The 72,089-nt window shown below is 35.9% G+C and overlaps 2 protein-coding genes across 11 annotated transcripts; both read right to left on the bottom strand.

Annotated features, from left to right (window-relative positions):
- Window positions 1-25,907: 25,907 nt before the first annotated feature.
- On the bottom strand, window positions 25,908-47,755 carry LOC122304005 (membrane-bound O-acyltransferase gup1). 10 transcript variants are annotated; one of them, XM_043116026.1, is made up of 19 exons: window positions 47,378-47,754; window positions 47,221-47,285; window positions 46,975-47,156; window positions 46,785-46,833; window positions 45,110-45,213; window positions 44,163-44,227; window positions 36,974-37,044; window positions 32,873-32,932; window positions 32,619-32,732; window positions 31,117-31,241; window positions 30,968-31,019; window positions 30,200-30,262; window positions 28,872-28,981; window positions 28,691-28,783; window positions 28,490-28,571; window positions 27,473-27,550; window positions 26,552-26,624; window positions 26,410-26,459; window positions 25,908-26,305 (listed from the first exon to the last, which is right to left on the bottom strand). In XM_043116026.1, exons 1-19 carry the CDS (start codon window positions 47,505-47,507, stop codon window positions 26,264-26,266), a joined length of 1,608 nt encoding a protein of 535 aa, XP_042971960.1. In that variant the 5' UTR covers window positions 47,508-47,754; the 3' UTR covers window positions 25,908-26,263. The 10 variants fall into 10 exon arrangements, 9 of the variants coding, with proteins under 9 accessions (XP_042971960.1, XP_042971953.1, XP_042971967.1 ...); XM_043116019.1 differs by having other exon boundaries at window positions 47,375-47,753; XR_006240896.1 differs by lacking the exon at window positions 25,908-26,305 and adding an exon at window positions 27,012-27,149 and having other exon boundaries at window positions 26,404-26,459; window positions 47,375-47,755.
- A 16,740-nt stretch (window positions 47,756-64,495) lies between these two features.
- On the bottom strand, window positions 64,496-65,888 carry LOC122277593. Its single transcript, XM_043087651.1, has 3 exons — window positions 65,588-65,888; window positions 65,343-65,419; window positions 64,496-64,867 (listed from the first exon to the last, which is right to left on the bottom strand). The coding sequence occupies exons 1-3, from the start codon at window positions 65,886-65,888 to the stop codon at window positions 64,496-64,498; spliced, it is 750 nt and encodes a 249-aa protein (XP_042943585.1).
- Between the last annotated feature and the right edge of the window lie 6,201 nt (window positions 65,889-72,089).

Here is a 72,089-nt window from a genome sequence, read left to right as displayed (position 1 = left end):
AGTTTTCAAATTCACTCACTGCCATTGGATTTCATCAATCAAAATCTGACTACTCTTTGTTCACTAAGGTCAGTCCCAATGGATTTATAGCACTCTTAGTCTATGTAGATGACATCATAGTTGGAAGTAACTCTCAAGAAGAAGTTGACTCACTCAAATCTTACCTTCATAGCAAGTTCAAAATTAAGGACCTTGGACCCCTCAAATATTTTCTGGGTTTGGAAGTTGCTAGATCCTCTTTTGGAATTAACCTTTGCCAAAGGAAGTACACCCTCGAGATATTAGAAGATTCAAGTCTACTTGGCACAAAGACAGTTTCTACACCTATTGAACTGAACCATAAATTGAGCCACACCATAGAAGAAATCCTCCAAGATCCTACAGCTTATAGAAGACTCATTGGAAGGTTAATTTACTTAATCATCACCAGACCTGACATCACCTATGCTGTAAGTGTTCTAAGCCAGTTCATGGACAGACCTTCACAATCTCATTTGCACTCAGCCTATAGGATTCTCAAGTACCTAAAAGGATCCATAGGTCGAGGCATTTTCTTATCATCCAGATCAGCTTTACATCTAAAGGCCTATAGTGATTCTGATTGGGCTGCCTGCCCCAAGACAAGAAGATCTATCACAGGTTTTTGTATATTCATTGGAGACTCACTAATAAGCTGGAAATCTAAGAAGTAAGCAATAGTTTCTAGATCTTCAGCTGAGGTAGAATATAGGGCACTAGCATCTACAAGTTGTGAGATCATGTGGCTTCTCGGTTTGCTAAAGGAATTTAATATTGACCATGCACAATCTGCTTCCCTCTTATGTGATAACCAAGTAGCCATACACATTACAAAGAATCCAATTTTTCATGAGAGAACCAAGCATATAGAACTAGATTGTCATTTTGTTAGAGAGAAACTCTTGGCTGGTATCATCACACCAATGCATGTGTCCTCAAAATTTCAGTTGGCAGACATTTTCACTAAAGCCTTACCAACTTCTTCATTTCAGTTCTTATTGTCCAAGATGGGAATTGTTAATATCTATGCACATCTTGAGGGGGAGTCTTACTGAATGCAATGTAACAAGATAAAATGCAAGTAAGAAATGCATAAGGACAACAACCAAAGCATGCCTGAAATACACTGCAACACTCAAGAGATGCATAAAGCTGATAAAGCAAGCTGCAATACATGGAAAGAAAAAGATGGCAGCAGCAGCAAAAAGGAGACAGGAGATGGCACAGAAAAGAAGATGGCACAGTTGAGGAAATGCATGGCTGCACACAAAGAAGTATGAGGGACACGGTGCATAAAGCTGATCTTTACCATGCTGTGCATAAAAGTTCTGAATTGATGCTTGTACTTGTGTAGATAATCAAAAGTTAGATTTTCAGTAGCTTTTACTTTTCTACTTTTTGTAAATGTATATATATGTGACCTTTGTATTAACAAAAGGATAAAAATGAGAATCAAACTTCCTCAAATCTCTGTCAAACTCTGTTTTTCATTTGTTTCCTCTCATTTTCACTTTCTGTTTTCAACAGTTTCTAACAAGAAGTAATAATGATTTAAGGTTGAAGAGTCACGATCGAGCAATCATGCCATTCTTATGACAAAGATGGTATGTATGACTGGGCCGTTTCTTGGTCATATATTTTAATATGGTTCAATATCCTTGGAACGAGACATTGATTTAATTATGATGTCCTAGCTCTTCATAATAATTCACATTGGTTTATGATGCACTCTTTAAAAACTCCACGAATTTTGAAGATGATCGATGCCATACATGAAATCATTATTTTTATTTAATTGAGTTTGACAATATATAGTGTATGGATTATATTTCCATTAATATTGCAGTTAATGTTAATGTAATGTTTGTGTAAAATCGTACTGGTCAAGGTAATCAATTTAGCAAACTTTTTGGCGATTAGTACGTACTAACCGATTCTCTGATAATTCATTGGCCCGAATTGATCACGTGACTTCCTTCCATGCACATGCAATGTTAAGCAAGAAAACATTGAAGATTTGATTAAATGCACACATATGTTATAGCTAAGCACAAAACATATTATCATGCAAAGATATAATTTTGTGCCCGCGAATGTAGGTTTTTTCTATGCCCGTTAATGTAGATTTTGCGTGCATTTTGGGTTTAGCACACCTTTTTTTTAGTCCTGCTAGATGTACGCATGAAAATGCACAATTATCAACTGTTTTGAAAGACCATTTGGAATTTACGGATCCCAAATAAAGTAAATTAAAAGAATTTCATATGGAGCACTTGTAGTGACAACCTACCCACAAAGACTTAGCTCTTGAAATGCAAACTAATTGTTACTAGCCTTTCTCCCTTATGTAATGAAGTAGAGAAGATTTATTTCATATCCTATGCAAGTAGTGTTCGGCTGTTCACAAAGTCTGGGAGAAATTCTGTGAAAATGACATGGTTTTGTTGGCTTCTTATATAAAGTTTTGTTCATTTGTTATCATCAAAATCTATATATAAATATATAATTACATGAATTTTGAAATCTTAGGTTCAACAATCTCCCTATTTTTATGATGAAAAATACTTGGTAGAACTTTGAAGTCTATAGTAGTACTTAAGCTCTCACTGAAAATGTGCTTTAGTTTTTCAAATAATAGATAAATATAATTTCAAGTATATATAACAAAGCTTAATAATTTAAACGATGTTAATGTTCTAATCTAAAACTTATTCCCCTTTTGGCATCATTAAAAAAGATATGCAGTAAGTAAATGAACCGATGAAAATAATGCGTTAGCAGAAACTGTAGATAATCAAAAAAATTGAAGCTGCCAATATTTCGAGAAGTGCTGCAAAGCCTTGAGGCTTAACTCTATCAATTTAGTGTGGTTGGAGATTTAAATCGCCTGATATTGTTGATAAAAAGGATTGAGGGCTCTAAGTTTCTATTTAAAAATGACAATTTTCACCCATTGAATACAAAAAAAAAAAAAAAAAAAGACCTCACATTGCTCTTTGACCTGGGTTTTGTTTTTTCATAACGATAGTATGGCCGAGCAACTCTTTTCTATTAATGTTCCATACTTGATTCAGGAACTCTTTACACCTCAACCACCAATTTTCTCTCATGAGATCGTCAATACCATGATAGAAGTAGAAATTCATTTTTTTGGTAGGGTTGATTCTGAGATTATTGCAGAATCAAGAATGTTCAGCGTTCAATATACTGACCTTGTTTTGACTATGTCTCGGAGGTTACTGGTGAGAATGAGTGAGGTTAATTATCTTAACAACCAAATATCTGAATTGTGTCAAAAGCTTGCTAATAAGGATAGAGAGAATAAAAGATTAAAGTAAGAAAACAAGGAGTTGAAAAAATTTACAGACTAGCATGATCATGACTTGCAACCACAAATAAAGGAGCTAGAATGAGAGAGAGTTCAAATACAAGATTAACATGATCAATAGATAACAACATAGGTTTAGCGTTTATGAGGAAAATAGAAACAGCCCTCTGTTAAAATCTCCCTAGTTTAGTAAGATAACTTTTGACAATATGTGTCCAGCACATCTTGTAATTTTTTACTAAGTAAGATTTGAAGAGATGATAGCTTTTCTTGTTATCATTTCTATCTTTATAAAATTAGTATTGAACTTCATCTGATTCACATTAAATCTTCTTCATATCTCTATAACTCATATGCATTCTTTTAAAATTTTCGCTTTAAGCTTTCAATTTTTTGCTCAATGGTTTCTTCTTCTAACACTCCTATAGATCCATCCATGAGGTATTCTACACCTCAATCTCTTGTCCTTTCTGCTGTTGCTATTCGTGCCATGCTGCAGCAAAAAAATAATAATTTGGCTAATAAGTCAGACTCTGACGCTATCTATGACTTTGTGAGTCTCGAGACTTGCTACTCTTATTTTATAATTGCTTTTTCCCAGTGGTTACAAACCAGAACCTAGGGGGTGGAAAGGCTTAATGAACAAATTGTTGTAATCTAGCAAATTGCTCAAGAGTCTCACACACGGGAATGAGTCATTCAGCAGAAGAATAAAAAGTTAAAGTCTGTATTAGACTCTTCATTCTGCTTGCCAATTCCCATAAATAGGGATGACATGATACTATATGAAGAGAATGAGCGTCTTAAACATAAGGTCAAGAACCTCAAGTTTATATAAAAGTGTTTATTAAAAATTATATCTCTATTTTTATTGACTTTAGTAATCTCTTAACATATATTCATAGTATGCATCATACATATTTCTCTTCTAATCATGCAAAGTTTATCTTCTGGCAAAGGTTTTGTGAAAATGTCTGCCAACTGATCGTGTGTGATTGTAAATTCTAGCATAATATCACCCTTCTACACATGATCTAAAAGAAAATGATATCTAATTTCAATATGCTTAGTTTTAGAATGTTGTATTGGGTTCTTTGAAAGATTTATAACACTTGCATTATCACATTTGTTTGGAATGTGATTACAAATAAGTTTAAAATCCTCAAGTTATTGCTTCATGTAAAGAACTTGAGCACAACAACGATCTGTAGCAATATATTTTACCTCAGCAGTAGATAATGCAAAAGAATTTTACTTTTTACTAAACCATGAAACAAGTGCATGACCTAAGAAATGATACGTTCCTATCAACTTTGCAACCAGCATAAGTTGCATTTTAGTAGCTGATTAGATTGAAAGGAGTTTGCTTAGAATACCATAACCCTAGGTCAATTGAACTAATAAGATATCTAAAAATGTGCTTAACTGCAATAAAATGAGATATATTTGGAGATGATTGAAAACGTGCACATAAGCATCCACTATACATAATATTTGGTCTACTGGCTATCAAATATAATAAGCTACCAATCATACATTGATATACTTTTAACTCAACTGACTTACTAGTTTCATCCTTATCAAGTTTAGTGGATGGGCTCATTGGTATTCCATTTCCTTAGTACCTTCCATCCCAAACTTTTTGAGTAATTCTTTGATATATTTTGACTGACTATTGAATGTTTCACTTTTTGCTTAACTTGATTTGCAATCCAAGAAACAAGGTAAATTCTCCAAGCATGCTCATTTCAAATTCTTTTTGTCTACTCTTAGCAAAAATTTGGCACACATTTTCACTAGTCACACAAAATATTATATCATCAACAGAAATCTAAATCAAAATAATATCGTCATTTTCATCTTTAATGAAAAGAGTTGTGTTGATTTTTCCTCTTGAAAGCCATTTTTCAATTAAGAAATCATTGAGTCTCTCATACCAAACTTTAGGAGCTTGTTTGAGTCTATATAGTATTTTTGTGAACTTGAAAACATAATTTGGAGAAATATAATTGTTTAAACTTGGACGTTGCTCAACGTATACCTCTTCATTTATAAAACCATTTAAGAAAGCACTTTTAATATCCATTTGAAAAATTTTGAAATCTTTATAACAAACACATGCAAGTAGCATTCGAATAGTTTCTAATCTTGTGACTGGTGCATATGTCTCATTATAATCAACTTTTTCTTCTTGATTGAAATCTTAGGTTACAAGTCGAACCTTATTTCTAGTAATGACTCTGGAATCATTTTTCTTGTTTCTAAAAACTTGTTCCAATAATTGTATGATTTCTGGGTCTATGAACAAGTGTCCAAACATAATTTCTTTCAAATTGATTTAGCTCTTCTTGTATATTGCTAGAATTCAAGATTTATCAAGAAGTGCTTCATCAATATTTTTATGTTCAATCTGAGATAGAAAAGCAGTATGATTGTAAATATTTCTAAGAGATGATCGAGTACTTACACCTCATGAAAGTTATTCTAGAATTTGTTCCATTAGATGATCTTTCACAAATTTTCACTATTTGGTTTCATCTTTCATTAAGTTTTGATGATTTTTCCTGATGTCTCCATGTTGAAATTCCTCTATTATGTTCTCTTTGTTGAGATTAAGATTTTTCGTGTTATTTATTCCTCATATTTCTTCATCAATAAATTTATTTGAGAGTAGAGGATTAGACTCATCAAATACTACATGCATAGATTCTTGTATAGTCACAGTCATTTTATTCAATACTCTATAAGTTTTACTATTAGTAGAATACCCGATAAATATACATTCATCAGATTTTACATCAAACTTGCCTAAATTATCCTTATCATTCAAAATGAAACATTTGTATCCAAATATATAAAAGTAACCAATATTAAGTTTTTTCTCATTCTAAAGCTCATAGGGGGTTTTTATTTAATTTAGACCTTAACATAACTGTATTTATAACATAACATGCAGTGCTTACCGCTTTGAACAAAAAATAACTAGGCAAGTTGTTCTCATTGTGCATTATTCTTGCCATTTTTTGAAGAGATTTATTCTTTATCTCTACTACCTTATTTTTTTGAGGAGTTCGAAGAGCAAAAAAATTATGTACAAAACCATTTTCATCACAAAAATTTTTAATATTTTTATGAATAAACTCTTTTTCCTTATCACTTCAGATAATTGAAATAGTATAACCTTTTTTCATTTGAATTCTTTTGCATAGTTTAGTAAATGCATTATGTGTCTAATCTTTATGAGAAAAAAATATGACCCAAGTATATTTAAAGAAATCATCAATAATAACAAATGCATAATATTTTCCTCTTAAACTTGCAACTCTATTTGGTTCAAAAAGATCCATGCGTATCAGTTGCAGTGATCTAGTAGTGAAAATATGTTTCTTGATTTTAAAAAAAGTTTTTTTTTTTATTTACCAAATTGGCATGCATAACAAATTTTGTTTTTAAGAAAATTTGCCTTTGGTAAACATATTACAATATCATTTTTTTAAAATTTGAAAATAAGTTTCATGTTGGCATGACTGAGTTTTCTATGCCATAGTCAACTAATTTCATTTTGAGTTGAAAAACAAATAGTATCTTATGAGACAATTTTTTCAAATTTGATTATATAAACATTATTGCTTCTAAAAGTAATAAAACAAATATTGTAATTATGATCATTCAAAATAATGCATTTATTCCTTTTGAAAGTAACTATAAATCCTTTATCACATAATTAACTTATACTTAAAAGATTATGTTTTAGACGTTCAACAAGTAAAACATATTCAATTATGAGAGAAGACTCGTTATCAATTTTACTTATTTTCAAGATCTTCCATTTTGAGTTGTCTCCAAATGTTACGTGTCTTTATTTTATTGATATAAGATCAAAGAACTTAGTCTTGTCTCCCGTCATATGTTTTGAACATCCACTATCTAAAAACCATTTGTTTTTGCTTGTAAAGGATTTCATGCCTACCTACAAAAAAGATTAAAATGATTTTTCTTGGTACCCAAGTTTTTTAGGTCCTTCATTTATTAGTATTAGAAGAAACAAGATTTTTAGTTACCCATATATTCCTAATAGTCACTGTATGTTTTCTTCTAATAGGACAAGTATGATAATTATGACCATTTCTATTATAAAAATTACAAATAACATGATGTATATATGAAGAACTTGAGTGATTCTAATAGTATTTTTTTTAAAAAAAGTTATTTTTATGAAAAAAATTTTGAATACTGGACTTTGATGTAGAATGATTATCAAAGAAGTTTCTATAAGGTTTGTAATTTTGTTTTGGCATGTGTCACAAGCCTACTTTTTCAGAAACATATCTTTGACTATCAAAAGTTTTTTAAAATTTCTTTTTCCGTTCTTAAAGTTTTCAACAATATTTTCTAAATAAGTTATTTTCTACTTCAACTCAAGATTATCATCTTTCGAAACGATATTTTCTTTTTTTAAAACATCAATTTCATTGGTTAAAGAAGAATTTTTCTTTTTCAAAATAGTATATTTGATACCGAATTTTTCAAGTTCGTCATATACCTCTTTTAAAACATTTTGCAATTCCTCATATGAAGGATATTCAATATTATTAAGATTTGTTACCTCAATTTCATTTTTAGCCATAAGACAAAAATTTACTTATTCTTCATTGCTTGCTTGGTTGTCTAAACTATTTGAATCATCACCCTATGTAACTTTCATTACTTTCTTGTCATTGTTTTAATTTTTCTTTAGTAGAGGACAATCTATCTTAATATGTTCAAACTTATTACATTTATAACAAATTAAATAGTCATTTTTACCTGAATCTTTCTTGGAAAAGCTTTTGAATAATTTCCTTGGAGAAGCTTTATTTCTCTTTAAGAATCTGTTAATTCTTCTTATTATCATCGCAACTTCTTCATCTTTGTCTTCACTTTCCTCATCTTTATTACTTTCACTTTTATGAGGAACAACTTTAAGTGCCAAGTTCTTCTTTGATTTTCCTTCTTCTTGTTCTCTTTTTTATGTGTACTTATAGGTGGTAAGTGATCTGATGAGTTTATTTACTTCGAACTTCTTGAGGTCTCTAATTTCAAGAATCGCCATCACTTTTGATTTCTAACATTTTAGTAGAGAGTTGAGTATTTTTCTTACTACTTCCATGTTGGAATAGACTTTACTGAGAGTGGTCAAGCTATTTATGATGTTAGTAAAACAAGTGTACATACTAGAAATAGATTCATCATCATTCATCTTAAACATTTCATAATCATGAGTAACTTCCAAGTTATCTCAAATTTCATTTATTATAATGCAAATCATTATTCTATTGAATTCATTTCCATTGAGAGTATTATATAGGAGATTCATAACCGTTATATTCAATATATAAATGCTATCGTATTCACAATCAAACTCTTCTTCTTCTTTTTTGACCTTTACTCTGTCAACCACTTTTGTTGGGATATGAGGTCTTTGTTGGGATATAAAGTCCATTTACAACGCATTTTCAAATTTCTCGACCTTGAGTCTGAAGGAATATTCTCATTCTACATTTTTAGAATGTGTAATTGTTTCCAAAAAATAGTGGAGGTTGACTGCTAGATTGACCTACATCAAATGTAACTGCAATGTTAGCCATAAGATTTTAAATCAAAAAATAGTTAATCTTACAAAAGAGCCATTGTTCTGATACCAATTATTGCCCAGATGACTAATACAAGAGGGGGTGAATTAAGTTGTATTTAAAAATTAGCAATTATAAATCAAATACACAGTATAAAATATGAACAAAATACGAAGCAGCAATAAATATAAATAATAAGGTACCAGAAAGTCATTTATCGTCCATATTACCGCAGCATGCATCTGAAAAAATGTTGACGTGGATGCATCGTAAGTTCTGACTCCTGTTTCCCATAACTCTTTCATCTCTTCAATCAACGGCTGCATATATACGTCAATGTCATTCTCAGGTGATCTTGGGCCAGGGATAAGTAAAGTTAACAAAAAGTTGGAGGCCTTCATGCACCTCTATGGTGGAAGATTGTATGGAATCAACACTACAGGCCAAGGGCTACAACTTGTACTCATACTAGATTATAATATATTTAGGAATTGATAACACTTAAATTTTAATTGTTATTATATAATTATAATTAATTCTTATAATTATATATAATTGTTATTATATACTACTTATTACATAATTTTAGTTATTATTATTTGTAAATAATATTTTTAGTTGTCATTTTTTATAAATAACAATGTTATTAATTGTTATTATACAAATTAAATACTTATTTATTGATAATACTTAAATTTTAATTGTTATTATATAATTATTATTATAATGGGGACAAATTTATTTCTTATATAGTATAATATACTATATACTAGATAATATACTTAGGGATTGATAACACTTAAAACATGCTTGTTGTTATATAATTATAAGTAATGCTTATAATTATATATATATAATTGTTATTATATACTACATAATATATAATTTTAGTTGTTATTATTTGTAAATAATATTTTTAGTTGAATGTTTTTATAAATAATAATATTATTAATCGTTTTTATACAAATTAGATACTTATTTATTTATAACAATTTATTTGATATTATAAGCTTTAATAATTGTTATTATTCAAATATAATAAATATATTGCATATAGTTGTCCCATTATATAATATCTATCATGCACAACAAATAATCACACTGTATATATATTCTTTAATCACAACATATTACACAAATAAACACATAAATTCACAAATAATAAAAAAAATATACAAATATAACATACACAACATATTACGAAACATATGCTTAAAAAAATATATAACATACACAAAAATCAGTCAATATGCTTCAAAACATTACGCACTTCTCAAACACATTAATTTTAAGAATAACCATACACATTTTTCATTTTAATTCATGCTATAACACAATCCATATCACAAATAAATATATATAATTCATCAATATCCAATTCAAACATATTCACAATATATACAATCAAAAGAAATTTCCCCCATACAATATTATACTCTAATCTAATTTATCAAAATCCCCAATCAACTCATACTATACACATAAAAAATTTCACTTTTATCCATAATAAAATCACAACAAAATGTATTACTAGAGTTTAATATATATACCTTATGCTCTCAATATCCTCCTCTTGCAAATCACAAGTTTTCAACAAGTCATAACAAACAATACTTCAAAAAAAGCACAACACTAGCTATATTATATACATATAAAAAAAACATTGACAAATATCATGTAAATTGTAAAAACATCAAACGAAAAAGATTTTTACCTTACTTCCCTTTGGGAGGAAAACAAATACACTAACTCTCACTCTAACACTCTATCTAACCCTCCATCTCTCCCTCTAACAGTCTCTCTCTCTCTCTCTCTCTCTCTCTCTCATGCATGAGAGGAAGGCAGAATGAGTGATCTGCTTACCCGTGCTTGAATTCACTATCTTAAAGTTTGTCTATAAATTTATGTTCAAACGTTCATTAATTGACATTCAAATGTTTAATTGTTCCACCCACATAAATAATTTAACGTTCAAATTCTAAGTTATCCCGCCCAAATATTCTACAATACATTTGAGCATTACATTTAACATATTTATTATAGTGTATATATATACTATAATATATACTATAACATATAATATAGTAGTATATTATTTGTATATAGTATATATATATACTATATATATACTATATTATATAATATAGTACCATATATACTATGTATATATACTATAATATATAATAACTATAATATACATGGTATATATGGTACTATATTATATATATAGTATATATACATATATTATAATATAGTATATATTATAATAACGGATTCGCTTGGCACGTGGAGAGCCCATTGACTTGTCACTCGTTATATTTGAGCGGATTCGTTACTAGGCTAGCATCGATACACCGGACAAACTCCCTATAGAGTCATCATCAACCACTTATTACTAGCTCGGGGAGTGCCACTAGAAGATGATGCTAAACCAAATAAGCCATATCGACATGACCACACACCGTTAGAGCATTGGACAGGGGAGAGGCTCAGCTCAGCGTCAATTTGGTCCTATAGCAGATCTTGTTCCTTCGACCGAGTCTGGGGCCGGTGTTGCTCCCCCATCTGCGAGTAGTAGTTAGCAGCCGGCGGGTGCATCTACGAGGGATGTGCGACCTGCTTGGGTTGATGTAGTGATGATAGATATGAAGGCGCATATAGACCAACTGATCGATAGATAGATTGTGCATATAGATCAGGCTGTCGCACATCTTGCCCATCATGTAGATGTGCTAAACAATAAGGTTGAGACATTGACTGAGAAGTTTCAATCATTTGTAAACCAGCAGTTCTGAATGTCCTTTGTAAAAATTAATCATATTTTGGTTTTTATTTTCGACATATGTAATGGACAATATTACTTAATGTATGTATTGTAACTTAATTTCTATTCTCAATTTTCTTTAATATTAGCTTATACAACCTTAATATTAAACAAATATATATTATAGTCAATTTCTGCAAATAGAAATTAACATATAACGTTTGAACGTTACAGCTTTAACGTTCGAACGTTGGCACTAAAAATTTTCACGTTTGCACGTGAGTATACTTAACGTTCAAACGTTAAGGTGACATTCAAACGTAAAAAAAATCTTACCCAATATTTAGTGACGGTTTCCACAAACCGTCACAGAAGATGCATTTTAGTGACAGTTTGGAGACCATCACAATTTCTAAACCGTCACTAAAAAGCATATTTGTTGTAGTGTTTGTTAGTTGTTCAGAGTCTTGAAAATGTACATGAGGAGGTGCAAAATTTTAACCATGACATGCATTAAGAAGAAGCAGGTTGTAGAATGTTGATTGGGCCAGATGGTGGAGATGATTGTCAAGCATCTGATATGCAAGTGGAAAATTTGGGCCTACAGGTTGCAATGAAAATGCAGCACGTCCAATTGAGTGAGGTGCATGAACTTGAGAAGGGTCTTGTTTTGGATGTTAATGGGCATCAAGCGGAAGTTAATGGGCCTATTTTGGGGTCCTATGAAAATGAGACTATGGATCATGATACTTTGGAAGGGCCTAACGTGGATACTCAAAGGGATAAAATCAAGGTTGTAGATGAGGAAAGACATATGGATATGATTTATGCTTCTCATTCCGATCAAGAAAGTGAAAGAGATAAATTAAAGAAGGATATGAGTAAGGATTATTGTACCAATTCAGAGGGTCCCAGTAATCCTATGGATAAAGTTAATAGAAGGAGCTCCACATGGTGGTAATTCGACCTTCCAAACTTAATTTATGATTAATCCTTTTATCTATTGGAATATTAGGGGAGTTGGCACTTTTTATATGTGGTTGAGGAAAATTATAAAAACTTATCGTCCTAATATTTTAGCTTTGGCTGAGCCTTTCTTGTTGGAGGTTAGAATTCTGTATTACTTGGGATGACTCAATTGTGAATTGTTTGTCACTAATGAGGTGCTTGGAGGGAAAATTTGGTTACTTTGGAAGTTGGCGGTTTTCGATTCAATGGGTGGCAGGTTCTAATCAGTTTATTACTGTGAAAGTTGAGGAGAATGGCCATGTTTTTCTTCTCACCATTATTTATGCAAAAGTGTACTCAAATGGAAAGGAAAGCTCTTTGGACAGATTTGGAAACGATGAGGACTGCTAGCATTCCATGGGTCATTTGCGGGGATTTCAATATTATTAAAGATGATTCGGAAAGAATTGGTGGCCGTCCTAGACCTTTTACAGCCATGGAAGATTTCAATCAGTGCATTCATTCTTGTGGTCTAATAGATATGTGCTCCAAAGGCCTGAAAATGACCTGGTGCAATGGTTAAGGCAGCTTACCTCACAGCTGGGCAAGGTTAGATCGTTGATTCATTGATACTAATTTTCTTAACTCTTTTCCTAATATTTTTTTATCAGGTTTTGACGCGTACTACTTCGGATCATTCTCCTCTAGCTATCCAATTGGGGGAGGATCCGTTCAGGTATAGTCCTAGCCCTTTTCACTTTCAATATATGTGGACTGATCATATTGATTTTTATAGTTTTGTGGAGGGGATGTGGAAGCGTCAAGGTCTTGGTCACGTGTTAATCCATTTGTCCTTTAAATTGAAATGGGTCAAGGTGGCTTTAAAAGAATGGAATAAGAGTGTCTTTGGTAAGACCGATGTGATCATCAAAGATTTGGAAACTTGTATTGATTATTTGGAGAATTTTCTTCAAAGCTCGTATAATGCTGAGGACGATAATGATCTCTTGGCGTCCAAGTTGGAGCTTCTAACCTGGATGGGTAGAGAGGAAACCCAGCTTGCCCATATGGCCAAGAAGAGTTGCCTGAAAGATGGGGATTAGAATTCAAAATTCTTTCATGCTTACTTGAATGCCAAGTATCATAAGAGAGTACAGGACATGTGTTTGTCATATTGTACTATTCTAAACACTCCTCTGCACATTCATCAAGCTGCTGTTGATTATTTTCATCAGTTTTTGTGTCATAATAGTTCTCATGTTTTGCCTAATTTAAGTGAGCTAATTTCCCCTATTGTTTCTAATGAGGATAATTTGGCGATTAGTAGAGCTCCCTCCATAGAGGAAATCAAGGATGCTCTTTTTACTATTCTTATTGATAGTAGCCCAGGGTCGGATGGTTTTGATTTCGGTTTTTTCAGAGTTTGTTGGGATTTTGTTAAAGATGATGTTTTTGAAGCTATTGTTGAGTTTTTCCATACTCATATGCTTCCAAAAAGCTACACGGCTTCTTACATTGTTTTAATTCCTAAAGTGGACAAGCGTTCTGGTTTTGATAAATTTCGGCCTATAAGCCTTTGTTATGTGGTTTATAAGATCTGTTTTAAGATTATTGTAAATCATATGACTAGCTTGTTTTCTAAAATTATCTCAAAAGAATAGGGGGCCTTTATCCCAGGTCGCAATAATTTTTAGAATATTAGTTTGACTCAGTAAATAGTTCATTCTATTCATAGGAAGTCGATTGGGGGAAATGTTTTGGTTAAGCTTGATATGTCTAAGGCTTATGATCGAGTGGATTGGAATTTCATTTTACATGTTTTGACTAATTTTGGTTTTTCTTCTAATGTTTGTGATTTGGTGAAGGCTTGTATATCTTCACCGTGGTCCTCGGTCATGATGAATGGTACCCCTCTGGGATTTTTTAAAGGGGAGAGGGGCTTAAGGCAAGGTGACCCTCTTTCTCCTTATTTATTCATTATAATGCAGGAGGTTTTTTCACGTCTTATTAAGAAATCCTTTGAGGAAGGTAAAATTGGTACCTTCACTCAAGCTAGAGGGACTCCTATTATCTCTCATCTCATGTATGCTGACGATATTGTTATTTTTGCTAATGGTAGCAAGAAATCGATAAGAGGTTTGATGGAGGTTTTGAACACTTATGAGGTTTGGACTGGTCAAATTCTTAATAAAGAAAAGAGTGCCATATTCTTTTCTAAAAGAATTCCTATATCTAGGAAAATTTGACTTCTTAACCTTACTAGGTTTTCAGAGGGCCTATTTCCTTTTAAGTACTTGGGGGCTCCTATTATGGATGGTAGGCTGAAAGCCAGTGATTTTAGCGATTTATTGGGCAAAGTTAAAAAGAAGATTGCAGGTTGGAAGATGAAAATGATATCTGCTAGTGGTAGAATTATTCTTTTACGTCATGTTTTATCTAGTATGGCCACCCATCTTCTTGCTGTGTTAGATGATCCCAAAGTGGTGATTCTTAATCTGAATAAGCTTTTGAGTTCTTTTTTTTTTTTTTTTTTTTTGGGTGATTCTGACGGTAAGGGTCGCAGAAAATGGATTTCCTGGAAGCATATTTGCACTCTTATTGATGAATGTGGCCTATGAATAAGGGATTTTGGAGATGTTCAAAGAGCTTTTCACATGAAACTTGCTTGGAGGCTTATAAAAGGTCATTCTCTTTGGGCGGATTTTTCAGAGGTAAATATGTTAAGGGGCATCATTTGTCCATTCTGGAGTCTACTAAGGGGACCCCATTTTGGAGGTCTATTGTTTGTAATATCCCGACAGTGTTAAATGGCTTCAAATGGATTGTAAAAGAGGGTAACATTTCTTTTTGGTATGATAATTGGGATGAGGGCGGTCTTCTTAGTAGTCAATTTCCTGTGATTGAGCATCCTTAGATCAAGATTAAAGAGTGTTGTATTGAGAACGGGTGGGATATCTCTCTTTTGAATAGTTTAGTGGGCCATCAAAAAGCTTCTGAGTTGTATGATTTTTTGGCTAGACGTAAGAAGGGTCAAGATGTGCTTGTTTGGTTGAAGGATAAGGATGGCCACTTTACTACTAAGAGTGCCTGGGATTGTATTAGGATTAGGGCGCCTCCTTTACCATGGGCTCTATGGATCTGGCACCCTAACCTTTCTAAGAAGATTTCCATTACGATGTGGAAGGCGGTTAATTATTTAAGTGTTGATGATAAGATTAAGATGGTGGGTATTCCAATGGTTTTGAAATGTAATTGCTGCCAAGAGGGTCATATTAAGGATTTGACTCATGTACTTTGCACAGGGGAGTTCGCTAGACACGTTTGGGGTTTAGCAACTAGTCATTTAGGGGTTCATATGGCTTCTTTTTACAATTGGATGGAACAAACAAATTTTTGGTTTCGTCGTGCAAGTAAGTCTTCTCAGGTGCGAATTATTTATGGTCTTCTTCCTTCTATTATATCCTAGAAGCTTTGAGAGAGGCGTTGTAAAGCCCAATATGATGATAAGGTCAATACAGTTGAGTTAGTTTGGCACGCTATTAAATTATGGCTCCGTCGTGTTGTAGATCAGGTTATGAAAGTTTCCTTTGTTTCTACCCGGGATATTGATATTTTGAATAGATTGGATATCCCGGTTTTGAATCCTAAGCCTAAGAGAGTTCATGTGGTTAGATGGACTCGGCCTCGCCAGGGCTGGGTAAAACTTAACATAGATGGCAGTAGTCTTGGAAATCCTGGCCACTTTGGTGCTGGGGGTGTTATTAGGGATGAATATGGCAGACTGATAGTGGCTTACTCTATATCTCTGGGTCATGGTACTAATAATTTTGCTAAATTTAAGAGTTTATTAGAAGGAGTTCACAGGTGTCATACTCTTGGGTTTTGTCATGTTCAAACTAAGGTTGACTCTCAACTATTGGTTAATTGGATCACCAAGGATGATTGCCCCAACTACTATCTAGAAGATTTTTGGGATGAATTACATGTTTACCTTAATTGTCTGGATTATACTGTGAATCATATTTTTCGTGAAGGTAATACAGTTGCTGATTTTTTAGCAAAGAGTGGTGCTGAGGGTGTGAACTCTGTTTGGTCTAGAGATCAGATGTTGCCCAATCTTTTAAGAGGTCTCATTCGCATGGATAAATTGGGCCTTCCTCATTTAAGGGTTTCGTAAGGCTTGTGTTTGGTATGTTTTTTTCTATTTGTTTGGTTTATATGCTCCATATTTGCTTGCTTGCTTTTTCTTGCAAGTTGTCCTGTCCTCGGTTGGTTTTGAGTAAGGTTCTTGTATTTTCTATTGGCATTGTATTTGAATGATTTGGTTTTTAAGGTTTTTTTATGCCTGGGTTTTGGTCTTTTTCTGTATCCCCCTGGTGTCAGTTTGTAACCACAATTTTCCTCTGCCACAAGTGAGGGTTTTTTAATAAAATTTGAGTATCGTCCTCTTCTTATTAAAAAAAAAAAAAAACCATCTTCCTTTCAAGACATAGCCATAATCAATTCACACAGCCGGCTCATTACGTAAGATAGCCCCAACACCCGATTTGTGTATAGAACGGAAAATAGCCACATCAAAGTTAAGCTTCCATTTGCCACAATGTGGGGGTTGGGAACAAAGTTTATAAAATTGTGTAAATTAATTCCAGGCACTTAAAAATCATATCTCAAATTTACAGAATAAACCCCAAAATCTCAAATCTCATTGGTTCAAAACAACTACTCCAATATAATTACTCTAAGACTCCACAAAATCTCAAAATAAACACCAATATTCCAAAATACCAAGTCAACAGAACAAAACAAGTCTACCAATAAAAGTCTCCAATAATCAAAGTACCATTTTCTACTTAATCCACTATCGACACATCTCTTTGCCATGCTTCCTATTCTTAATCCTCAGCTGAAACATCCAAAATATCTAAAAATATTATGGAGATAAGGGTGAGTTTCCAACAATGTAAGTAATGAATATATATATATATATATATATACCAGTGTAAACATGAACCGCTTACAAAATGCAGAACAATACATATTATCAAAATATCAGAGTGACTGTTTTAGAAGTATTCATCTGCAAAAGTCATTTGGCATAGCAATACTAAGCATCATCTCATTAGAAGAGAAACATCATATCGAAACAAAGATCATGTTTAATCCCCGTGGTAGGGTTGTGCTATCATAATGGCCAAATTGGGCAAAAACAAAAAGTGAATCTTCTCCTCATCATTGTCAAAATCCCGAGTGTGCATATAGGAAAAACTATATAGAAAATCACTTTATTTCCAAAGTGGGTGTACTAAAAAATAAAGATGTTGGTACCAACACAATAACAGAATCAGAACTAGAGATGTCAAAATTGAAATAGAAATAGAAACAAAATTAGAATTTCATACCAAAGGTTTTTCAAATGCAACATTTCATATCAGAATCAAAGTGTTTAATAGATACAAGTCACATACTCATTTAAAATTTTCAGATTCATATTTTTGCACAGCTGAGGAGAGAATTTCAAAATTTTGCTCATGTCTAATCCAAGTCATGAAAAAATATCTCTCTTTCTTATTCAAATACAATGAGTACTATAGAACAAAATGACCAGGTTGTTTCTAATGTTCCATAACAAAATCATGCACATTTTTCATAAAATCAACCTCAATCCTTTCTTTCTATGCAAATTCTAATATAGGAGCACCACTTACCTAATTTTTACAGAGAATTACCTATGTCTTGAACTCGAACTCTTGCAATATCACAACCTAACTAGAAAATATTCACTAATGTGTTAATAATCTACACAAGTACAATTTCAATTTAACTAACACAATCCCATAATTCCACACTATATTTCAGTACACACAAATCCATAACAATGTCTTAATTTCTAATCATGGCACAAGCACAACAACCAAAACTCACTACACCAATATTTAGCCCAACTTCCTCAAATTTGCTTAACTAATCACCACATACACATCAAGCAACAACCCAAAGTTTTAAGTCAAAATCAACTATTCCCAACATGTCAAATAACCAAATAATTCACATGTTCAAAAATAAACTTACTCTTAACTTATCAAACAAACAAACTACGTTAAATTACCCTAACATGTCAAACTGACATGCCCAACACCCAAGCAGCCCACAATTACAACATTACAAGCTAGAGACTCCCAGCATGCCAAATAATAGCCCAAATAACCACAATTTAAGTTCATCCCCTCCTATTCCACAACATTAAAATTACAATATTTTCCAAACAGCAACCCACAAACAATTCACACAATCTTCAAGTTCAATCATAAAGCTATATGATTTTCTAGCAAACAAAATCATACATGCCATAAAATAAACAATGTGAAATGCAAACAAACACTCAGATTACCGTACCTAAATTTTGTGCGGTTAAATTAGAAAGTGATGTAACACTATCTAGGTCGTTGGAGATGTAATGTGCTACAAAGTAAATAACATTAGAAATTGACTTCATAAGGTGGGTAACCAAAATTTTGAATACCATTTTGGTAGCCGTTTCAATTAAGGTACTAGAACAAAATATTTTGATACCGGTATTGTTTCGGACACCGTTTTGGGATAGTCTATATATAATAAATTAATTATATATGTATAAATTATATTTCAAAATAATATTAATGAAAGTCTTAAAAAGTTAAAACACATATTTATAAAACTCAATAATACTTCTAAACTCTCAATCCAACTATTTAAAAAAGTAATCACTCATCTTTATCATGAAAAGAGGAGTAAGGATTTGATTTTCATTCCTCAAGAAAATGAGATTAAAAAAAGTTAAGAAAATAGTCTTCATATATGAGAATTGGAGTGAAAATTATGAAAAAATCAGATATTTTACATTAATTACAAAAATTCACTAATTTCGGACACTACACCAAACTAGCTGATACACTGAAAACTGGCTGGTATTGACCAAAAAGCACCGATACGGCTGGTATTTAATCTGGTCTGAAATAGATGCACTTTCTATATTGGTCACTATTCTAGTATGAGAAATACTAGCCACAGCAATCGATACGGCACGAAATTTAAAACTTTGTGTGTAACACGCCACAATGGGTTAAAATTGAACAACAATCAAGAGGAATTACCTTGGTGACTAGAGGCTGTCTCTGGTGGACTCAATCCCAGAGAGAAAGATTGTCTACAATAGAGAGATCAGGGATGTTGGTGACAACAAATAAAAAAATTAATTAGTGCGAAGACAAGCAGACAAAGACAACAGAAAACTTGCTAATGTTAGTGAGAATGGTAGCGGTGTGGCTTGGTGGATGATGTGGGACTGTAGGTTTCAATCTTATGCACAAACACACAGAGAGTATGACTATGGAAAGAAGGAAAGTCGATCAAGGGAGAGAGAAAGCGATAACTAAAGAGGGAGGAATCAAGAATTTACCTAGACATCAATATAATTGCACAACAAAGGCACAACAAGAAGAACAATAGAGCCTAAACTAAAACATAGTGAGAGAGAGAGAGAGAGAGAGAGAGAGAGAGAGAGAGAGAGAGAGATGAGCCAGAAGTACTGGCCGATGAGGAAGAGTTGGACACCAACCATGACACAGATTTAGTCCAACATCTTATCACTTATGGAGAAGCTCTCTCTCTTTCTCACTACCTACTTAAGCCTCTCTCTCTCTCTCTCTCTCTCTCTCTCTCTCTCTCTCTCTCTCTCTCTCTCTCAATTAGCATACGTTTGGTTTGGTAGATATTGAGGATGTCATGGGTTGATGATATTTATGATGAAACCAAGTGAAAATAGATGTCAGGAGGTGGGTATACTGTAGGGTTAATCATCTAATTATTTGGCGAGATTATGTGAAAATGAGTGATTTGGGGAGTGATGATATTTTAGAGTTAAGATAATTATAGGTTTTATGAAATAGCGGTTATTTAAGTATTTCGGGTTTTAATTATAAAGTACGTGCGTAATTAGAGATTTATGTACAATTGGAAGTTGACACAAATTATGTACCGATTTTTATGTGATAATTGATATTCACTTGACAATATTGTGAGGAAATTCAAAGAAGTTCAAAAGTCCAAGCAAGCAGTGCTCCTATGCTAAACTTTACTAAAACCTTACTAAGTTTGATTTTGTGAAAAGGTTGCATGTTTTGTTATAAAAACAATCTCAATTACTTTCTACACTAGTCTTTATATATGAACATTAAAATATGATATTTTATCATGACTAGTGTAAACATGAGTAATTTTTGTACTCTGGTTTCTCTACTGCATAAAACGTGAATATGGACTATTTTACTTAGAAGAATTTTTTAGTCACTTGATTTTGGAGGACTTTCGTATTTAAGTTTTATATTATGTGGATTTCAAGTTAAAAGATTCACCTTGTGTACGAGACATGACACTATACGCCAATATGAGGTTCAACATCTTAAAGAAATGGCTAGTACGTAAGGTTTGCTTCCTATATTTGGTCCGTTGATGAGCTCGTTGGTCTCGATTAAGGCGAAGCATCTCTTACATGTGTCATCACTGTAAATGTGAATTTCCATGCCTAGCATTGCTGGTATATTGACCTTTAAATACAGAATTACAAAGTCTACATTTGGCAACTTAAGGCTCATACAAGGAAAGAAATAAATGTACAAGTATGTAACATATAATAGCTCAAATATACAACGAAAAAGGAAGGGGTCTATGAATAAAAACTGGAGTAACTCTGGTGATCTGATCTGCACAAATCTTGGTGTGTTTGTCTCTTCATTCCCCCTCAAGCTCAAGGCAGAATTGGTTTGTGAAGAGCTTGCTTCGATTGTATTCAAACTTCGGATTGCAAAGCAGCTTCGTAAATATATCTGCAACTTGATTGTTTCCTGAAACATGCTATAACTTAACTAGACCTCTTACAACTTGCTCTCGAACAAAATGCACATCTATTTCAATATGCTTCATTTGATGATGAAAAACGGGGTTCTTGGCCATGTTGATGGCACTTATATTATCCGAATGCAGAGTCAGTGGTGACAATTTATATCCTATGTTTTACATCAGATTCGTATACCACATGATTTCGGTAGTTCTAGAAGCCAGCGCACAGTATTCTACTTTGGCTATTGATTGCATGACAGTTGGTTGTTTCTTGGCCCCCCAAGATAGCAAATTGTCTCCAAGAAAAATCACGAACCCAGTGGTTGATCTTCGATCATCCTTTGATCCAGCCCAGTCGGCATCACAAAATGCATGCAAAGTTGTAGCCAATGTTTTTGTGAGTCGAAGTCCCCAGATTTAGTGTTCCTTTGAGATACCAAAAAATTCGTTTAATGACAATTAGATGAGGAACTCTTGGTGTTTGCATGAACTGACAGACATAGTTCACAGCAAATGCAACATCCAGCCTTGTCAACGTTAAATATGGTAGTGTGCCTAACATCTTGCGATATTGTGTTGGATCATCCAAAATATCTCCTTCATGCGCAGACAGTGACACATTAGCTGCTAGTGGCATTGTCACTGATTTAGCTCCATCAAAACCAAACTTTTGTAGCAACTTTAATAGATATCTAGATTGAGATAAGCTCATTGAGTCCAATTCGCAAGTAAGCTATACTCCAAGAAAGAAATGTAAATCTCTGAGATTTTTCATATGGAAAACAGTAGATAAATGAGCAATGATCTTCTCAATAGATGAACTTGATGATCTTGCCAAAATTATACCATTTACATCTATTAATAGAATGATAATTTCATAACCTTGTTGCCGAAAAAACAAGGAATTATCATAGGGGCATCTTTGAAATCCCATTTGACATAAGTAATTGCTGAACTTGAGGTATCATGCTCGGGGTGCCTGTTTTAAACCATATATTGCTTTATGTGGATGACAAACATATTCCAGATGCTTTGGATTTTTGAAACCTGGAAGTTGAGTCAAAAAGACCTTCTCTTACAAGTCTCCATGCAAGAATGCATTACTAACATTGAGCTACTTCAAGGACCACCCATTTGATAAAGCTAAAGTAGGAATTATTCGAATGGTTCTTGGTTTAACCACAGGGCTAAATGTCTCCTCATAATCTAGTCCTTGCAACTGATTGAATCCTCTTGCAACAAGGCATGCCTTGTATTGTTCAAGAGAGCCATCTGCTTTGGTTTTCACTTTGAACACCCATTTACTTGACACAAGATTCATTTGTGGTGATGGAGGCACAAGTGTCCATGTTCTATTTTCATGGAGAGCATTAATTTCCAATTGCATAGTTTGCTGCCAGTTTGGATCTTTCAGTGCCATTTTATATGTTTTCAGCTCAGCTGGTATGGATTTCAAATATGCAAGAAAGCATTGAGGCATAACGTGTTTGTTGATAGAAAAACCTTAGGTCTTCTTTTACCATACTGTGATCGAGTAACCATATGATGAGTTCTAGTGACTTGATTAGATTCTTGTTGAGGCACTTGTTGCTCTAGACTTTGGGTAACAGGTATCAATGGCTTGCCTATTGAAGTTGTGAGATGTCCTGAGTTTGCAGCCATGTTTGACATGGATTCTTGCCTTTTAGAATTAGAGATGCTGTGACTTTTATCATGTATAAGACTCTTAGGTAGAGCCCTATTTTTGAAAAGAGAATTCCCGATTGATTGCGCCTGCACAAATGAGGAGAAAGGAAAACTGGTTTTGTTAAAGACCATGTGTCTGGATATATACACCCTGTCTATTTTTAAATCCATGAATCGATAACCTTTGTGATGAGAGGAGTAGCCGATAAATACACAAGGAATGGATTTGGGATCAAGTTTGGATCAGCCAAATGGAGTAAGATAAGGATAACAAGCACACCCAAACACTCTAAGATTTTGTATGAAGGAGTTGTATCATACACTATCTCATATGGAGATTTACCATTGAGAGTTGGAGTTGGCAACCTGTTTATTAAGAATGTTGCCGTGTGAAAAGCATCTGGCCATAAATTGTTTGGAAAGGAAGCATGTGACATTAGAGTTAAGGCAGTATCAACAAGATGATGATAACACCTCTCTGCGAAACCAGAGTTCCAAGACAAGATAAACGTTGAATTTGTGAGAAATAATTTGAATAATTTGTGAGAGTTTGACACCTCAAGTTTAGAAATAATTTGTGAGAGTTTGATTTATGAACTCCCGGCCCCCATCGCTTTGAATAACTTATGGCCAAATTTTAAATTGATTTTCCATTAAGTTAAGAAAGTTTGGAAGCATGGAAATCACATCAGACTTTCTAAACATCAAAAATAGACAAATGTGATGAGAATACTCATCCACAATTTCTATTTCCAAAACCTGTTTATGCTCACATATCTTGGCCCAACTTATCTAGTGAATTTTTTGTTCCTCTTGTTTTTGCCCTATCAAAATCGTGCCATCATTTGCTCCAGCTCGTGACACAAGCTACTAGGGAGTTCTTAGAAATAGAGAGAGCTACAGCTTTGATGAGCACCTCTTTACCTCCCTAAGATAGCATCTTCTCCTTCCAGCTTTGCAACTTTGTCCACACTTTATGTTTGATATTAGAGAAACCTTTTATTTTGGCTCTACCAACCAAGAGGGCCAAACGTAAATATTTCTCATGATCCACATTCTTGCTGAAAACCATTGCAGTCTTCCCTATATTTATCTTCTACCCTAAAGCCTCCTCATATCTGCCTAGTAATTGCTAGATTCGATTATTCTCTTCAATAGTGGCTTTGCAAAACAAAATGTTGTCATCAGTAAATAGCAAGTGAGAGATTCTAGGAGCACCTCGACAGACTTGAATTCCAAACAGTTGCCTTGCTGCTTCAATATGTTGGAGTAAAGTGATAAGACCTTGTGTGCACAGTAGAAAGAGATATGGTGATAAAGGGTACCCTTGTCTTATGCCTCGTGAAGGGATATGATAGGACCCTTTGGCTCACCATTGATCAAAACTAAGAAAGAAACAGTTTTAATGCATATCATCATACAGTCAATCCATTTAGTCTGAAAACCCATCTTGCTCATGACAGCCTCCAAATATCCCCATTCAATAAGATCATAAGATTTGCTCATGTCTAGCTTGATAAACATGTAACAATCTTTCCCTTGTCTCCTTTTTCTCAAAAAGTGGATCATTTCAAATGCAATTAAGACATTGTCACTAATGAGTCATCCTGGTACAAAAGCACTTTGGGAGCTAGAAATGATATCATTGAGGATAAGCTTGAGTCTATTAGCAAGCATATTAGAGATCAGTTTATAACATTACACAACCTGATAAGCCTAAACTAAGTGATTTTCTCATGCTTCTTTTTCTTAGTGATCGAAGTAATAAAAATATGGTTAAGAGTAGAGAGAATTGTACCACCTTGCAAGGCTTGAAGGACAGCAGTAGTGACATCATGTCACACAGACACTCGGCCATTGCCAAGGCAAAATATGTTCCCTTTGCCCACTAGATCAAGCATTTCTCTTCACCGTACCACTCCAACTCTCTCTTTTTCTCTCTCACTATATGTATTAATTAGTGCTGCTTCATCGTCCTACATTCACCTCTGAGAGAGTTGAAAGAGATTGAAGATTCCCACGATTTCTTTTCAATTTTTTCTCAACTTAATTTATTTTCATTTTTATCATCTGGGTCATTCCCCTTTTCCTCTAAATGAAGCATTTTGCCAAGTGGGTTTATCCTTTCGTGCAGAACCCATTTTCTTTTTGTTGGTTGGAAAAAAGTGGCTCTGTTTCACTCTAACACCATGAGGTTTGGATTCTTAGAAAATAAGGGTTCTTTTTCTGATATTCTTTGTTTTCTTTTCTTTTTTTACCTTAAAATTTTACTGATCTTGTCGGAAGTCCATTTCTTAAAGTGTTATTTAAAATTCCATTTTGGAAGCTCTGCAAATTAAAGCTTGTTTCATGAAGAGTGTTTTACAACTTCACTGAAAAGTTTGGTTGTTTGGATGCACTTTGTGGTAAAGTTGAATCTTTAGACTGTTTGTGGTTCTCTTGAGGTGGATTTTTGTTTATTTAGTGGGGGTTGTGTTTTGACTGCCAAAAAAAATAGATTTCAGGCAGTTGGGGTGCTGCTAATATGCAAGGAAAACTTCAAAAAAGGAAGCGTCAGTGAATAGTCTCACACAAAACATAATCGCCATGCCAACACGTAAGAACGAGTGCGTAACATCTGTATAGGTAGCATTACTCATCGGGTAAATGGATTATTTTCATATTAGAATTCCAAATATAGTATTAGAATAAAAATTATGCAATAAAATTCGTAGTCCAATCGAAATCAATGTAACCCAATCCAGCTAATCCAATCCATGCCGCCGAAAGTGACTCAATAAAAAATTAAAAAAAAAATAAAAAATAAACCATACAAGAGAATGTACAACACTAGCTTCTTGCTCTCAACCAGACTGCATGATTGTACAGAAAAATCTCCCAAATAACTGGAGGTCATCAACATGAATGATTAATACCCCTATCACTAATAATAATAGTACATGTCCGAGTCATGCCCTCAATTTCACATGGTAATTTAGGCCGTGTCAACATTCAGCACTGGGATACGTAGTGAAGCTTCACAGGCCACTTGCTTTAGTGCCTTCTCGGCTTCGAATCATCAATGTGAAACATAAGCTACAAAAAAAGCGGGTGCAGAACAATGCTTATAATCAGATCCTCAAGGTGCCAAGAATTCTCTCAAGAGATCAAACTTATAACAATACTTTCCATGTCATTACCTTTGTCCCAACATAAAATGTCAAAAACATGCAACCCAGAACAGACAGTCCTGTATGATTTAAGTTTTGCATTAACACCAAATCTGCATTTGTGAGGGCAAACAAGGAAACCTACGTAGAAGGACATGATATTTTGGCATACCTTCTTTGAGGAATTGTGATATCAACCAATTCATGCCCGATGGTCCAATAACATAACCAACAAGGTTTGCCACCTACACAAGGACCGTTTGAGGAGGTAATGCATGCGGGGATAGGCATTTGAATAGGACATCTATATTTATTTAGCATTTACCATATTTTCACAACATTGTTAAGACACTGCTTTTTCGTTATTATCAGTTTGGTAACTATATTTTACATATGAAGTAGTTGAAATGATATTTATGCACATGTGCACTATATGTGATTGACAAATGATTCCTGCTATGTGTTAAAAATAACTGTAATATTTCTTAGTAAAAACTTCCTACAATTGCCAGGAGTCAACCAAATGCGGAAGTAGAAGCAAGAATTTGTGGATGCAGAGGTTTCAATTTTTATTTGCTATTTCCTTCACTTACTAAACTTGTGTGCAATGCAAACTCATATTAAGCATTTACCTTGTCCTAGCCCACCTAGGTAGTATCCAACAAAAATTACGTGGAACAACTGGCTTAGGTTTCAACATTTTCAAGAGTGGAAAGGCATCATTTCTTTGCTCAAAGAAAGCAAAGATAATATCTTCTTTATTTTAAAGCCTGAATCAAAAGTAAAGATGCTTCAGAATTTTTTTCATCATTGTCTTGATAAAATTTAAAAGAAATCAGATAAGTTTCAAGGAAATTTTCAGAACAAAGATCCTGGACATAGTGCCTCCTCAATTGGAAACTCAAAATTATTCTAATGGCATTGGCTCTTACCTACCAGTTACTAGTTCAGCAAAGACACTACCAATTTAGACAAGTATCACAGACAAATTGAGGACTTGCCAGTTACTGCATGCTAATTTAGGGAACATAACATTTATCCTTTTGATAGGTATTTATTATGCTATTGCTATAAGCATAGTGCAAGGACAGACCATGAGACAAGTAATGGTGATAGCACCGGCAAGGGCTCTAAGTTCTCGAAAAACAAACTCCCCAAAAGCACTGTCAACCTGAATTAAATACAGTAGAAAATAAATATTCATGCTGTCAGACAAGTACAAAGAAATTTTAAAGCATGATAAGAATGTTACTGCAATACCTATAATGAAAGCACAAACAACAATAACAGTAACAATCAAATAGAGATGTTTTAGTGCACCAACAGATATCTATTCAGCCATTCCTAAGAAAAAGGTCTTCATCTAAGTGTGATTCTTTTGTGCTTTTGCAAAGGTTGCATCTTTTATCCCTAGGAGAGACATTTTCAATTCAAAATGAAAGCACCATTACCATCTCTTATTGACTCCACCATAAATGTGAAAGATCGGTATAATATAAGCATACTCAAGCACCAAGGTGACCACTTGCTTTTGAACTCTCAAATAGCACAAGATTCTTTCATATGAAAACGAAGATAATGGAAATCAAAAGGGTGGCTTTCTAAGAAGGACAAATCTGGAGGTTTCACCACGGCAGGTTGATTTGTAGAGTATTTGGACAGAAATGAACAAAAGGGCCTTTCAAGAGGTGAATCTATCTTCCAACTCAAGGTGAGTTTTTAACAAGTTGCTTATGGATGTCCACATCTTTCTCCTCCACTAGACTGTATTCTCTTATGGATTCAATTGATTGTTTCTCTTCTGAGATAAGTTCTTATGGTTGGCAAGAAAATTAGGAAAAAATGAAGGGAAGAAAAGAAAGAAAAATAATCTCAACCAGAGTGGATATAATAATTAGTATTGATAGTCATTCCATGGTACCCGCATTTTTTTCTGTTTAAATGAGTTGTGACCCATCTTTCAAATCATAGTGAAAGGAAAATTTTCTACTTTTCTGAAAAAACATAAGATAATTCTTGTTGGAAAAAAAACAAAACTAGCCAACTGCAACACAACTACTAAAATCAAGTAATTTCTGGCAAATAGATGCGGCAGATAGACAGACATCACCTGAAATGTAGTTGCTGCTGATTTTAGCATCATTTCTGGAACAAAGAACAAGCATGTTAACCATGCCCATGAAAGAAGCTTCCTAATGTCAAAGACAATAAGAACTCAGAAGAGTAGTAGCTTTGAACCATCTTCTGCTTCTATTTTACCAAATAGAAACAAATAATTAAGAAGAAAAAACTCTATGAAAGCTAGGATTACCACTCTAAATCATGCCATATGGCAACAAATGTGAATATAACCCATACGTTAACTAGCTTCTTCTGAGATCCCCCTAGAGGAATGTACATATACCTAAAATTGCAATCTTTATGAGACATACATGACATAGTCAAAGACAGGATTAGATGAAAAAACAAAAGTAAAGGAGTGAATGTTGCACCTCACAAGCCATTTGTTGTAGGAAGCATGCCAGTTTTTCCAAAAGCTTTCCAAGTTGCAGCAATTATTAATGCACCTTGGCATATTCTCTGGGGCTTCAATGCCACATATCTACAGGCGCATAATTACAAGAAATGAGATTTCCCCCACCGTATTCAGCCATCAATGCCCAAAACTTAAAAAGCTTCTTACAACTAAGTTCACATTAAGCTAATCTAGGGCTATACTATACAATGACGATGTAAAAGAAAGCTTAATAATTTGTATGGACAGCTTCTTTGGGAAAGATCCTCACTTTGCAATTTAAGGTAACGCCAACTCATTGTTATGGATTGGTGTTGTATGTGCAAAAAGAGTGGTGAGTCCATTCATCATTTATTATTTCATTGTGAGATTGCCATGACCTTATGGAATGATTTCTTCACGTGCCAGCGAGGCCAGCTATTAGTTCCACTGCTTTCCCAAGAAGGGGATCAGACTCTTCAGTGGCAAAGAATGCGATCAAAGGACCCTATGAATACTACTAGCCGTAGCTGTGATTGTGGCCAAGAAGCAGGCAGGGAAAAGCTGTCCTTCTTTAAAGGAATTTAGCGAGGGAGAGAACCTCTATTCCATGAATCAATAAAGCAAACTCAAAGTCTGTCTGTGCGAAAGGCCAATATGACTATATATATCAGTTCTTTGCCTTGGAACATCACTTTGATATAATAGATTTGACCATCTCTCTTTTGAACAACTGCTCAGGCAGGAACCAAAAAACCCAGCAGTTGAGTACCGAGGAGAGGCTATCTGGGAGAAGGTCTTCTTTTGACACATTCTGAACCTGAAGACTGAATGCCTGGTATGACATCCAGTAGAAGCTCAAGGACGGATTGAACAGCAGCTGTTAGGGAAGCTAAGGATCTCTATCATTGGTTCATCAGAAGCCATCAAGCACGAAAGCAGGACTAGCTTTGGGTGATGCCAAGACAAGTGATCGATCTCCTACCTTCTTGGAGAGGTCTTACGAGTAACTCTCAGATTGCAGCAATATGGAAGATGGTCCTAACAAAGGAAGCTTTGAAGATCAAGAGTGATCAATTTATGAGCTTATAATTTTATTTTTTTTTCAATACTTTATCCCATTGGTCGGTTGTAATTGATTTTATGGAATGGCCTTCCATGAATTTCTTGTATCACTATTCTAGCACGCACAAGCGATGCTCTTGTATATGTCCCATATACCTGGGCTTTTGCCTATTCTAATGATCAATAATTTGTTTGCCGATAAAAAAATACTTAATTCAGTGTTAAAAATGAAGCAAAAAATTATAACTGCAACTAACATACCAGTGACCAAAATCGAAAATACCGCCAGACGAGAAAAAACTTTAGCCACATGAAGTTTAAGACCTGATCATCATAAAGACAAAGTATGACATGCATTCTGTCACTGAAGGGGGGAAATTCAAAATACATCCTACAACTCAGAAGCGAAAACTCTACAAAGAGAAGTAATATCATTTCCTTGTTTATGTATAAGTATAATTGCTCGCCAGGCAGTGGAAATCTTTGTTGTTGTTATGGATATGCCTTACTTTTTTTTAGGTAAAAAAAATAGATGTTTAAGCCTTACAATATGGATAGTTCCTTGTAAAACAAATTTTCTCAGTATCATACTCACTGAAGTGAATAATTTTGAAGTTCCACAACAACGTGTGGTTCATAAGTATTACGGAAAACTGTATTATCTCCCAATTCCTGACTTCTTTTTGGTGGATTATTCTAGGAGCCACCTGCACTGCATTACGCCTAAGGGTACTTTGTATGTAGACTGACAATATGAGGCTATATTCTATAAGGTATACTGATTGCCAAATCATGGATGTCATGAAGGATATAAATTAGAGGATCTTTGGTGGAAATGAAAATCCCAAACATCAAATCTTGATAAAATTATGGTCTAAATTCTATTCACACTGCTACATACAATATTTGGAAGGGATCCATTCTCAAATAATACAGTTGATCTCAGGAGAGACTAACATGGACTCTATAACTTGTATGCCCTAGAATCTAATCACAAAAACAAGTAACATGATAATCTTCAACTCTTACCCCATATCCAATAATGAATACGTCCATAGGAGCTAGCTGTTTCCACAAGCCACTAGGCAGCAGAAACAAATGTTACTACTAGAAAATAAGACTAGACAAAAATAAAAAATAAAAAATAAAAAATATCCTCCAATTTCTTAGAGACTCACCTTATTGCGAAGGCATTATAATGAAATAGATGTGTCATTAGCTCCATTAGGACAAGACTGAATATCCAACGTAAACCATAATGAGTTTTATCTCTGGCTGAATAATTATTCTGAGGCACATCTAGCTGCAAGGAAATTGCAATACGGAAACTTGATGAGTATTCTGACTTCTGATACATACTGATAAAAGACAAGTTTTCAAAAGTAGAAAAATTGATATCCAGCTAGATTGATTATCCACTAATACATATGCTATACGAACTGTAGTTTAAAGAAGCAAGGGAAAAATTAATTGTTAGTGACAAGTAGAAAAGTCAAGAAAGTTGGGTCTACATCAACAGTCCAATAATATTCTGGATACATCAGGAGACAGATCTAAATATATTAAAAATGAACTGCCTTTACAAACTCGAGTAAAAGTTCAGATACCTGAAGCATACTATTAGAATTTGAGTTTTATAAACAACCCTTGTGAAAACATGGCTGCTTGTATGGAGTTCCCTTTTCTAGTTCTAATTTTCAGTATTTGATGGCCCTTTTCACCTTTGTAGTAGAGTGAGTTTGTGTATACTTTCTGCATACAGGGACAACATCCCTTTTTTCTTTAATAAAGTTTATCCTATCCATCAAAATAAATTATGAATTGGACCATGACGCTTACCTTATTGAGAGCAGGCACAAGCGATAGGTAACAAGAAAGCAAGCTCGTGTTATTCCCAATATGGTGCTTGATATGTTGGCTTGGTATAATGACAGATATTGCAGGCATGGAGATAGCATGGACACATATTTGTTGGAATGGGGGATTTTGTAGACAGGCTGCTTGTCTGGCTCAGGTCATACAATTGTGCCTTATGTGGTGCTTACGGAGACAAAGGAACCCACATCATGAAAAGCTTGCACATTTAAAGACTATGATAACTCAGTCATGGGTTTGATATTGGGGAACCTTTCCAAAGCAGGGCCTTTAAGACCCATCCCTGTAAACCCCAGTCCCGTGCACTACACCCTCGGAAGTTTCCCTACACGGAACTGGTTAAATCGCTGGCTTTTTACCATGGGGTGTGGCCCCAAAGAATTGTTTGCACCCAAGAGGTGTCGAACCTTGGACCTTGAGGGGAGTGATACCCCAAGACCAAGGCCTTCACCACTTGGGCCAACTCCTTGGGGTTATGGGTTTGAAGTTGTTTTAAGTTTATGTTTCATTTAGATGGCTAAAAATGGTTGCTCACATTTGCTTCTATAATTGAGTTTCTAGATCTACTAAACCTCGGGTTTTAGATTTTTTATATTGTTTTTAGGTGTTAAACTTCATACCTCCCATGTGCTGGGCTGTAACCCTTACTTTGTAACTATTTCACAAAGTTTCTGAGAAAAGTAAATATTTTACAGCAAGCTGAGAATTCACTTCAACCGTAAAGATACCACAAAGACAACTTCTATGCAAATGAAACACTAAATAAAAGAAAGAATAAAAAATATAATCAGCAGAAAAGTCAAACCTGTGAAGCAAATGCATTGAAGTTTATAATTGGCCCAGCAAGGTAGAGGGGAGCATATACCAAGTAACAAATGTATGTGCTGTACGCATACTTGCCATTCTGAACACATCTCTCCTGGGGGAACATACCAGAAAGTCACAAAAACGAGGATATTTTCTGATAATTAAAAGTAAAGGGATCCTTCAGATGATAGCTGATATATGCATCCAGAAACTACAACGTCGCTGCTCACAGTTAATTAGAAGCTAGCTAACCTGCAAAGTTTGGTAGCAAGTTTTTCCTGACTTGCAAATATCACAACGTTGAATATGCTTCTGCAACCACCAGAAAGTGAATATCAACAAAGTTACTTCTTAAATTTTAAAGAGTTAAATCTGTGACAACATTACTTCTGCAATAACCAGATACCATCATGGAATTTTAGGGGGCTGAATGAAGAGGATAAGCACCTTTGTGTTGGGAGTTTGCTTATAGATTGGAAAGCTGATAAGGTATGTTTTCAAGAAACAAAACTGAATCACGTTTCCTAATTTTTTTTACTGCTGCCAGCACCAATGAAGGCATGTTGAAACCCCTTTTGGCCCATGATCGGATCTGTCTAGGGAACTTAGAGTGACTTCAAAACACCTAAAAGACTATCGTATAGAGTGTGTGGCCTAAACTCTGAGAAGCATGAAAATAGCCACATTTGCATGATCCATGTGTACAAAAATGAACATACAGGCATTGTATAAGCATTCAAGAAAGGAATCAATCAGAAGTATGAGTCGTGGTGGAGGTATATTTTTGTATTCTCTCTCTTTGACTCTTCTTCTTCGATTCCTGGTGCTTCTCACCAGGAATAATCCTTAATCTTTTCTTGGTTTTCCTTTCTTCTAGTTATTTCCTTAGTAGTTAAGAGTAGTATGGGGCATTCAAGATTTGTAGTTATTGAGTTGAAGTAGTTTGAGGTCTTTAAAGATGGTAGGCATGTGCGTATTTTTGAGAGAGGTAGGAGAGTGGTCACAGAGATATGTTTGGGCTTAGGCTCGGCAAGATGGTTCATTAGAGCCATGGAGGATTGTTTGAAGTCTGGGAGGAAGGTGTTTTATTCAGCTCATAGGGAAGGAGGCAGGGGATACACTGAACAGTGATGTGCTAACTTCAAGGGCTGTTATATGGAGTTGGTGGAGTATGGTGGAGGTGGTCATCGGAACTTCATCATTATTCCAGAGGATAAGGATGGCTGGGGATGGAGCAAACTAGTGGAAGCATTGAAGGAGGCTGCAAGAGGTTAGGCTCTTCCATCACCGCCAGAGAAAAGGATTGTTGTTGCGCAGCAACCATTTGCTCGGTCGTATAGGGAGGCCCTTCAACAACCTCAAGCCAGGTTGGGGGAGAGCTCTGACAAAGTGATCTACCCGAGGAAGGTGTAGGCCTGCTAAGCAAATGTAGTACATCTCTTCCAGTAGATACCCAGAGCCATGCGGGAGTTGGCAGGGGAGGTGTTGGTCTGAAAGAGGAAATGGAGGAATGCATGCTTCTGGAGTTGAAGAAACAACTTAATGACATGCAGGATAAAGTGAATTGGCTTATCAGGCGGGCTGAGGAGCATAGAATGAAGGGTATGGGCCTGGGTGGGGATCAGAATACGCAAAAGGCTCAGATGGACTTTAGTGGGCCTATGGGCTTTAGTGGGCCTCAGATGGATGGACTAAAGGGGAAGGCTATTTTAGATGGGCTGGGTATAAGCCCAAGCCCGAGAAAGGTCATACCCCTTTCCAAGATATTGGCCCTCCCGAAATCATCCATTTCGGAGCCAATATCTAGGCTGAGCTCTCCAGCGTTGGCACAGAAAGTGTCGACAGTACAGGGAAAGCCAGCTGGTGGTCCGGCGGTGGAAGAAGTAGAGATCGTGGGGTGTTCCATAGATGGCGCAGGGCAGGAGGGGGAGGATAAGGGCCTGTTGATGTGCTAGACTTTGCCAATGAGTTCTCAGAATACATTGGGGAGCCCTGGTATGACACAGATTGTGCCGCTAAGTGAGGGGTTGCCATGGGATGCCCAGAACCTGTCGTGGGTAGGGGTGAGTATCGGCCGGTCCGGACCGGCAAAACCGACCGGACCGGCACTGTTTGGACCGAACCGAACCGGACCGAATTGGGACCGGTCCGGTCCGGTCCAATTTTTAAGGGACCGAGAGGATTCGGTCCGGTCCCGGTCCGGGAGTTTTTCACCCCGGACCGAACCGAACCGAACCGGACCGAATAGAAATTAAAAAAAAATATATTTATATATATTATTTATATAATAGTTGTATATAATTAATTATATAATTATATATGGTATAAAAAAATATTAATAGTCTAATATAGACTATAGTTATAATATGTATTAAATCACTATAACTACATAGAGTATTAGTAATAAGAGTATTACTATTATTTAATATAGTATTACATATAGTATTACTATCATTACATATAGTTATTAGTTATAGTATTAGTACTAGTATAGTTATTAATACTAGTATAGTTATTAGTACTAATAGACTAATAGTATTAGTTATTAGTATTACATATAGTTACATATATAGTTATCACTATAACTATTATTACATATAGTTATTAGTTATAGTATAGTTATTATTACATATAGTTATTAGTTATAGTATTATTACTAATAGACTAATAGTATTAGCATATTACTAATATATATATATAATAGTATACTATATATATATATTAAATATATTACAATATAATTACATAAGTATTAAAAAAATGTCATTAGATAAAAAAAAAAAAAAAAAAAAAAAAAAAAAAAAAGTCAACCTTGGACCGAATGGACCGACCGGACCGGACCGGACCGAACCGGTCCTGAGGGAGTTCGGTCCGGTCCAGGGTGAGAAAACCCTGGACCGAATAGGTTCGGTCCGGTCCACAAAACCTCCCCGGACCGAACCGAACCGGACCGAACTCCCCCCTAGTCGTGGGGCCTGGAAAATCCACAGAAATTGCCACAGAAAATGCCGATGGATGGAGTGGAGCCTGTCGCAGTGGAAGCGAGTGTTGTTTTGGGAAGTGGGGAAGCACTGAGTATGACGGTAAATGAGGGGCTGCCAGGGGATGTCCAAAATTTGTTGTTGAGCCTTGAAAATGTCCAGAAATTTTCAGTCGAAGCATGTGTTGGTATGGGAAGTGGGAAGCCTCCTGCAATTGTGGGGAGTGGGGACGAAATGAACAGATCTCTAATTCTTTTTTAGCATGCTAGAATCTCTCCTGAGAGGGAGTTTTTAGGGAAGGATCCTTCCCCAATCAATATTTCTCTACCCCCTGATTGGATAATGAAAAGGGTGAAGGAGTTACAGATTTGTGTGGGGATCTCATGTGAGGGCTATGCAGAGCAATTTAAGGCATTGCTAACAGCCATAGAGGCTGGACATATTCAATAGGGAGCAGGATTGAAAAGGAATAGGGAGTTGAGGCGACTTACTTTTTCTGTTAACTATGATGGCAAGGAGGGGAGTGCAAGCTGTGATTGGGGAAAAGGTAGGGCTGGTATAGTTGATAAATGCAGCCCAAAATACTGATTTGGAATGTTAGGGGGCTGAATGAGATCAACAAGCGCCTCCGGATCCGAGCCTTGTTAAGACATTGGAAGATGGATATTATTTGTTTGCAGGAAACTAAATTGAAGCTTATCACAAGGAAAACTATACGAAGCATATGGAGTTGTCGATATGTAGGATGGTCATACTTACCTTCGAAATGGGCCTCGGGTGGAGTTTTGGTTATGTGGGATAAAAGGATGGTGGAGAATACTGACGGGTTTATAGAAGAATATTCGGTGGGATGTTCTTTTAAAAATATAGAGGATGGATTTGTTTGGGCTTTTGCGGGGGTTTATGGTCCTAATTTGGATGGGGAACGCCGGTTGCTTCGAGATGAGCCTGAAGGGGGTAGGAAGGACAATCTTGAGGGTCATATCACAACACCAAATGGCATGCCAAAATCTGACCCAGGACCGCTCACCAAACACAAATCTAAATGTCAAGCAACCCCAACCCCCCCCCCCCCCCCCTTTCCTCTCTCCTTCCCCAAAAAAACTAATAAGACAAAAACCCAGCAGAGTACTTTTTTTTATAGGTAATGAAAAATTTATTAGAAAATGCAAGGCATAGCTTAAGAACAAAGGAAGTACTAAAAAAAATCTAGTAGATGAATATTTTTTGATAAGTAATAATCTTTATTGAATAGAATGAAATAGGCAATGCCCAAGTACACAGAAAGTATACAGTACATGAATATTAAACACAGAGCAAGCTGATCCACACGATAAAAGGAAGAAAATGAAAGTCACAAAGACAAATGTACCTTCTGATCAAAATGAGAATATTTATCAGCCCAATGGTAATCATATCCAAAGCTTATCATCCGCAAAACAACTGTAACAGGAAATGAAAATTGAAACAGAACCACATAAAGAAACAATAGTTGCTGATGTCTGAAGAACTAAAAGTCAGAACCTATAATTTCGAATTATCTTCCATTTTATGTGAAAAATCTTCTTTGTAGACTCCAGACAAAAACAAATCAAGTGTTTTTTTTATTTTAACTGGATGGACTGTTTAACAGAATGAAGAGTCAGCATTCTATTTGCAACGGATAGATTAAACATTCTTAATCTCATTATAATAAATTTTCATCGCTAAAATTCCTAATTGCATGGAGTTTCAACTGATTTAGTCACATCAAAACAAAAAAGTGTCCTGCTAATCCTAGCTCCACCACTGGCTATATGATGTAAAGAGGTTCCCTTCTTAGTGCATGGTGTCATTATGAATAAAAAAAAAGGCCGCCCCTGGAATTAGTCAAGACATTGTTCTTGGACACCCGGTGCCAATCCAAAAAAGAAAAGAAAAAAGGCTATAACTTCTTAGACGGTGCTCAAACATCCAAAGGGTCAATATACATTGCCACATGCATTAACAAGTATTGACTAAAAACTATAAAATAGATATATCAGATTACTGCTTTAAACTCATAAGATTATATTATAGAAGGCAAACACATAACCGGGAGTACAAAAATGTTAAACACCATGATGATTCAATGACACTCGGATCCCAGAAAGCAAAAGGAACCAAAAGAAAATAGATTTCTAGATAACACATTTTCTTTTTAATTGGTAAGCAAGTAATTTTATTCATAATAATAGGCAAATCCCAAGTACACAAGGAGTATACTTGAGAAATACCTAACTAGAGTTTACAACCGAAAGAAGAAAGTCATGGACATTTAGTCCATTACAAACAATGGCCCCCACCAAAGAAAACAATGTTTTAAAGAAAAAAACTTTCAGCTCCCCCATTGTTCTCTCATGGTCTTCAAAACTTCTATCATTTCACTCTTGCCAGATACATCAACACATACATATGGGAACCATTTCCCATATTGCTGCAACTTGTGAATCTCCTCGAAGACCTCTCCAGCATGCTAGAAAATCCACCTATCTATGGGGCATGACCCATGATACTCCAAGACCTGTAAAAAAAATCAGCCCACATGGTCCTAGCCACCTCACAATGTAGAAACAGATGGTCAACCGATTCCCCATCTTTCTTACACATACGACACCAATCCACTACCATTAACCGATGTCTTCTTAAGTTATCTGTGGTGAGAATTTTTCCCAATGCTGCTGTCAACATAAAGAACGCTGCTTTTGAAGGAGCTTTCGTCTACCAAATGCTCTTCCATGGGAAAGTGGGCATGTCTAGGCTTGATAAAACTTAGTGAAATGATCTAGCCGTGAATTTACCTTTCTTTGAGGGACTCCACAATATCCTATCCATAGTACTCTCGGTCATATGTACGGAATACAGTGTTGCATAGAATTCTGTGATAACCTCCAACTCCCAGTCTTGGGCTGCCCTAGGGAATTCCACATTCCATTAAGGGAAGCCACCGGAAAAAGCCAACAAGTCCGCTATCGCTGCATCCTTGACTCATGCTAGCTCAAATATGGCCGGAAAATTGTCTTTGAGACACCGTTCACCGCAACATTTATCATGCCAAACTCTAGCTCACAAGCCATCCCCCACTACAATATGAGTATGTCTCCTGAAGGTCTCCCAACTATTCCTAATGTTCTTCCACAAACCCACCTCATGTGAACCACGAACCTCATTTGCACACCAACCACCCCATACTTCCCCAACACACTCAACTATGACAGACTTCCACAAGACCTCACTTTCTCGTTGGTACAACCACAACCATTTACCCAATAGGCTTTGAACTTTGTCAAGTTTCAAATCCCCAATCCACCCCCAAAGAAAGGAGTACACACCATGGACCAATTAACCAGATGGAATTTAAACTCATCTCCCAAACCACTCCACAAGAAATCACGTTGTACCTTCTCAAGACAATTGGCGATCTTTGCTGGAAGGGGGAACAAAGATATAAAATAGGTGGGGAGGTTAGCGAGAGTACTTTTAATCAATGTGAGCCTACCACCTTCAAATAAAGACAACCTCTTCCACAATGCCAACCTGCGCTCCATCTTTTCAATCACTACATTCCAAATCTACTCTGATTTGAAAGAAGCTCCCAAGGGTAAGCCAAGATACTGCAAAGGTAAAGAGGATACCTTACATCGCAAAAGAGCAACAAGAACTGCCACTTCGGGAACATTCCCCACCGGTACCAATTCAAACTTGGAGAGATTTAATTTCAAACTCGAAACAGCTTCAAAACAAAGAAGTAAATCCCTCAAAGATTGGATGTGCCCAAGGTGTGCTCCACAGAATATGAGTGTCGTCAGCAAACAACAAATGAGAAATATTAAGAGAACCATTCCCCACTAAGAAACCATAGAGAAAACCCACTTTCACAAGACCTTCAATCATCTTATTGAGAGCTTCCATGACAAAAAAGAAGAGTAACGGAGAGAGCGGATCTCCCTATCTCAAACCACGAGAGTCAAAGAAACCCACCGGTGAACCATTCACCAAGATAGAGAAGCAGACTGTTGAAATGCAAAACTCCACCCATTTCAGCCATTTCTCTCCAAAGCCACATCTTACAAGGAGGTAAAGCAAGAATTTCCTTTTTTTATATAAGTAATAAGAGAATTTTATTCATACGAATTAAGTAGGCATAGCCCGTGTACACAGGAAGTATACAAAAGAAACACCTAATTACATTCTAGCTAAGGAAAGAAAATCATGGACATTGTTTCCATCAAGTACAATGGCTGAAAACCACAACATTAAAGTGCGCATAAAAAAATTCTGAAGCTCCTCCATTGTGCATTCCCTATCTTCGAAGCATCTCTCATTCCTCTCCGACCATGTACACCACATGATACACAACAGGATCATCTTCCACACTACCGCCACTTGAGGACAGCCTTGAAGCTCCTTCCAACAGGCCAATAATTCCACCACTCGTGGAGGCATTACCCAAGCAATATCCATTCTTCTAAAGATCTCATTCCATAGCCCCCTCGTGACCTCACAATACAATAGTAAGTGATCTACAGATTCTCCCTGTTTTTTACACAGATAGCACCAATCCATCACTATGATTCCCCTCTTTCTCAAATTGTTCGTAGTCAAGATCTTCCCAAGAGCGGCAGTCCATACGAAAAAAGCTACCTTAGTAGGCACCCGTGATCTCCAAATCTTCTTCCATGGAAATGAAACATGGCCGTGGGTTGACAAAATCTTGTAGTAGGTCCTGACTGTACATTTTTTACTACCATTAGCCTTCCATTGCAACCTATCTTCTTGAGCTGTATTATTTCCCAAGGAATAGAGCAACCTGAGGAAATCAAACATAGCTTGCAGTTCCCAATCGTGAATATTTCTATTAAAAAGAATGTTCCACTAATAAGATCCGTGGGAAAATACCCGCATATCTGCAATAGAGGTCTCTTTGTTAGCTGCAATACTATAGAGTGCTGGAAATGCCCTACATAGCGTGCACTCTCCACACCAAACATCATGCCAAAACCTGATTCTGGAACCATCTCCCCCACGAATCGTTAAGTAACTTTCGAAACCTTGCCAACCCCTCCTAATAAATTTCCATAAGCCCACACCATATCTCCCCCTTACTTACTTGGAGCACCAGCCTCACCACACGCTCCAATAAGCAAGATTTTCCAATTAACATGATCATAGACTTTTTCCATATCTAATTTGCAGATCAACACAGGCTCGCGGGATTTGAGTCCTCCATCTAGCACTTCGTTTGCAATTAGAACCGAATCTAGAATTTGTCTGCCTTTGACAAATGCATTTTGTGGCTTCAAGATTAAACTCTCCATTACCGTACTTAATCGGTTCACTAGCACTTTGAAAATAATCTTGTAGACCCCAGTTACTAGGCTAATAGGACAATAGTCACAAACATCCGTTGACCCCACCCTTTTTTAAATTAGTGCTATAAAAGTGGCATTAAGACTTTTTTCAAAACTAGCATAATTATAGAATTCTTGAAACACCCGCATAAGGTCACCCTTGATCACCTTCCAACAGGTTTGGAAAAAGCCCATGGTAAAGCCATCACAGCCTGGGGCCTTATCACTAGCCATACCTCAGACGACTTTGTGTACTTCTTCTTCATCAAATGGCCTCTCAAGCCACCCTATAGACTGTTGATCTATTGCTAAGAAAGACAACCCATCTACTGTGTTGAGGGGACAGAACCTACTCCATTGAACTGGGAGTAGGGTGGAGATGATGGATTAAATGGGGGAGGATGCACTGAAGCGCAGCTGCTGTGTTGAGGGGACAGAACCTACTCCATTGAACTCGTTCCATTCGAGGGGGTCAAATTGGGTTATTCAAACAGTTATGGAGCTCAAACATGTCGTTGGGATTAACTACGTGGGTTTTTAAGATGAATTTTTGGCACTTCTCACAGCTATGGAAGCTAGTCATTCACAAGCCACAGATGATCCTTCATTTGGTTTGGGCAAAAAAAAAAAAAACAAAGAGAACTCAAGAGGCTTATGCAGGCAATGAACGATGAGGGAGGGGAGTGAAGCTCTAGCTGAGGACATTCTAAGGGAATGGTAGCGACGGTTCCAATATGAAGCCAAAAATCATTTCTTGGAACGTAAGGAGGTTGAACAAGCAAGCCAAACGACTCCAAGTCAGGAACTTCCTTCGACAATGGCAAGGTGATATCATTTGCTTACAAGAGACCAAACTAGAATTAATCACACGGCAAATAGTTCGAAGTTTGTGGAGAGGGCATCATGTTGGGTGGTCGTATCTACCTTCCAAAGGAGCATCGGGGGGCATTCTCATCATGTTTGACAAAAGGGTGGTGGAAAGATTAGAGCATTGTGTGGGTGATTTCTCTGTGGCCTGCTTTTTTGTTAATATAGAAGATGGGTTCCGATGGGCATTTATAGGGGTTTATGGTCCTAATCTTGATGTGGAAAGAAGATCAATGTGGGAGGAATTGGCGGGAATTCTTAGTTGGTGGGAGCTACCAAGTTGTTTAGGGGGGGATTTCAATGTATCACACTTCCCGAGTGAAAGGTCAAATACATCCTACATCACACCCGCTATGAGTGATTTTTCTGACTTCATTTCAGAACAGGTGCTTATGGATCTCCCACTAACGGGAGGATCATGTTTACCTGGTCCAACACTCGAGAACTCCCATCTTGGTTGAGAGTTGATAGATTTTTGCTTACTTCTAACTGGGAGTTACATTTTCATGATTCATGATGTAACCACCTAGAGTGTGCTCTGATCATTTCCCTATCTTCTTGAATTGTGGAGGCATCCAAAGAGGCAGAAGGTATTTTAAATTCAAAAATATGTGGCTAAAATTTGACGGTTTTGTAGACAGGGTCAGATAATGGTGGTCCTCTTATGAGTTCCAAGGCTCTAATTTTCATATTGGCAAGAAAATTGAAACTGCTGAAACAAGATTTGAAGTTTTGGAATGAACAAGTGTTTGGCAATGTGCCTTCACAGCGACGATCCCTTCTGGAGGAATTACAGGGTTTGGAAGGCGAGCAGGAGGCAAGAACTCTCACTAAATCCGAAAAAACTCGCAAGAGTCAGGTAGTCACAGATCTTGAACGAGCTTTATTGATGCAGGAGATATATTGGAGACAGAAATCCAGAGCACTATGGCTTCATAGAGGTCACAATAACTTATCTTCTTTCAAAACAATTAGCTCCTAAACTCATCCATCAAACAATTGCAACACCAACAAACTAAGTCCAAAGAAATTTTCTATCTGCCAACAGCTAACTTCAACTCAAATTTAGTAATTCAATAATATGTGATAAATTCTACCTCTCACTGCAAAGTCTTCTTTTATCCGTTTAATAATGAATTACTTTACCACTTCATCAAAGGATCAATTGTCCAATAAAATTCATGTCAAGTAGATTTGCAGCAATGTGAAAACTTGGGTCGTCCTCGTTTGGATATAAAGAAAGATCCAATGGGGAGCTTACTTGCACATAAAACCAAGATTTTTAATTCCATTCTGTATGGCCGGAATTTTCCGTTCTAATGTAGTGTACATTACACAATACCACCCCGTTCCATTTCGCTTCAAATTCCAATCATTCCAGTCACATTTCAGCCATTCTGGTCAAATTTCGGTCATTTCAGCCAGAATTGGCATTTCGGTTTCCATTCAGTTTCGGGCTGTTTTTGTAATTTTCTGGCACTTAGATGGCATTTTTATAAATTTTAAATTCAAATAGTATTTAATTAATTCTAGAATATAAAATGTATTTATATAATTTTAATTTTTTTTGCAATTTTAAATGTCCCCTCATTCTCTATTTTTTTTAAATATCATTATTTTTAATAATTTATCTATTCTTTTATTTATTTTTCTTTGTTTTTGTGTCTCAACTCAAGTTTGTATTTTTTTTTTTATCATATATTCATTTTTAAATCTTCAATTCTTTCATCTGTATACGCATATACATGATACACACTTATATATGTATTTATTCTATTAGTTGTTAGTTTATATATACATATAAATATTTATATATAATATATAGTTAATCGCGAAACAGTACCAGTATCAAAATATTTTGTTCCAATGCCTTAACTGAAACTGTCACCAAAACGGTCACCGGAACGGTATTCAAAACTTTGCAAAAAACTAGTAAGACTGTTGTATACTGTGTTATTAGGAGAGCTATAGAGGTCAGATCAATGTCGTCTGGGGATGTGGATTACTATGATGGGTAATACAAACAATACTGAGGAAATGCTAACAACATAACAATTGGACTAGATGTACCAAATGCTGTGCTTTGGCACATAAGTTTATCAAATGTATAGATCATTTGCTCATTGGAGATAGTTTTCCCCCATAATAGTCAACTTTAGTAACATTGGTCCAAATGCAAGCATGCCACCAAGGCAGCGTCCACCAACATGGCATGAAAAATGTGTAATCCAATTGCACAAATAATGAATGCTAACAATTCCAAACCCACGAACTATATTGGAACTCAAATCTTAACAGTCAAAAAGCTTGAGTTTGAGTAGATACCAAAGTTAAAGCATATATGCCATCTAAAGGTACCCCGGAAGTTGTCCAAATAAGCCCACCGTTTCCTAAGCACAGCAGAGAAACACAGCCATGATAAGTAGATATAGCATACATGAGTTTTTTTCCATAATATAATTTTTATTGATGATCAAAAAGGTACCATCAAAGCGCACTGGGAGTACACATTAGATATACTTAACTAAAGAAAGTAAAAAGATAAGAAAGTCCTCAAACGGCCTGAAAACTCAAACCATTTCTTTTAACCCAACCGTACCACATTAAGCAGAATGAAATCATTTCCCATGATCTTCAGCAGTGTTCACTCTCAAATCGACCTTTTTAACACACTAATAGAGCTACCACTTGTCTCAACATCACCCAGATTGACCCAAAGATGTTGAAAACTGATTCACACAAAGCACTAAATATCTGTCAATGAAGTAAAAGATTATCTGCGGTTTCCCCAGCCCTTTGCACATGCGACACCACGCCATTATCACAACATGCCTCTTCCATAAGTTCTCCAAGGTGAGCATCTTCAATAATGCAGCCATCCAACAAAGGAGGCCATTCTTAGGGAGGCATTACTTCCCCAGATGAACTTCCAAGGGAAGATAACATGTCATGAGGGATCAATGCACTATAAAACAACTTGACTTCACTCTCTTGGATATGGCCCATTGCATCTTGTCTTCCTCATTCCAGCTCAATGCACATAGAATACAACCGAGCCTAGAATGCATTTATAAGGTCCATTTCCAATCTTGTGCTGCATTGATAAAAACCACTACCCATTGAGGAGATCCAGTTGAAAGTTGTAAATTCTTGGCCACCTATGCTTCCTTAACTCAAGCAAGGCCAAGGAAAAGACCTATGAGAGGTTGATCTTTGCACCACACATTGTAATAACTACATGAATATTTAATAAACTAGCATGCAAAACTCACCCTATCATGGAGAACGAATACCCTCCATAAACACGATTGCATAGAAGAAAAAATATATTGAAACTCCATAATACAAGCAAGAAGTACTTCTTTCGTGCAAATATCTGTAGGGGAAAAAAAAAATCCTCTAGTATAAGATGAGAATAGTTAGAAACATTTGTAGATAACAATGACAATGAACATTTCAATAATCAACTAAAGGATTAGGCATAATCCAATAAGAAAGCCTGAATTTAAAAAACCAAAAAATGAGTGCAAACACACACTCACTCATATGCAATGATGAACTCAACTCAATTGAACTAAACCATTAACTTCCATAAAACCAAACGGCCAAGAAACATCAACACGAGTAGAATGCTTAAAGTGACTTTCCCAACTATGCCAAGAACCTGGCAATTAATGGATAGGTAGGGCTGGCTAGCAAGGGCCCACTACCTGGACTATAGGGCAACGAGCAGGCAACTTGCCTGTTATCCTGGGCTAGGCGATGGGTTATAACAAACCTTCATCCTCCTCCTCATTTTTCTCCGAAAACCATGGGTCTCTAAAGATGAGGCCAACAGCTACACACCATGGGTCCTGAAAAAGAGATCCACAACATGCAATCATGGGTCTCGTGTGCCTTCCAAAGTAGCTTTCTTTGTATGAACCACATCTCTTGAGAATATTTTGAGCACTGACAATTTGAGGAAGCATGGTCTCATTGTTATCAATTGGTGTTTGTTGTGTAAGAAAAATGGGGAATTAGTGGATCATTTATTACCGCATTGTGAGGTGACAAGAGTGTTGTGGGATGAGATCTTTAGAAGAATTGGTGTGGCTTGAGTTATGCCTTTAAGGGTGGTGGATTTAATAGCTTGCTGCAAGGATATTCAAGGCTGTCCCCCAAGTGGCTGCATTTTGGAAGATGATTCCTTTATGCACTATGTGGTGTACTTGGATGGAAATGAATGATCGATGCTTTGAAGATAGGGAGCGCACAATGGAGGAACTTTGGATCTTTTTTGTGCACACCTTATTACTCTGATTTTCAACCATTGTGCTTAATGGAACTAGTGTTCATGAATTTATGTTTTTAGTTTTTAGGGGACGGGTGGAGAAAGTGCCACTCTGCCTAAGCAGGATTAGGGGACGAGTGAGGATGCTAACAGCCCGTTTAGGGCAGGTAGCACTATGGATACGCACACGAGGCCTAGGAGCAATGTACTAAGTTCAATGCATCCTATTCAACAGAAAGGCAGATATTCCTTGCTCATTATCAAACACTCACTTGTTCAAAAACATCATGTGGGCCTAATCATTTTTCATTTCTCACCTTGACACGATGAAAGTCATCAATTTGAGCCAAATTACGTCTAAACCCAATATACTTTTTTCTATTTTGACTTTCTCTCCCACTAAAACAAATGAGAATGGATAACAAGCAAGTGGGATGTGCTCAATTTAATTTAGATGTTGCGGGAGTTTCACATCATTGAATTACATAAGTATCATCATCTATGAATGCAAGAATATGAAATTATGAAGGTAAAAAGAAATGGATCGTCAAAATTTTTATCCAAACAATCAAAGAAGAAATCAAGAAAACTGAATTATTTTCTCTAAGTAGAATAATTTTCTTATTAATTGCACTATTTGCTACATGATGTAGACAAACTTGCATGAAACGAACCTTTACTAGAAGATAATTAAATGAAGCGATCGATAGGATGAATAGGATGCTGCAGAGCAGAAAATAAACAAGGCAAACAAAAATAAAGAAGGAATTAAAAATCTATTAAGATTAGAGAAACGCCATGGATCACAAAGTGTTTAAAATATTGTTCAAGCACTGAGTCGAGTTATGAATGAAAAGCACATACCATGCCCCGTGCAGATATGAGAGGTATATCAAAGAAATAAAAAGCCAAACAATGGACATCCCCCTCTCTCTTAAACCAAAATAAGCCCTCGACTTATTGGCCACCAAAGTAAATATCCCAAAGACAACGGTAAGAATGGGTAAATTTCCACGAAAGTTTCTCCATTGAGCATCCGAGATATCCTGCACCAAGGAAAATTTAAAAGAAAAAGAAGAGAAAAAGAAGGAAAGGGGAGGGAGATGGTACATTGGGACGTTGAGTAAATATTGTGAGCCATCCGGGGCGTAAACCGTGGAGTTGGGAGTAAAGATCTGTGATTTTGCGGAATAAAAAAAAAAAAAATCGGAAATTAATTTTGGATTTGTTAAATCAGTGATAATTGAAATAAATTATTGATTACCACGAGAGAGATGAAGGGATCGACGAATTATGATGGAATAGAAGGCAATCGCGTAGAGGATGAGCAAGCTGAGCTCCATCCGCTTCCACCTTCTGCTATTATTACTACCGCTATCAGAATCGTTCTTCTTCATGGCCTTTAGTCTCTCTACAGTCGACGATCCATAAAGACGGCTTTCTTCGTCCCCAAAAATTTTTTCCTTGATTCGAGTTCTGTTAGGTTGTTATGTGACTGGCGAAAACCCTAGAGCTTATTGAAGAAGACGATCGGGAAGTGAACTGAGGAACTTGCGGTTTCGTGCGGAAGTGAAGTATTTGACTTCTATCTGGAACCGACGTCGTAGAGTTGGTGAGTTAGGGCTTGTTTGCCCCTGAGATGAGATACGGAAATCTCAGTCTATTTCAAAACTGAGATAAGATATCTTTACCAAACACCAATTAAGGTTCCGTTTGGCAGATAAAAATTTTCATCTCAAATTTAAAATTTTCATCTCATCATTACAACTTTTCCAAATCTCCATACAAAATATAATAAATAATTTAATTTTTTCTTAACTTTTTCAAATCCCAAAACAATAATAATATTAAAATATAATATTTTAATATTTTATCTTAAACTCAAAATTTTCATCTTACTTACCAAGCAGAACCAAAATTGAGATGAGATATCTGCATTGTAAAATATTTTGCTACTGTTTATAGACATGATAGGCAACAGAATTGTGCAATAATAGCTATGAACTGTCTTTCTCTTTTCTCAACTTTCATTTTCCTTAAATTCCCATAGCCATGCTTTTCTCAAAATAGCATCGCCTCAAACCCCCGCTCCCGAAATGCCTCCATTCCTTCAATGTTATGGTTATCTCTTGTCTTCTTCAATAAACAGGGGGGAGTCTTCTCTATAAGGGAGGATTGACGTAGTGCAATAACTCAAACAGTGGTGCACCCCGCCCTCTTCAGAAGTTTATGTGACTGAATCAACGGTGAGACGTCGAAACGGACCTACAGCTGTCCCTATCCTGCAACCAGTGTGAACAAAAGGCCGAACTTCGAATCTCTGGCCCTAATCCCCCTGTCGTGAGTTCGATGTTTGAATCTGTGCGAATCTCTGCCCAAAGCGAAAGAACATTGGCAGGCGAATATCTGCCGACTTATCTACACTCCCTGCAGTGCATCCTCACCTCAGAATTCAGATTGTCCCTTTAGTCAAGGTCTGATTTCCTTTCATTGCAATAGTCGACTCCTATCTCCACTATTGTGAGGGTGGACGATTGTAGGGAAAATGGTCTATAAAGTTGAACCTCTCAAACCCTTCAAAACCATCCCTTTAAAACACCGACAGCCTCACAGCTTTATCATTGTTTCTCCAAAGATACGGCGTTGCCATCATATCCCCACCACCATGGCTCCCAAGACTCGATCGTACCGCGTAAGCATTTCTCTCCCATGCCTCTTCAACAGTCAGAAAATTTACATTGAGTTGTTTAGCATTGTTTGAGATTTCCATTTCGATTTAATGCTGGGAATTATTGTGTTGGGAATTATTGAATTGTTTGGAGAAATCAACATTTGTACTTTGAGTTGTTTGTCTTTGGTCAAAGGAATTATGGTTGTTTCGAGCCTGGTAAATTTTGTTTAGCTTGGGCATAATCTGTCATGCTAACCTATAAACTCAAACCGCATTAAATTAACATAAGGCTACTATGATTAGTTTATAACCAAGGCTCTGTCTAATGCTTTGCCTAGTCTTTGGTTTAGAAAAAACATTACGGTAGCTAGTGGAACAAAATGATGCAATTTGTTAGTAGAAAATAGTTGCATCTTTCCTAGATATAATTGTGACCGAAACTGACTTTTTTTATGGGTCAAGACTCATACCAGAACAACTAAGGAACCAGTTTGTTAAGCCCATCAATGATTTACAAGAAGAAAGAACTCCACACTAACTAGTGCACATTCTTTCTTTATCATTCTAATATCTTCCCTAACAACTTATAATTTGCAGCATATTGGTCATAAATCGTACAATTTGCATCAATAAATTCCCAAAAATATTGCACTAGTTTTTTAGATATTAGAGGCATCAATAGATGTAATGAAAAAAAATATTAGGTATAGCAAGACTTACTGGGATAGTATTAAGCCTATTGTTTTGATCTACTTGGATAGGAATGTTGTAACAATTTGCTTGTTTGTAGACATTTTTAGCCACCTATTTTCCCACTTCATCTATAATTTTGTGCTTAAATTATAGAGCTACCATGGAGCAAGAAACAGCCGCAATTGTTGCTTCCAAAAGGTATATGGAGGCCACAATGATAATAAAACCGAAATGGAAATATAAAAAACCCAAGAGTTGAACAAAAATTAAATGAGCATATCTAAGAATCCACCAGCGCATACAAGAGTTTCATTGGTTATAATCCACAAAAAAAAAAAAAACATTTTAGTTGTCCAAAAACTTGTAGACCACAAAAATATAAAGAGGCTGAGAGATACTTGCAATGTTCATTGTCCTCAACAGCTAGAGTTATTATTGGGATAGAGATTGGAAGAAAACTTAAAAAATTATGGATTTGAAATTTGAAAGACTCCTCATTGTCCTCAACAGCTAGAGTTGGGAGTTTTTCTGTTTTTAATTTTTGTGGCTTTGACAGTTTGTCTTTTTTGATTCATTCATCCAATTTAATATATGAATCAGTTTGTACTGGTCCAATTTGAGATTGTCTTGGTTAGTTCAACCGATTCTTTGAATTGGAGTGAGTTGAACCGACATACTCAGATGGAACTAGGCCTATTTTGTTAGCCTTGATTTAAGTCTATCTTGCTGGCATTTATGGATTATTATCAAATTAGTTCAATTTTAATTATGTGTAGAAATCTTGGCTCCTTAGCCTAGAAATAATGAACAGCAGACCTAAGCATCCAGGTTTCCTTACATCACCTTTATTGATTTTAATATTGACCCATATTTAGCATTCAAAGTTCAAACTCAGAGAAAAAAGGAGCAGTGCGTGCTTCCTATGTGCTTTCTAGGTGGCAATGAGCTGGCAAGACAGTTTGCTAGCAAATATTGTCTAGTTTGTCAAGGTAGATCAATTACAACCTCACTGACTTTCTTTTCAACTCAAATGTGTACGATTCTCCCTTTTTTTATAGGTCTTGAATTCCAATTCAAGTAGTGATGAAACATCAAGCTAAAGTCTTGAATTCCAAAACTTGTTTTGTGCATACAGATATAAATGATATCAGTTTTTTTTTTTTTTTACATGTTTCTGTGACTTGATCGAGGATTACAAAAACTAGAAAAATAATAGCATGAGTCAATGTCCAACTAGCCTTGTAAAACCATCCCTAACTAATTAGTTTTAGATATTCTTGTGCCTATCAATGACTTGTGCCAATATCCCAATTTTTACTAAAATCCATTTAAGAGGATATTAGTTTCCCTTCAGCTTGTTAAAAATCATCAAATTTATCAAGCTTTTCACACCAGTAACATTGTGTCCTGAACTGAACAACATGCCCTCTTTTTAATTTAATTTAGTTAAGAATTGCTGATTGGAAGACAGTGAAAGGGAGCCAACTTCTACCTTTTTAATTTTCCTAGTGAATTACTGAATTTACTACACTGGTATACCTTTTTTTTCCATTTATAATTAACATGTTTTGCAAGCACACTTTCCTAGTTATGTTTGCCAATTGGATGGAACTAATGGAAATCATTTCTTGTTGTAGTGTTACTACTTACGCTCAACTAGCAATTCAACATCTTGACAAGTATGATGGGCTTATGTTTGATAATTCTATAATTTTGAAAAAAATCTTTGTAGTAACTATTTACATTCCAACATTATAGTCAATTGACAATTAAATTCATTATAGCGTCAAAAGTTTGATTTCATCAACATTTCATTTTCTTTTCTATATCATGTCATCGTCTGGACACCAATGCTATGCATGTTCAATCATGGCTATAATGTGACCATATAGAGAGAATTTATGGACAATGATATGATGGATTCCATCTGTGATCAGGACATATGGAATGAAGAGTTCGAGGATCGACTAGTAGACATATTGTATGAGGACACCCTCATGGATAGATTGAGGGGAGAGATGATCACAAACGGTGATAATGTAAGGCTTGCTACACAACTGTCTGCTGTGTGCCACAAGAAATTCAATTATGAGCAAGTTAAGGGAAAGATTGCTCATCTAAAGCACAAACAGCGAGAATTTACTGATCTTATGAAGCAAACTAGTTTGAGGTGGGATCGAGAGAGGAAGACCTCAATTGCTAGCGAGGAACATTAGGCAAATGCCCTTCGAGTACAATAACCAACATTTTTAAAATATATTCTCACTTTATTATCATAATTATTTCTAACATCATTAACATAATTTTTATGTTAGTTGAGATCATCATGGAAGAATTTCAAGACTTGGAGATGCCCAAGGTATGAATAGCTTTGCGCAATCTTCGAGTGTGTAGTTGCAACTGGGACATTGCATCGTGCTTCAACTGATCCGACCCCAGACTCTGACGATGAGCGATTGCTTGATGAGGAGATGCTAAATCGTGGCCAGCCAGTTACTGATAATGATGGGGGGTCATCGGCACACGTTCCTAGACAGTCACCAACACCCTTCTCTGCCTCCTATGCAAGTGGATCTCGTATACGCCAAAAGGGAGGTCCCACGATGGATGAAGGCCTTTAAGCTCAAATGACTGATACACTTGAGGAGATTCGCCGTAGTGCGGAAGCTAGGAGGGAGGTTGCGATGGAGGTGATGGAGTCTAGCAGATCTAGGAAGCACAGTAAAGGAGAGCATAGCATGGAGTCTGATGGAGCGTTTGATCTACAAATGCATTGCATGAAGTTGTTGGAAGAGGTACAACCTCCCTTGTCTACTGAGCAATTTAACAAGGCCTTTGACCGATTGTTAATGACAAAAGTTCAAAGGTCATGTGTGTCTAACTCGGAGGTTCATAGAAGTAAGTGGGTTTGGAGTTTGAAGTGATCGACCAAGCAATGAAGGCAGTTCCATGGGGGACCATATATCAATGAGTCAATGATTTTATGGTTATCATTCGAAGGGATAACTAATTTTCCTAGTTCACCTCTTACCATTTTAGTTATCAATCTATGCATTTTAGTATGAGATAGTTTGTTATTCCCATTATTGTTATTTACGTCAACATTTGAGCTTCTGGTAATAGACTATTTAAAATGTGACGTTTATAGAGTTGGTGAATTCCAAACTAATATATTGGTTTATCAATCTATGACATATTTCCATAAATATCGCTGTATAATTGTGCGGCCCTTTTACATTTTTTTTAACTCCCAAAATGTTCTTATATTCAGAATAGACAATGATAGTAGTTCGGACGAAGCATTATCAGTAGAGACAACTAGCGAGCTTGGCACATCAGTCTCTTCAAGTAGGTCACAAAACAGCAACCGCGACGATATGATGACAACATTAAATTGGAGTGCAGATGAAGCGGAAACTCAAGATTGTCATCTAATTCACATGATGTGGATGTCAGCTCAATTTCTAAAAGGCCGGCTAGTAATTCCGCAACATAATATTGGTCTATGAGGAGAACAATATATTCAAGGAACATTGAATGGAAACTCCCGTAATTGCCGTGAAATGTTTTGAATGGAAGTTCCCGCTTTTCATTATATATGTAACCTATTACAATACGTGTTAACAGAGCAGACCTTGGTGGAGGAATCGGTAGGCATCTTTTGCCTTGTTGTTGGCCATGCACAAGGTTAACAAATAGTTGGGGACCAGTTCCAACATTCAAGCGAAACAATTAATCGACATGTAAAGACAGTTATGCGGGCACTACATCAACTAAGGAGAAGTGTGATTAGACCAACACACACGAAGGGTGTCCATTCTTACATTGCTGGAAACCCTCATTGTTATCAATGGTTTCAGGTAATGATTTTCCTAAATTGATACTCGGGTCGTTCATTACTTCATAATTTTGTTATGTGTCAATGCTTTTAATATATATATTCTGATTGGGTGTGTTAAATGATAATGGAGTTGTAAAAATGTATTGGTGCTATGGACGAAACAATGATTTCAGTTGTTGCATCGTCTCGCCAGCAACGCATATAGAAATTGATATAATTGAATTGCACAAAATGTTTTGTGCTTATGTGACTTTGATATGAAGTTTACGTATGTGTATACTGGATGGGAGGGAATAGCCCATGATGCACAAGTTTTCTTGGATGCCTTGAACTGAGGTTGGAATCACTTTCCATGGCCCCCGCAAGGTAAAGTTAATGTTCACAATATGATTGATGAGAATAACCATTTTTTTTTTGTGTGTGTTTATTTTTCTAGCCCATAATTTTTAACATTCATTATACAATTTTATCAATATGTGTTCAGGATATTATTATCTTGTGGACTCCGCGTTTCCATGCATTAAGAAGTTTATGCCGCCTTATCTACGATAGAGGTATCATCGGTCTAATCGTGTTAGTGGACGTAATTTTCGAGGGTATAGAAATTATTTCAATTTTCGTCATTCATCGCCACGGAACATTATTGAACGCACATTTGCATTATTGAAGAATCGATTCCAAATATTGAACGCAATGCCTCGTTATCGCCCAACCAGGCAAGGGATGCTCGTTACCGCATGTTGTACCCTACACAATCTTATTAAAACGGTGATGCCATACAATGAGTTCATTCAGCATGCATTGACAATGCAACTTAATGGAGATGGTTCTAGTGGATAACAAGATGCGAGCGAGACATCTGGAGTGGTTGACATGTCCCATGAGTTAGCTGGAACTATGGCTGCACAGAGGGATGAGATTGCCATTCCAATTTGGGCATATAGGAATGGGCAATGAGTACTTACTTTAGCATAATATTTGTCAGCTTTTGTATGCTTGTTTATTTATTTTTTAAATGGAAGGGGTATGTTCCTCCATAATTATTACGTACGAGACATTTTGAAATTTATTGCAACTTATCTTTGCTCCATGTCTATTTCAAGAATTGAAAAGAATAACAAAATTAGAGTCATGTAAGGGCATGTTTATAAGTAAAATATAAATGTTCAAACTTGATTATCAAAATAGTCAAGATAAACAAGGCATTGTTTATCAGAGAATGCTACAAATAGAGTACACAAAATATAGAATCGTACATTGAGGGATTTGGTGACAGAAATTAAAGGAACGAATATACATTTTACACATATAAGTAAAACATTAATATAGCATTAAACTATTTACATTATCATTAAATTTAGAAAGTTTGAAACTAACTAATAAGACAATAAATAAAACTCAAGATGCAATCAAGCAGCATTTGTACTTCTTCTTGAGTGCTCGAATTTTTGCATATGATATTCTTGCACGTTCATCTGCTATCATTTCATTTCTTCGTTCTACTAATTCTAAGGTGTGCTTACAACACTCTGATTGTGACATTGCAAGATCAACCCATTCAAAAAATGCACACTGGCTTTAACCCTAATAATATCGACAATTCAAAAATCGCCGACCGAAACTTTTGAGGTTGTTGAAGGTCCTTAATTTGGAGGGAATGACACAATAACATAAAGGCCTTCGACCCAAATGATGTCATCTTCTACCCTCGTAGGATATGAATTGTTTATGGATACACCACTACTAGTTCCCATATTTCTTGCAAAAAAACCAAAACAAGCAATAAATACACCTCTTAATTCATGTAACCAGAAATTAGGATCTATACATGAAATTAAAAAAGAAGTTTGTCTTTGGTTGCAGGAAATGATAAATCCCTAAAATATCCATCAGATGAATTAATTTAAGATGTTTTGAGCATGTAATAATTATAGTTTGACTGATTAGTTACTATGATGCCTTCAAAAAAATTATATTTAATTTTTAGTAATGAAAATTTGTAGCCTAAATTAGTCCTACTTGTAGATATGTTACAACCGGGTTTCAAATAGAGTTCTTCATAAATCGTACTTGCAAATTGGAAGAGCCACATGCAGAAGAAAAATGAAAAGAAATTAAAAAAAAACAACATTTACCAGTGCCTCAACCTCCCTTATTATCAATCATCCCCAATGTTCACTGCTTTCCCAGTAGACGTAAAACAACAATGATTATATTACTCATTCATTCACCTAGTAGACTTTAGACTCACTACTTTCCCCTTTTACAACCAATTCACACAGATCAATTACAAAGACTTGCAGAATGGAAGAGGCACTTGCAGAAGAAAAATGAAAGAAAAAATAAAAATAAAGAAAATAAAGCCAGTAAGGTAGCTGCAGAACATACAACACACACGGCTCGAAATAACCTCAAACAGCAAAGTTCAAACCCACAACAACCAACATCAACTAAACAGCCAATTATCAGCCAACACATAAACCCGAAAGGCCAACCAGCCACCCCATATTGTTACATAGATCCAAACTGCAAATAATTCATGGCTAAACCAATTAGGATGTCCCAAACACCTAACAATTCTGACTTCAATGGACTATGTTAGACATGGTTCAAAACATCAAGAATTTACACCAAAACACCAACTCAAAACATGAACAATTTAGACATGTCCAAGACAAACAGCCCACCAAGAATTTACAGCATATACCGTACAAATACATAGCTAATTCCTTTTCAATGAACAAATCATGTAACGAAATTAATAGTGTCAAACGAGATTAACCACTGGGGAAGAATACCTAATTCGGTGTACCCAATACACCAAACTCACCAGCGAGAAGTTAAGTGTGGTATGATTTCATGGCTTTTGGCAGATATCAATGACTTCAATGGACTATGTTAGACACGGTTCAAAACAAAAATTAAATGGTGTCTATGAAAGTGAGGAGCCGAGGGGTTTTCGAGTGGACATTGAGTGGTGGGGTAGAAATATTCAAATAGGGAAACAATTTACCAATAGAGATAGCAAAGGAATTTACCGGTGTGGAGATCATGCACCATTGAGAGGGAGAAATAGAGAAGCATTGGCAACTCACCCACAGTGGACGGTGTCGGCACCCTATGTTCAGCAAGAAATAATTAGATCTCGGGACAGGGGAAGAGAAGTCTAGAGAGGTTAACGATGAGGGAGTGAAAGAGAGCTTTGAGAAGTTGAAACGACGTTCTGGTGGGGTTACGACGGTGACGAGAATCCGAGAACCTCCTTTCCAGGTGATCAGAAGAGAGGGAGAGAGAGTGAGATCCGGCAGAGAGAGATGGAGAGAATAGTTGATGTAGTCAAGGTCATTAAAATGGAGATAGTTGGTGTATAACCCAGTAAATGGAGATTTGAAACCGAAATAAGGGTTCAGAACTTACTGATCTACACTTCGATGGAAGTCGCTTACTCAGAAACAGAGGCTATCGATTGGCCTTCGATGAAAATGTTGCAGTGAAGATAGGGATGAGGGAGGGGGAAGGGAAAGAGAAAGGGATACGGAAGGTATTTGCCGTGAATGCCTTAGCCTCAGGACCAAAGACTGGTGGCGCCACGATAATCCTTCTCTTTCTCCAAGATGAAAATTTTCATCTTCACTTTACTTCCAAACACATCTATATGGGCCACACAATATTTTTTTAATACTAATATATTTAATATATTAAAATTGAAAAACTGAACCGGATCGGAACTGGTAAAATTGGACATACCGGTTTAAGGGGGTAACTGATACGTAATTGATTTTTGAAAATACAAAACCGGTACACACCGGTTTGATCCTAGATTTTACCCAAAATCGGACCGAACCAAACCGATTAAACCCCTACCATTGAGCAGCCCACTGAACCTCCAGCATAAAACTCTCTGTTTCGACCACAATTCACTAAGGGCAGGTTTAGGGGTTGAGATGAGATGAGAATTTTAGAATTTTTGTTAATAGTATTAAAATCTTTGAGTTGATATTTTGACTCGTTTTTAAAATGAAAGAACCGATTCCAAATCGAACCGAACCGAACCAACCGGTCCTATCCGGCCGGTTTTCCAGTTTGTCGAATTTATTCTTACACCTCTACTCAATGGGAATAAGAGGCACCGTTCAGTTTTATTACGAGTGTTTTAGTTGCTTTTCGTTAAAGTGTAATGCGCACCGTTTTTGAGACTTAACAACATCCAGACGTGCATTTTATTAGTCTGTTATTTTATCAAAAATTTTATATGCAGTCACTTTTATATATTCTTTTATACACTCTATTCATGTGATTAGTTATTTATTAAAAAAAATTGATGCAATCAATCACATAAATAGAATGTATAAAGAATATACAAAAGTAACTGTATTACTTCTACCTTGTTGGGTTATGTTAGCAAAGACCCAAATTTGCTAGCAATGAGTGGGAAATTCTGAATTATGGTGGAGTGGAAGACTGAGAGAAGGCATTCTGGAATATTTTGTTAAGTCTAGTCTGTAGTATTTTCCTTGTAAGGAGGTTGATTCTCCCTTGAAGCGAAATCCTTATCAATGCAATGTTGTGGCTCTAAGCCTTTTCATCAGTTTTTCTACACTTGTATTTCACTTGCATTTGTACACAGCTTCACTGCTTCTTCTTGCCCAACCTGCATATATACAACCAACAAAAAAGGAAATATTAGTAAGGTCATAACAGGAGATTCTTAGAGAAGAAAACAAGAAACAATAAATGAAGTCAAGAATGATTCTTGATTACAGTTCTTTAGAATGAGAATCTGATTCGAGGCAAATCCAACCTATAGTTTATTACGAAGAATTTGAGATAACGAAACAACTAGTTAAGGAAGAAAAATGATCAAGCTCATGTGGTAATTTAAAAAAAAAAAATCACACAGATTCATAAAGCGAGATCAATTGCAAGCCCACCAAGATCCTTTTAGTGACTGTTTTGCTCATCCACCAATCTATCCTCACAAATACTTTCGAATGAGTCATTCTCTTTTCTCTTCATATCCAATCTACAATAGAAGTTTATGAACCTTATTTTGTCTAGAGACGAAATGATTTTGGAAGGCTTGATTTTTCTTCACTTCAAAAGATAACAACTACTCTTAGAATGCATGCATATGGTGTCATGATTGAGTTTATGAATTAATAATTGAAGATTGGGGAGACTACAGCATTAAGAAGCCTAAATGTTTTTGTTAAAGCAGTTGTTTCAATTTTTTTAAGAGTTTTAAGAAAACCTAACAATGATAACATTGTTAGATTGCTCGCAGTTGTATGCACTAAAAGTGAAAAAATTGTCCAATTGCTTGGCATGGTATGTACTCTGGTCATATCCACGAACCAACAATTGTTTTAGAAACTGTGACTTTTTACAATCTATGGATTTGACATACTTTTTTTTGGATTAAATGAGTCTCATAATGATATAAATGTGTTTAATAGATCATTTATATTTTTTAACTTTGCTTGAGGGCGTACTCCGGTTGTCAATTATACACTTAATGACCATAACTATGCAATGGAGTACTATCTTACTAATATATGTTCGTAATGGGCAACATTTATTAAAACCATCTCAGCTCCCGAAGGAAACAAGAAAAAATATTTTGTTGCAACCCAAGATTTAGCAAGGAAGAATGTGGAGCATGCTTTTGGTGTGCTTCAAGCATGATTTGCTATAGTTCATGAACTTGCGCACTTTTTCACATTGAAATGGTTAACGATATTATGATGGCACGTATAATTTTAAATAATATTATCATTAAAGATAAACAAGTTGACAATGGAACTAAATACTTTGAATATGAGTAGTTGGTAAAAAGCACATATGAGCAAGTTTCACCCAGTCCTACAATTAAATTAACGAGTTCATTCAACGTCATTATGATATTAGAGATAGGAATGTCTATTGTCAACTCCAAGCAAACAGCGTAGACCACTTATGGAACCTATATAACAAAGCATAGGATTTTATCATGTATGATTGTAATAATGTTATATTTTTTCTTTGCACTATCATTTCCTTGAAGTATTTTTAGGAGAATGTGTAACCATTTCTCTCATGAAAAAAGAATTTTGTATTGCTTTTTTTTATTTACTCAAATTGTGCAATATCCTTTTTAATGATTAGTCAAACCGTAATAATTTTTAAATATCATTTTTTTGTTTTATAATTAAGACTCTCATATGTTCAACATACATAACTCATAAAACATCAAATAAACTGAATGGTACAAAACATCAAATAAAAGTTACTCCACAAAAAAAAAAAAAAAAGAAGAAGCCAACAAACAACTAGCACCCAAAATAGATGACAATTAACCCAAAAAAACATGCATGAATTGTAATGATTTCCATTTATCATTTAAGATTGTATTCTTGTAGCATTGGAGGCATGACACTTGTATTAATCGTCCTAAGACTCACTTCTTCTTGCCTAAGACAAAACATCTGTTTGTCATGTTTACATGCTTCTTGCATAAGCACAATTTTATTCTTTCTATCTTCCTTCATCTCATTTAGTATCACAAGAGAATCCAAATCCGTTCTTTCTTTAACATCACCTTAATAGTCAAAACCACATCATCTTTTGCCTATTAGTAGTACTTGAACATATAATATAATAGTCAAAACCATATCATCTTCTTTTTTTGCCCGCTAGAGATTCTTGTGCCAATCTTAAAATATCAAATTAAACAAAACATACCTTGGCATGAAATTAATGAACCATAAAAGAAAATATGAAAAACATACATTGTTTTGCTCATTAAAACTGCTTTGATACATTCCTTCAACTTGTGCCAAGTAACCACAAAACCTATTTACGGCTTGTTGAATCATCGACTGCCAATTCATTAGAGATGTATAATTACGTGTAGCATCAAATTTCTTGTTTTCCTCGAAGTGTTTCTTTTCCATAACATCACATGCTTTTGATCTTTTCCTTGCACCTCATCTAAGGAAACTTCAAGCTATCTCTCCACAATCTTCAAATCTTCCTCGTTACTAAAATTTGTACCTCGTTGTGATTTTCATCCAATAGGTTCAACTTCAATAACCTCAACTCGGGGTGGAGATAATTGTTGTTCATTTATCTCATTTGTGGAATCCGAGAAAAAGTCATTGTTATTTAGAAGATTCGTGAAGTAGGAATCTTGGTGAGTCCTTGAATCCACTCCCATTAGAGTGTATAGTAGGCAAGTTGATAGAGAAAAATCTAGATAAAGTCTTTCTTAGTAATATACACAATCCCTTGGCAAGCAACAATGACAAAGGTGAGAAATCAGCAAACAACATACCACTCTTTTTTACAATGGCAATACAAATTTTAGGGGAGAAATCAATGGTCCAATACCTATACACAAATGAGCCACATATAAAAATAACACTCTTATATGGCATGGATTGACTACCTCTTACTTATATGGCATGAGTACATTATCAAATCGAGAAACCATAGATTGTGATACCAAGCAACCAGCAGAAAACAATACCTTTGGGACAATTTTAAAGTCAATTTTTTTTTTCAAAAAAGAGCATCCACTAGTTTCACAAACATGCTAGTAAGACCTTGGGTCACCAATCCTTTCAGACATGCATATATTTTGAAGGAAAAACTCTTCATCCTAGAGATATGATCTCGAACTACCTTACTATCCTATTTATTCAATTGTTTTTTTTTTAAATGTTGTATGCTCTGGGTATAGCGATAAATTATCACACCAAATGTGGAAAAACAACTACGAAAATCATATTTCTCCCTAAAACATATGAGAGACTCTTCTCCTGCTTAGCATGCCAATTTCTTTAAAAAAAAATAGAAATAAAGATAACATACCTCACAATATCTAATTTCAATTCCAATTCTACAATACCTCAATATAAAACAATACAATCAAACCCCACAAGGGGAATCAACCAGGGAGGGCATGGGCTTATTTTTCTACACACATGGGCATGGGCATGGGCATAAGAAAAGAAAAATTATATACTACTCACATCCATAACAGAAAACACAAGAAGACAAAGTGCTCTAAAGAAAAAGAGAAAGGAAACCCCACCAAAGTGTTTGTTTTATTCTTGTTTTCTTTAAAAAAATCTCGAGGCACAAGTATTAAGGAATAAATCTCACATTGCATGTGAATAAGGTCTTAGACATGTTTATAAGTAATTAACAATCCTCTCTTATTGAACCAGTTTTATGATATAAGTTAGGTTCATGAATTTTTTTCATGATATTTGAGACTGCCATAGGATGAATGAGGGTTTACACTACTTATCGCATGACAAGGACCAAGAAAAATACTGGCCAGCATATGAGGAGGGGTGTTGAGAAATAAATCTCACATTGCCTGTAGACAAGGCCTTGGATATGTTTATAAGTGATGAGCAATCCTCTCTTCTTTAACCAATTTTATGAGATGAGTTAGGCTCATGAATTTTTTTCAACAAGAAGGTGAAGAATGTGATGCCAATAATGGGTTTGTGTTAAATTGTAAGAATTTAAAGCCCAAACACATAGCATAGAAGAAGAAGAAGCAGTCGAGGTGTGAGGTGAATTGGGTTTCTTGAGCTCTACAATTATTGGAAGCAAACAAGAAAAAATGAAGAAAAAAGAAGTGGGGAAGAAAAATAAAAAATTGTGGATGGCATGGGTTTACCAGAAGGCATTCGGCAGCTATTTTTGTAGTTGTCCCATGCTTCCCACTATGAACTTTAGATGTGTGTTTTGCCCAGATGTAAACTCAATTGTGTATTTTTTCCAAAAGGTAGTGCCGAAAATCCTTTGAATGGGAAGAATATTTTATATAAAACAAATAAAGGGCTAGGGATTTTGGCTTGCTACATTTGGCTAGTCAGAATCAAAATGTTATAATTTACTGTACATTTAAAGAGTTTGATGTGGATGTTTTTTGAGCTAACTAGCTAAATCTTGGCTAAATTTTAACCATGCCTAATTCACTACTAGTGCTCTAACATGCCAAATGCACTATATTATTCAAGCTAAACGTCGTGTTTCTACTCTACAATTCAACTAACTCAATCGTTGGCTTGATTCGACTATTGCTTCTTCTCGCCTCCATGATATTCTCCCTGCCTTAAAAGAACCTTACCACAAGGCTGCAGGCCCCCTCTCTCCCCCCACCCTCGGCCCTTTCATAGAACCTTGTTCATAAGGTGAGGATACAATTACTGTAGCTTCCACAATGATTCCCAAAAACTGTCCTCGGACTCCATTTATTCAAAACCTTTGTTTTGGCCTGATTGTTTACCTTGTTCATTCTCCTTCTCATAATTGCTACAGGTTCTGCCTAAATAGTTCCTTAGCGGTCAACTGGTAGCAATGTGGGTAAAGGAATAATATGCTATCCAAGTTTATTTTTGAGATAAGAAACATAAAAAATTGAGTGTACTTTGGATGAAGTTGGTAAATCCAACTTGTAGGCCATTGCCCCCAATCTTGGTAAAATCTTGAAGAGCCATAGAATCGAGGTTCTAATTTAAGGTTGTGAAGAAGTGCTAGTGTCTTATGTTGATACAACTGTAGTCTCAAATAGACTAAATCTCTGACTTCAAAATTCCCTTTCAGTCCTTTTTTTTAATTTTTTTATTTTTTTATCTACAAACCACTTCATTCTGTATTGAGTCTTGAGTAAATTCTCCCTAAGCAAGATCATGGTTTGTTATCTTAATCTTAGCTGTTGATCTACAACTTCATTTGTTGTTATGCCAGAAACAAATGAAAGCAGCCTTAGTGAGGGTATCCATACAAAGCCTCAAAATAGGACATACCAGAAGAACAATGGGGCGTAGTATTATAGCACCACTCAGCCATAGAAAGCCACATAGTCTAATACTTTGGCTTAGACCCAATATAACATCGTAGGTAACCCTCAAGACATTTTTTAAGAGCTCCAATCTGCCCATCTATTTGTGGATGATATGCAGAACTGATGGGCAAACTAAATGCTAAGGTAGTCCCTTGCAAATGGAACAAATCCTTCTAAAACACAGTGGTGAAAATCACATCTCTGTCTGAGACTTTTGTCTTTGGCATCCCAAGCAACTTAAATACACTAAAGAAGAAAACTTGCACTACTTTACTAGTTGTATAAGTATGTGACAGTGGAAAAAATGTGCATGTTTGGTTAATCTATCAATGACTAAGAAGAGGACACTATACTTATGGGAATGACAAGCCTTCCACGAAGTCCATGGATATATTAGTTCATGGGTAGAATAGAATTGGTAATGGCTGTAATAGACTAACAAGATATGGCTTCGTATTTTGTGGTTTGACATGTGTCACATTCCCTCACAAGCTTCTTGATACCACTTCTCATATCTTCCCAATAAAAATATCTCTTGGCTCTCTTCAAGGTCCTCTGGTTCATGAATATATTGTAGAATTTTTTTCTAAAAGTTAGAACCTGGAACTACCACCATCCTCCATTTTCTGATCAACAAACCTTGTTGAATAGTAATGCTTAATACTTCACACGACCCTCTTGAAGTTTTTAGTAAATTTCTTAAATCTTCTAAGACTGAGAATAGATCTGCTTATGTTAATCAATCCATAGTGGTGTAGGAAAAGAGATAACTGCCAATACTCCCTCACTTTCCTTAAGCTTCCTTGACAAGGCATCAACAACCTTGTTCTCATTTACCCTCTTATATTCAATTGAAAGATCATATCCCATGAGCTTTGTGATCTATTTTTGTTGGGCCTCAATACCCACCTTTTGTTCCGACAAGAATTTCAATGCCTGTTGGTTAGTTTTGATTTTAAATGATCGACAAATCAAGTATAGGCGCCATTTTCTAACAGCAATCACCAAGGGTAATGACGCCTTTTCATAAACAGAGAGGAGTAATGCCCTGCATCAACTCATTTTCTAACAGCAGTCACCAACTCCTACCCTACTTGCATCACATTCAATAGTAAAAAATTTTGAAAAGTCAGGTAGCCTCAATACTAGTGGCTGAGTCACAGCCTTTTACAATTCTAAGAATGCATCAGTAGTAGCTTCAGTCTATTCAAAAGAATTATTTTTTCAATAAAGAAGTTAGAAGAGCTACAACCAGACAATAAACTCTGATGAATTTTCTGTAATACCCTGTGAGCCCTAAGAATTCCTTCAAGGACTTCAAAGATGTTGGAAGTGATCATTCCAACATAGAAATGATCTTTGTTGGGTCAACTTCAGGTCTTCCTCTAGAAATCAAATGGCCAAGGTAATCAATCTCACCAACCCCAAACTTGTACTTAGACTTCTTGGCAAACAGTTTGTGTTGATGTAAAACCTCAAAAACAACCCTCAAATGCTTCAAGTGATCATCAAAAGTCTTGCTGTAAACTAGGATGTGATCAAAGAAGACCAATACAAACCTTCTCTTATAAGGTTTGAAGATCTCATTCATAAGCCCATGGAAAGTTGTAAAAGCATTAGTGAGCCCAAGTAGCATCACTAAAAACTTATAGCAATCCTCATGTGTCCTAAAAGCTATTTTAGAGATATCCTGAGTTCTTACTTGAATCTAATTGTATCCAAAGCTCAGATAAAGTTTAGAGAAAAATCTGAACTTCACATAACTTATCCAAGAGTTTATTTATCATAATAATTGGAAATTTATCCTTGATAGTCTCTTAGTTCAAGGCTTTATAGTCAATGCACATCCTTCATCTCCCATCTGCTTTCTTTACCAAGAGAACAAGTGATGAAAAATGGCTCTAACTTTGCCTGATCACACTAGATTGCAACAAGTCTCTAACTATTTTCTTTATCTCCATTTTCTGATAATAGGAATACCTATATTGTCGAACTGAGATAGGTTGGGTGCCTTCTTTCAAATTAATTTGATGGTCATAGGCTCTAGGAGAAGGCAACCTAATAGGTTCTTTAAATAATCTTTTGAAATATTCAAGCAACTTTATCACTTCCTGCTTATCATTATCAAATTGTTCCCCATTATTCTCAAGCGCAAGTTGTAACAATCATCCTTTCTTTCCCACAGAAGATGGCCTAAAGAAAGTGCTCCCATCCTCCACAGATATATCACCAGTACATAGACCTACAACAACTTTTGTTCCTGTACATTGAAACTCCATAGACATTCTCAAAAAATCCCAAAAAATAGGGACCAATGTTTTCAACCATTGTACCCCAAGGGCTACATCACAACCTCCTAGGGTCGGCATATGGAAAGAAACAAAAAACTTCTTCCTTTGGACCTTGAGAGGAATGTACTCACATCTACCTATGCTTAGCAACTTTTCACCATTAGCCACTTTCACTTGCAGCTTAAGAGTTTCCTCCACCCTAAATTTTGATACACAAGTAACCACAAGATCCAAGAAGTTATATGTGCTTCTTGAATCCACTAAAATACCACAAACTGTCCTCCAATGGCCACCAACAATCTCATTGCATTCAAACAAGGAGAACCCGAAAATAGCATAAATCGAAATTTCCATGTTCTCCTCAAGTAATTCAATGGACTTCCTTTCACTAACTCTTCCTCTTCCCAATCTCTTGGTCACACTCTCCATGCCCCCCATTATCTTTCACTTGCAACAAGTAAACTTTAAAATTTTTTTCAAAGATGGCTGAGATTCCATTTTTCCTCACAGTGATAGCAGAATTCTTTTCTCATTTTCTCATCCATTTGGGAAGAGGAAATTTTTTTACTAGCACTAGCCTCTTGAAATCTATCACCCAATCCAAAAGTTTGAGCATCTCCCCCATATCCTCCTGTTCTTAATGTCTTTCTTGAACTTAAGACATTCTTCTTGAATCTTGGCCAAGCCAAATGCTGCACTCAAATTAATATGGTTAAGCATCTTAAGTGGTAACCTAATCACATCTTCCAAGTCACTCAAGAAGCAAATCAACTTCTTGGAAAAATTCTCAAATTAGACCTTATAAGGAGCCACTATGGATGTCTGCTTAAGCCTTGTTAAGGCTTCCATGGGATCTTTATAGGCTATGGGGCCAAATCTTATTAGCAGAGCCTTGACAAAGAATTTCCAACTAGAAAATTGCCCCCCATCTACTGCATCCTGATATCAAAGCAGAGCCTTATCCTACATGTGATACAAGGCCATCAATAGCCTCTGATTAGGGGTAGTTTAGTGGAACTCAAAATATTGAGTTGCCTTAAAGACCAATGTTGTTGGGTTACTCCTATCAAAATGGAAAAAATCCAGATGTACTCCTCTAGGTAAGATAGGCCTTTCTTGTTGAAACACCACTCTCTGTTCTTAATTTCCACTTTAAGAAGGAAGAACTTGATGATGCTCAATTAAATTATGAATCATGTTATGCTTTTGGTCTAACTTGTTAGCAAGCATCTGGATGGTTTGTTTTTCGCCATCAAGTTGTCTATGGATGGCTTCCAATTGGCGTTGGTTACTTTCTTGATGGGTGATCAAAGTTATGGATCGCGTCCCTTCCGCCATGAGAGGATCGTCCTCTCTAATATCAACTATTAGGGAGATTCTTAGAGAAGAAGATAAGAAACAATAAATGAAGTCCGAATAGTTCTTGATTACAATTATTTAGAAACAAGGATCCGACTCAAGGCAAATCCAACCTCCAGTTTATTCAGAAACACGTCCAATTTGATGAACAACACATTGTGTAATGCTCGTCCTTATGGTGAGTCCTTTAAAAAATGATTTTTATAAAAATAGACGGGGATTATGGTTCCTTTCAAAATTTTCTTTTCCTTTCGTGTCAGGATACAAAAAACTCCATGTTTATAAATAAAACTCGTTTTCTTAATTAAAAAGTTACAGCGGCAAATATAGTATTTTATAATTAAAGTCTCTCGTACAAAATAACTTGTCTAGACTTTCGTGCTCTTCCCCTTGGGCTGTTCCCATCCTGACGCATCGTGCTCATCTTGTTCCTGGGAGTGCATATATAAAAACTAAAATGAGTCAATGACTCGTAAGCATTGCTTCATATAGTTAAAATATAACAATATAGGTTTTCAATCATACATTCATAACTCCATAAATATCATACATAGACATTCAGTTCTTTTTAAAACGTTGAGAGGTGGGTTTTTCTTTAGAAAAGATTTTCTTTCATAAAACAGTCTCCCACACCTCGCTGCCTTCATTTCTTAAAGAGTCTTTTCATGCATACATCTTTTTATACATACATGCATTCTTTCTTATCGCTTTTATTGGCTGTTGCACACTGTTTCACCCCGTGTATTGGGGATAGCGACCTTTTGGACCTGATTTCGCCCGTGGCCACAAGTTGGAAATCTATTCCGTTAGGGTGCAGCACTGGGTGTACTACCAGTACTACTTACCTGGCATTGCAATCTGCCCAGTCCAGTCCTTCAGTACCTTTTCCTTTTCATTGATGTGGCCATTATGTATTTTCATACATTAAAGCATTCAATTCAGTCCTTTCATTCATTTTTTGTCCGTTTAGTCCTTTACAGTTCTTTATAATTCTTTCATTTAGTTCTTACAGTTTTTTACAGTTCTTACAGTCCTTTCTTTCATTTCTTTTGTAAAAAGTCATTTAAAAAGGCATAGGCTTAAACATCTTTCATGGCATCATTTAAAACATAAGCTCGTGCATCATTTAAAGCATCGTCTTTCATAAGGATATTTTAAAACTCTTTTTTCGCATCATTTAAAGCATAGGGCTGAGGCCTCTCGTTCTGTCTCATAAAAATACATACAATACGTACCACGTATAGCATCCATCCACATGCATACAAATATGTACTTTGCGTGCGTGAAAAGGGGCTTCCGTTACGTATGTATACTTGAAAACTTATACTTAGCGTTCTTTTTTGTAAAACGTGTTTCTTAAAGAAAAGCATTTCATTGTCATCTTCTATTATTTGGAAAACTCTAGAAGAGTATGAACGCAATACTTACCTGGAATTTATGCTATACTCATTCCATGTAGTCCATTCGTGGGTTCGGTGGGGGTTGGTCACCTGTGAATGGGGGGAGGTTGCTAGTGAGGTGCGGCGGCCTAAGCTGCCGTGTACGGTGGCACAAAGGAGGAGAATGGGTTTTGAAATCCATTTGGCTGAGCTACCATAGGAGGAGAGAGAGAGCACGTGAGGGAGAGAGACCAAGGTAAGGGAGGTTGCTGGAGGGAAGGGGCTGGGTGGTGACTGACGGTGGGACTGGGCGGAGCTGTGGTGGCGTCGGCTGGAGGAGATAAGCTGCACGGGTGAGGGAGAAGGGAGAGTGCACATCGGGTTGGAAGAGAGGGAGAGGAGAGAGAAAGGAAAAAGAGAAAAGTGAAGAGAAAAAGAGAGGGGCTTGGTTTTTAATTCAGGCTCTTCATTTTGGGATCTTCAAAATGATCTAACGGTGAGTTTAAATATTGATTTGAAAATACATAAACATTTTATTTAAATTAAAACACTGAGAGGGATTAAGATATAATATTATTTTATGAACTAAAGTTTATAAAATAATATTCCTTCATCATTCATTAAAATGATGAAGTCTCATTAATTATTCGAAGAGAATAAAATAATTTAAAATTAATTTAGAGTTTTTAACATAATTTAAATCTCGTAATATTTTATTATTATTATTTTTTTACCTGACTAAAATATTTAATTTAAATACTTTTCCACAATTATAATATTTTTGAAGCTCTTCAAAAATATTATAATTGTGTTACTTAAAAACAAACTTAGTCCAATAACACTGAAAATATCAGATATAAATATTTCTAGAATATTTAAAATATTCGTAAGTTTTAAAATATCGAACTTGCTTTAAAATCCACTTTGTATCTTTTAAAATATGCCATCGAGGTTCGGCACGTAAAACGAGACTCGTAATTATAGAAGAAAGAAGGAGTGAGTTATTACACACTGCCTACTCTCTTTTATATTCAACACATACAATGCAGCCTTTAATACTATACAAAGTACACCATTTTATTAATCCCTACGAATAGACCTTCTAACACGCTAAACGCACTGTATTATTAACGCTAAATGCCATGTTTCAACTCCACAATTCAACTGTTGCTTCTTCCCTCATCCATGACACGTTCTAGTAACATGAAAATAGGACATGGAACACAAACAATAAAATGCATGATAGAGAGAGGAGAATAAGAAGAAGAACACTGATTCTCATCCAATAAAATCATGCTCAAACAATGATCTTAATGTTGATAAATTCTCGAAAACTGAATAATTCAGATGTATGTGGTTTACTTCAAACATGTTTGCTACTGATCATCTGGGATTGCAAATAAAACTATAAGATTTGAAGGTTTGAAGGCAAGGGATTGTCACATGTTTGAGAGGCTAAGTGTGGAAGGGATGAAGTGAAAGGAAGTCATTTCGGTTGAAGTTACTCACAGTTGAATAAGGACGATGTGCCCTGGGTCGAAAGCTGTTTACGAGATGGGCATTTTCCTTATTTTTCCTTTAGTTGATTAGTGTTCAGTTAAGGGCTTGTGAGCCCAATTAGTGCAATATGAGTCCAGGGGCCTGCGAGCCTAAGTCATGTTATTAGTTTGTTGCTTTCTATTACATGGTGGTGGTTTGCAGAGGGAAGATTCCTATATTAGTACCTATTTCATTCCAGCACAGGGTACTATAATGTTAGACAAGTATTTCCACTAAAATACAATTTAGTTATTCTCTCTCTTCTCTCTCCTTTTCCTTTTACAATTTTGGAGGCTCTCACCCTTGAATCTAGTTTTTCTTCCTTTTCCTACACTTATTTCCTTTTTCAGTCGTCTTCTTGAGTCAGTTGTAACATTCATGTATTAGAGATGGTTTCCCAAGTGAGAAGCTATGGAAGAAGGAACCCACCTTAACCAGCTTCAAGATGGTCCCACCCCCCTTAAAAAGTCAACTGATTCTCAACTAAAGAACCTGGAAACATAAACAATAGCACTTAAAAGGCACTCAGACTCGATTATGCAACAACTAGCATTACTTACCATGGAGTTGCAGAGGTGCAATAGCAACAACAACAACCCTCATGGAGAATCATCCTCAAGAGTACATGCTCACAGAGCTAAAAGCGAGGGGAACCCCCAACCAATTTCCCTAGCTTTCATGGAGATGAACCTAGTGGCTGGTTATACAAAATGAACCATTATTTTTCATATCACAACCAGAACACAAACTTAGGCTAGCATCTTTCCACATTAAGGGAGAAGGCTTGGTTTGGTTCAAAGACCTAGAGGAGTTAGGATAGATCAAGAGGGTTTCATTAAGGCTCTCTTGGTAAGGTTTGGACCATCTTCATATGATGATCTAATGGATTCATTAACAAAGCTCAAAAAATATGGTACAGTGCAGGAATTCAGGGCTAATTTTGAGGCCTTATCTAATAGATTTAGGGGGTTGTTTTATAGATACAATTTGAGTTGTTTCCTCAGTGGATTAAAGGATGAAATTAGGTTACCTGTGAGAATGTTTAACCTTAATAACCTGTTATCAACATACAGTCTTGCCAAAATCCAGAAGAAAAGTTTGGGGTGAGTAGGAGAAGCCATAAACTACCATATTCTCACCAAGAGACCCTTAAGCACAACCTAGTTCTCATAGGTTCTAACCCCAAAACAAGCTCAAAAGCCATTATACGTGTCTAGAAAATTAAACTCCAACAAATGAAAGAAATGAGGGACAAAGGCCTATGCTATAATTGTGATTGTAAATGGAATCCAGGCCATAGATGCCAACAACCAAAGTTGTTTTTGATAGATGAAGTTGAAGAGGAAGTAGTTGAACCTCTAGTTATAGAAGATGAATCTAAGAAGGAGGAGGTATTGCATTTTATGATCAATCTAGTACATCTTGAAATTTCTCTGCATGCTTTTATTAGGTCTTTATGCCCAAAAACTATCAGGGTTAATGGTAAAGTAGGAAACCAAGAAGTGGTAGTATTAATAGACTCGAGGAGCATCCATAATTTTTTAGATCCCTCACTGGTAATAAAGGGGAGAATTCCAATATAACTCAAGGAGTAAATAAAAGTTAGGGTCGCTAATGGAAAACAAGTGATGAGGGAAGTGCCCTATACAATAGTTAGAATCAAAATTCAAGGGTCTATTTTCATAACTGATGTGTATGTCTTGGTGCTTACTAGTTGTGATATGGTATTCGGAGTCCAATGGTTGAGAGAATTGGAGCCCATTTTGTGGGATTCCAAGAACATTTCAATGCAGTTCTAGCAAAATGAAAAACCAGTAGAGCTGCAAGGATTATGTCCCCCCACCTAATTGAAGAGGGAAATATTAAAAAAAATAGAGGGCCAAGAACAAAAGGGGTTGTTACTAGAGGTAATTGAAGAAAAAGAAAGGAGCCCAACTGAAGAAATACACCCAACCATTCAACAACTTCTCAACCAATATAGAGTTTTTGGAGAACATAAGGTTTACCACCACATAGATCTCATGACCGTGTCATTACCCTATACCCAAATACTAAACCTATTTCTGTGAGGCCCTACTGATACCCATATTTCCAAAAATATGAGATTGAGTAGATAGTGAGGGAACTACTTAGTTCTGGTGTGATAAGACACAATCAAAGCCCTTATTCTTCCCCTGTCTTGTTAGTGAGAAAATCTGGTGGAATATGGAAGATGTGTGTGGATTATAGGGTTCTAAATAAGGTGAAATGATAAATTCCCTATTTCGGGGGTTGAAGAATTATTAAATAAGTTAAGTGGGTCAACGGTTTTTTCTAAGCTGGACTTGCGTTTGGTTTATTACCAAACAAGGGACTTGAGGAT

This window comes from Carya illinoinensis, chromosome 1 (genome assembly GCF_018687715.1).
Source record: "Carya illinoinensis cultivar Pawnee chromosome 1, C.illinoinensisPawnee_v1, whole genome shotgun sequence".
Classification (NCBI taxonomy): domain Eukaryota; kingdom Viridiplantae; phylum Streptophyta; class Magnoliopsida; order Fagales; family Juglandaceae; genus Carya; species Carya illinoinensis.
Note: the sequence above shows the minus strand (reverse complement) of the source record. Positions and strands in the feature narration are given on the sequence as shown.

Bases quoted from the DNA above. Each gene is read 5' to 3' on its own strand.
- LOC122277593 (XM_043087651.1), bottom strand. From the start codon at position 65,888: ATGGGGGGCATGGAGAGTGTGACCAAGAGATTGGGAAGAGGAAGAGTT. The intron at 65,420-65,587 runs GTAGATGTGAGT...TTCAATGTACAG, and splicing joins TGAAAAGTTGCTAAGCATAG to GAACAAAAGTTGTTGTAGGT. The intron at 64,868-65,342 runs GTGGGAAAGAAA...GGATACAATTAG, and splicing joins CTTTCTTTAGGCCATCTTCT to ATTCAAGTAAGAACTCAGGA.
- LOC122304005 (XM_043116019.1), bottom strand. From the start codon at position 47,507: ATGAAGAAGAACGATTCTGATAGCGGTAGTAATAATAGCAGAAGGTGG. The intron at 47,286-47,374 runs GTAATCAATAAT...GCAAAATCACAG, and splicing joins ATCCCTTCATCTCTCTCGTG to ATCTTTACTCCCAACTCCAC. The intron at 31,242-32,618 runs GTTTGACTTTTC...ATTTCCTTGCAG, and splicing joins TCAATGCATTTGCTTCACAG to CTAGATGTGCCTCAGAATAA.